At 42.4% G+C, this 70,249-nt stretch overlaps 7 protein-coding genes across 11 annotated transcripts; 4 read left to right on the top strand and 3 right to left on the bottom strand.

Moving 5' to 3' along the window:
* On the top strand, window positions 4,343-6,481 carry LOC8078128 (rhomboid-like protein 14, mitochondrial). The gene is made up of 2 exons (XM_002457636.2): window positions 4,343-4,888; window positions 5,158-6,481. The coding sequence occupies exons 1-2, from the start codon at window positions 4,649-4,651 to the stop codon at window positions 5,950-5,952; spliced, it is 1,035 nt and encodes a 344-aa protein (XP_002457681.1). The 5' UTR covers window positions 4,343-4,648; the 3' UTR covers window positions 5,953-6,481.
* LOC8054687 (rhomboid-like protein 14, mitochondrial) lies at window positions 11,797-13,216 on the top strand. Its single transcript, XM_021455633.1, has one exon. It carries the CDS (start codon window positions 12,261-12,263, stop codon window positions 13,182-13,184), a length of 924 nt encoding a protein of 307 aa, XP_021311308.1. The 5' UTR covers window positions 11,797-12,260; the 3' UTR covers window positions 13,185-13,216.
* Window positions 13,173-14,724, bottom strand: LOC8054686. The gene is made up of 2 exons (XM_002455434.2): window positions 14,091-14,724; window positions 13,173-13,470 (listed from the first exon to the last, which is right to left on the bottom strand). The coding sequence occupies exons 1-2, from the start codon at window positions 14,471-14,473 to the stop codon at window positions 13,449-13,451; spliced, it is 405 nt and encodes a 134-aa protein (XP_002455479.2). The 5' UTR covers window positions 14,474-14,724; the 3' UTR covers window positions 13,173-13,448.
* On the bottom strand, window positions 20,193-21,186 carry LOC8054685 (protein TsetseEP). 2 transcript variants are annotated; one of them, XM_021455676.1, is made up of 2 exons: window positions 20,717-21,186; window positions 20,193-20,677 (listed from the first exon to the last, which is right to left on the bottom strand). In XM_021455676.1, exons 1-2 carry the CDS (start codon window positions 21,038-21,040, stop codon window positions 20,396-20,398), a joined length of 606 nt encoding a protein of 201 aa, XP_021311351.1. In that variant the 5' UTR covers window positions 21,041-21,186; the 3' UTR covers window positions 20,193-20,395. The 2 variants fall into 2 exon arrangements, with proteins under 2 accessions (XP_021311351.1, XP_002455478.1); XM_002455433.2 differs by having other exon boundaries at window positions 20,193-21,186.
* Window positions 27,398-31,757, bottom strand: LOC8078127 (gamma carbonic anhydrase 1, mitochondrial). Its single transcript, XM_002455432.2, has 5 exons — window positions 31,443-31,757; window positions 29,516-29,659; window positions 28,586-28,711; window positions 28,224-28,375; window positions 27,398-27,946 (listed from the first exon to the last, which is right to left on the bottom strand). Exons 1-5 carry the CDS (start codon window positions 31,555-31,557, stop codon window positions 27,692-27,694), a joined length of 792 nt encoding a protein of 263 aa, XP_002455477.1. The 5' UTR covers window positions 31,558-31,757; the 3' UTR covers window positions 27,398-27,691.
* LOC8054684 lies at window positions 38,336-45,973 on the top strand. Of its 3 annotated transcripts, none has more exons than XR_002451580.1 (4): window positions 38,336-39,099; window positions 43,237-43,400; window positions 43,558-45,091; window positions 45,361-45,973. XR_002451580.1 is itself a non-coding variant. In XM_002457633.2 (3 exons), the coding sequence occupies exons 1-3, from the start codon at window positions 38,499-38,501 to the stop codon at window positions 44,635-44,637; spliced, it is 1,845 nt and encodes a 614-aa protein (XP_002457678.1). In that variant the 5' UTR covers window positions 38,336-38,498; the 3' UTR covers window positions 44,638-45,325. The 3 variants fall into 3 exon arrangements, 1 of the variants encoding a protein (XP_002457678.1); XR_002451579.1 differs by having other exon boundaries at window positions 45,358-45,973; XM_002457633.2 differs by lacking the exon at window positions 45,361-45,973 and having other exon boundaries at window positions 43,558-45,325.
* LOC110433857 (tubulin beta-5 chain) lies at window positions 53,970-57,557 on the top strand. 2 transcript variants are annotated; one of them, XM_021456721.1, is made up of 4 exons: window positions 53,970-54,119; window positions 54,710-55,125; window positions 55,808-56,077; window positions 56,630-57,557. In XM_021456721.1, the coding sequence occupies exons 2-4, from the start codon at window positions 54,732-54,734 to the stop codon at window positions 57,304-57,306; spliced, it is 1,341 nt and encodes a 446-aa protein (XP_021312396.1). In that variant the 5' UTR covers window positions 53,970-54,119; window positions 54,710-54,731; the 3' UTR covers window positions 57,307-57,557. The 2 variants fall into 2 exon arrangements, with proteins under 2 accessions (XP_021312396.1, XP_021312397.1); XM_021456722.1 differs by lacking the exon at window positions 53,970-54,119 and adding an exon at window positions 54,434-54,457.

Here is a 70,249-nt window from a genome sequence, read left to right as displayed (position 1 = left end):
TCTTCTCACCCAAGGCCTTCAAATCATTCACAATTACTTGCAATCTATGGAACATCTCCGTAATGCTCTCAGCATCCTTCATCTTGAAGCTTGTCAATTTATCTTTGAGAATATACAATTTTGCACTCTTGACCGCCGGTGTGCCCTCATATGTTTCTTCTAATCTCTTCCACACTTCACTTGCTCTATCACAATCCATGATTTGCTCAAACACTTTTGAATCAATTGCATTACATATAGTGTTGAGAGCCATAGTGTTGCATTGCTTGTTTGCTTTATCTTGGTTGGTGAGATTGGTGGGATTAAGAATCACAAAATCACTCTCGGTCACATCCCACACTTGATCATTGATTGAACCCAAATACATCTTCATTTTTCTCTTCCAATAATCATAGCATGTACCATCAAAGAACGGTGGTTTGCCCCCCACATGGTTGGAAACACTTTGAGCCATCTTTTGACACCGAAGGTTGTTAAGCCTTGATTAAACGGTGACCATGGCTCTGATACCACTTGAAAGGTCCTAATATGGCTAGAGGGGGGTGAATAGCCTATTTAAAAATCTACAAAGCACTAGAGCAAAGGATTAATATAACAAAAGGCGTAAAGCAAATTTGCTCTAGCTCTACAAAAGTTGCAAGCCACCTATTCAATAATTCTAGTTACTATGATCACTAAGCACAAGCAACGGCTATATCACTACTCTCTACAACTAGTTACAACTAGCTAAAACTAGGTACTACTAGTTACAACTAGTTTGCAAGAAAGTAAAGAGATGAGTGATAATTATACCGATGTGTAGAGGATGAACCAATCACAATGTATATCAATATATTCACCGGGAGAATACCAATCACAATATTGACACCAATATTTTTCTCCCGAGGTTCACGTGCTTGTCGGCACGCTAGTCCCCGTTGTGTCGACCAACACTTGGTGGTTCGGCGGCTAATAGGTGTTTCACAAACCTAGCCCAACAAATGGGCGCCACAAGAACCTACCCACAAGTGAGGTAGCTCAATGACACGAGCAATCCACTAAAGTGGCTTTTGGCACTCTGCCGGGGAATAAGCCCAAGAACCCCTCACAAATATCACCTTGATTGGGGGCGGACACAATCACCAAATCCCCTCACCAATCAATAAATCCACAACCGTCTAGGTGACAGCAATCACCAAGAGTAATAAGAAATCCACAATCACAACAATCACCTAGTTCCACAAGAATATGCAGTTTCAAATGCACCTAGGGTTTCTCTCAATCCTCTCTCAGATGAGCACCAAGCTATGAGAAGGAGAGGAGAGGGAGGAGATGCTCACAAGCTCACTGGATCAAACACGCAGGCCTCTCAAAAATCTCTCGTAGGATTAGCACTTGGGAGAGATGGGATAGGAGAGCTCGAGTTCTCTGTTCTCTGGAAAGAAAGAAGTGAAGCCTTCTATTCTGAATGCGCAAGAGACCGAGAGAAAGGAAGTGGAGCGCTCGGCCTAAATTATTTGGCCAACCAGCTCTCCCAACGGGCAAATACAACGTGCAGCAGCACATGCATTGAGTGGCTCTCTGTCTCATCCCCATCAAATAAATGAGTGATCAGCAAAGAGACGCAACTTCCTAGCAGTCCACGCGCATGCACTCCTGCTACTCTCCACTCTGAATGGACAAGCAGCACCTCAAAATAATTAATTACCTCCTTGTACTTGAGTAGACCCCACGCTATAATTAGCATAGGTCAATGGCTACCTCTTTTTCTCAAAGCGTGTTTACATTTGCATGCAGCCATGCAAATCACCTTTCTCATTCTCTCTCACATTTAATGTGGCAAGAGCTCCACAACATGCAACACATGCAAGTATGGTCTCAGCCATTTCCTTCTTACGTACGAGACAGACAGCAGCCAACATTTGTAAATTCTTTCAACTGGTTCCAACTGGCTGCAACTGCTTTCAACTTTCTTTCTCCTGCTTGCTGTTGGGCTGCACACTGGATTTGACTGGTTGCGACTGCCTCCAGTTACTTGCAACCACACTCATTTGCTTGCTGTTGAGCTGTGCACTGATTTTAACTGGTTGCAACTAGTCGCAACTGCTTCCAGCTTCTTACAAAAATATTCACCTGCTTGCTATTTGAACTGTCCACTAGTTTTAACTGATTGCAACTGCTTCCAACTTGTTTCAGCTACTTACAAAAACTGTTCAGTAGCTTGCAGTTCTTTTACGTCTGGACAACAGTTCATCTTCTTTGAATTTTCAGCATCTTTTGAAGTAGCTAATTTCACCAAAAATATTCCAAAATAAATTGGACATTTAAATTAGCTTTTCACAAATATTTTTATAAGCTTTCTCATGCAGCTCACCACGTCACTAAGTGCTAGGTAAATGCAAATGAGAAACATACTTAGTGGCACTAGATAACCATTGCAATTAAAGATTTCCCCTCTTTATAGTACGGTTATCTATCCTAAATCCACTCACACCCACTAGGTGTCTTGAGTGGCAAAACAAAATGGCCCTATTAAAAATACCTTTGCCTTGAGCCCATTTTGTTTTTCTCTTTCTTCTTTTCTAAGTTGGAGCACTTGAATATCATCTTTTGGTCACCTCCATCACCATGACCATCATCTTGCTCCATCACTTGGTGTGTACCAACCTATCTTTATATTTCACTCATGACAAATGTTAGTACACATAGGTTTCATCAATTATCCAAAACCAAACTAGGGCTTTCACCTGGCCCAGGACTGCGGGTGTGAATTCAAGGAACTTGGGGTTTTCTTTAGCAAAAAGACCCACGGAGGGGTATCGGGCGCTCTTAGGCGTTGGATCGGTGTTGGGCGTTAGGGCACTACGGTGCACGGTTCTTGAAGCCGAGCACACCGGGAGAGAGAGGAAAGTGAGGCGAATCCATCCCAAGGGTTTTCGTAGCCAGAGGGGTGGTCAACGTGGCAGTTCGTGGCGGCACCATGCCGGCGGCCTCGGAGCTCGTGGCTAGAGCGCTAGGAGGCACCAAATCGCGCGGAATTGGGTTGAGAAGAACGCGGGGAAGGAGGATAGCTCAGCAATGTGAAGAATTTGGGCGGGGATGGCTCGGTTCTTTGAGTAGAACGCGGCGGTTGTGGTGGTCTCTGGCGGCGTTCTTTCGTTGCGGTTGTTGTGCGCGTTTGAGCGAGAGCGGACACGAAATGGGAGTGGAATGAGGAGAGGGAGGACAGCTCGGGCTCTCCTCAAATGCGGCCGAGGCGCGGGGAAATCGTGGGGGAGTGGTAGCGAGGGCACGACCGGCAGTTGCCGAGCGCTGCAAGTGGGGGGAGCGGTTAGGGGAGAGAGATGACAAGCGGGTCCCGCTCGACAGAGAGAGAAGGGGGAATGGAGGGGGTTGCCGGTTGGGCCACGACCCAGGAAGAGGGAGGGGAAGAGAGCTCGCGGGCCGGGGAAGCTGGGCCAGCAGGCCGAAACCAACCAGGGAGGAGAGGGGGATTCTCTTTTTATTTTTTTCAATAGATTTTTCAAAGCCCTTTTCAAATTCAATTTTGAATTCAAATCCCTTTTGCACAAATCCACCCATGACATAAATAAAATGTTGTAGCATGAATACATCAACATATTTCTAAACTTATGCTAACTTTTAATTTCTCAAAATTTATTATTTTCCCTAGATTTTAATGCTCATAAATTGACTCAATAATCAAATTTAACTTTGAAGAAAAGGCATTTTTAGTGTGTTACACACATGGGTTGGGGCACCGTCACGGTGCAGAACGAGTTGCCTTCATGGATGGGATGGGGGATGGGTCGTCGTCGCCTATTGGGTGGAAGAGACCACTACGCGCTGGATCTCCTTCTTGCTCCATGGATCCACCACGAGAAGATGAGTGCTCCATGAATCCATGACGAGAAGGCCACCATGGCCACGGTCGAGGTGGGGGACGGCGTGCCAAGGAGGAGAAGGCACATCGGTCTCGGGATGCGTAGAGGACGCCACCTCCATGATCCCCTTGTTGCGTGCTTGAGCTTTCACTGAGGAGGGGGATGGGGAAAGGCGTCGCGCCAGATTGGGGTCTCCCAGGTTAAGTGGTGGAAGGGTACGGAGAATTTTTGAGAGGGAGAGCAGATGAGTGGATGAGGGAGCAAGCAACATGAGGCAAAGTGGGCAAGGAGAGCATAACGACCGAACGTCAAAGCATTATCGTAAAATTAAGCTATCGTGGCTTGTAGTTGTGCAACAAGCTAAAACAAACAAGTCAACTATTTGCAACAAGCTAAAGCAAACAGGTCAACTATTTTTTTTTCTTTCGTCGCAATGAACGGACATATTTACTAGTATGTAGATAAATAATAGAAAATAAAAAACAAGATGTTCTTTTTCATAAAAAAACAAATTAGATGTACTGTATAGAGAGCGAATTGGGGGCGAGCGGAGCGGCGCGGCTAGACAGCCAGAGCCGAGAGTCATCCGGAAGGTTCGATCGCCTTGCCGCCATCCATCCCTTCCCTTGCGCCCGAAGAAAGAACACGAAGATTCCCCCAACTGATTCATCCAAAAATAAAAGGACTTGGGTACCCGCAAGGCGATAGGAAGCCAGTTGAATTTCTAGTAGTGTTTGCGTGTGAAGGCAGCTGCAGCTTTAGTTCCTCGATCGGCGGTCTCGGAGATGGGGTCCGGCATGAGCCGTGGCCGGCGGCGCAGCTTCGGTGCCGGGGCGTCGGGAGGGATGCTGCCACTGCTGGCGCTTCAGGTTCTCATCGAGTACGGCCGCGCGGGCGCCTCCCGGCCGCCCGTGACGGCGGCGTTGCTCGCCGCCAACGCGCTCATCTACCTCCGCCCCGGCGCGCTCGACGGGATCCTGCCCTCGCTCACGCGCGTCTCCTTCAACCCGTGGCTCATCATCGAGGTACCCAATCTTACCTACTTGTCCATAGCACAGAGAAAATGAAATTCTTGTACACGTATCCACCTTTTTTTTTCTGTTGATTGGGGTATGTGGTAGACAAGGGGGACGAATAAGTGCGACCAGTAATAATGAAATTTGGTTCTCAACTTCGAGTAACGAGACACACACAAATTTGCTAGCACAGCATCGCCCAATGATTCCCCATATAGCAATCACACACATAAGCATGTGTTCAGTTCTAAGCTAATTATGATCTAACATTTTTGCAGTATGGTGACCTGGTGCGCTTCTTCTTGTCACCATTCTACCACCTGAGTGAAAGCCACCTCTTTTACAACATGACGTCGCTCCTATGGAAGGGCATTCAGCTTGAAACATCCATGGGTAGTGTCGAGTTTGCTTCCATGGTTGCTGCATTGCTTGGCCTGTCACAGGGTATCACGCTGCTCTTGTCCAAAGGCTTGCTCTTGCTTGGTGATTATACTGCGTACTACAATCAGTACGCTGTTGGATTCTCTGGTGTTCTGTTTGCCATGAAGGTTGTACTGAACGCCTGGTCAGAAGACTTTGTCTATCTGCATGGGATGGTTATTCCAGCGAAATATGCAGCCTGGGCTGAGTTGATCCTCATTCAGGTTTTCATTCCTGGGACATCTTTTCTTGGCCATCTTAGTGGAATACTTGCTGGATTGGTTTATCTTTGGCTGAAGCGTGCATTAAATGGGCCAGATCCGGTCACTCTTCTGATGTCAAGCATTGCAAAAGTCGTGACCTGGCCAGTAAGATTTGCTCAGAATCTTCTATGGTCTGCCCATTCACAGGGACGCTTTACAGGTCGGGGCAGGGTTGGGCGACGGCAATCAGCAAGAGATGCTCCTCGACGGTTATGGAGATGCTCAACCTGCACCTATGACAATTCAGCTTCCACAGATATATGTGAGATGTGCAACACTGCACGAGAGGACAATGCTTTTTCACAGAGACAGGATCATCAAGCTGGTGGTAATGGAGAACTCTCAGTCAATGAGATACGCCGAAGGAGGCTGCAAAGATTTGACAGATGATGTAAATCATTGTTATCAGCGCACACATTGCACCATGCTAAACAAAGGTCTATGTATGTATGATACTTGCATTCCTCTAATAGATAGTGCAGGCACATTTGGTTCTTCTCATGATGAGGAATGTTTACATAATTGAATTTGTCCTCATTTTTTGAAGGAGACTGTTACTGATATAATTTTAGGTTGTTCAAAGCCTTGGAAGTAAGCAATTATTGCCTAATAATACAAATTATCCCAGGGCACGTCGAAGAAAAAGTGTCAGCATATGTGTCACCTTTTATAAGAGTATACTAGAAAACTCTGGGCACGGCGTTGCCGCACGTTTCTGAGCTCGCGAGTATATTTTTCCAGGTTTAGGCTAGCGTTGAGGGTCTAACCAAGCTGCCTGTTGTACCTTCCATGTACCAACAACTTTGCTGTGATGAAGGAGAATTGCGGTGGTGATTCACTTGCTCTGGCACTTCATGTATGCTAGATTTGAGTAGACCCATGCAGATAAAAGAGAAGCAGATGCAAGTGTCCTGGTATTGTAGATTTAGATTGAGAGTCGGTAAAAAGATAACATATGCATACATCACGAGATCAAGTGATCGCCTGTGCAAGTTTTGCTGCTCAGAAGATAGAATGGTCGAACTTCCATGATAATTCAGATGTAGTGCAGTATTGCAAGAATATGCAGATGCCAACTAGCACAAGCAATCTGATCTCTTGCCAGTAATGCCAGAATCATTTCATGATGCTTGGAAACCTTGGAGGCATGCAGTAGCAAACTAACTGCTTCACATGAAAAGTTTCAGAAGAAGTTAGTCTCAGAACCGCTGCATAAGGATATCCTTGTTAGCTGTCTGTAAGAGAAGAACACTTGCTGTGGAAATTGCAGTATTCAAATATGAAGGAGCTCAGTAAAGTTAATTTTTGGAGATGCAAACAGTCGAAATATCCGGGAGTGAGAACAATAAGGCACACAAATAAGAGACACAAACTCGGAGCATAAATGAAACTGCAGGGGAAGGCTAGTTATAAAGTAGTGTATAGATTAATCAGTCACTTATGGAAGAGGGTGAAGAAAAGACACAATAATTATACTATTAGGCTATCTATAGTTATCAAAGATAAATGCAGGGGATATAAACTATTTTTTTGTATTGGACTATTGCATAATTTTTAAGTCAATTCTCAAATCAAAAATAAAGGGCAACGAGACTTCTATCCTACAAGTTATAATGTTGACTTGGTTCAATAAGTCAGTCTGAATATTGATAGCAGGTGCCCTACTGAACCTTTATATACATGTTCCTTTATGCAGATACAAGGCTGTCTTTTTTCTGAATTGAAGCTAATTGGGTTCTAAATGATTCTTGATAATTGCTAATTGGGTTCTTGTAGGGGGGATGGTCCTAGGGAATTAGCATTTTGTAGTGGACCTGTCAAGAGATTTCACATACAAGTTTCCCTAGCCATCCTCGGTGGGAGTTTCATGACCTAATTTTTAATGCATCCATATTTTATAAACTGTGTAGAAGAGTTTTATTCACATGAAACCCTCTCTACTCTCACGAAACTCTTATCATCTCATATTCTCTTTCTTTATTAATACGGTATCACATTAGCATATTTAATGTTTATGAAACTCTATTAAAACCTCACTGAAACTAGACTTATTGAAATATCATTGATAGAGAGTAACTATATATAAAGATTCAAATGTGAGTAAAGCAGGAAGACTGAAATATGATGCAGTGGGGTCAGCAGAAGGGAGGCATGTAGAAACAAATCGAGGGATTTGGCAGCGCTCAAAATTAGATAGTGAAATAAAACTTAGATGAAACGTTTACTCTTAATGGAGAGTTTCATTCTATGGTTTTATTGCCATTTAATTTCAGGACTCATAAAGAGTTAGTAATCATATAAAAAAGATGAAATCCATTTTTCTCTTTCTTCTTAAATACAGTGTCATGTCATCCAAAAAACCTATGTGACAACTTACTTAATATAAATAAAGCTCACATGAAATTCTTATTGTGACTAGCCTAACAAAACGTGAGAAACTATCTTAGATGCATATTTCTTTCGTCCTAAAATACCTATGTCGTTTTCGCATGAAACAACTCGTTTGCTAAATAGTCAAACTTTTCAAGTTTGACTAAAAATATATCAAATAGTATCAATATATGATAAATAATAGTATACTTTTGTATATATTTGGTGAAACTTAAAATATTTAACTCTTTAGGAAATAAGATGTGTATTTATTTATGGATGGAGGGAGCAGAGCATCAAGGTTGAGGCCTTGTGGACGGACAACTTTAAGGACACGCCAGCCTCCTCTTGTCACCTTATTTTGCAAAATTTTTCATATTCTCATCCCATCGAATCTTGCGGCACATACATAAAGTATTAAATATAGATAAAAAAGTAACTAATTACACAGTTTATCTATATTTGTGAGATGAATCTTTTGAGTCTAGTTAGTTTATGATTGGACAATATTTATCAAATATAAATGAAAATGTTACTGTTCATATTTTGTAAAAAAAATGGAAGTAAACAAGGCCCAAGTAACCGGTCTTGTCCTGCATGGGATGGCCTCTAGTAGCCTTAGGTCTTGTTTAGTTCCTAAAATTTTTAAGATTTTCTGCCACATCGAATCTTTTGATGTATGCATGAAACATTAAATATAGATAAAAATCTAATTATATGGTTTGACTGTAATTTGCGAGACAAATCTTTAACTCTAGTTTGTCCATGGTTAAATAATAATTATCGGTGAGTGACGGAGCGTGGAAGCAGCATGTGCGGGTTGGACGTGCCTTGGACGGCCTGTGTTGGCGATTTGTCCATGGTGGTTTCAGTTCTTTCTCCTTTGTTTGGTCTGTGATGTTGTGTCTTCCTTTGATGTTAGATTGGATTCCAATTTTTTTCCAATCCAAGCTCGCGTCTTTGTTTGATTTCTGATTCTGAATCGTTGGCGCCACCTCAGCAACAGCCATCGTAGCGGAGCCGGCTTCTCGGAAGAACGCGGAAGCAGGGCCGTGAGGAGGTGGAGGCGGCGGTGGAGGCGCAACTACAGGTGAGACGGGCCAGCGGTGGTGTTGGCCGCCGGAGAGATGCATCGGTGGCATGGCGAAATAAGCGAGCTCGCCGACGCATCGACAACATGGGGAGACGAGCGAATGCGCCGACGCAACGGTTCGACCTTTTGGAAGCCTCTTATCGATACACCCCTGTTCTGTTACCTTGATGTTTACACTCAATCTTTTTGAGTAAATACTTAAGCTCTAAACACAGGAACCCTAACCATCCTTGGGCGATCAACCACCCTTGACTCTAAGTCACCAAGAGCAAAAGGTTCATCAACAACTGTCATCTAAGTTGAAGTAAGGAAAGATCTACGACAGATGTAAGAGTAACCTAATGAATTTAAAAAAAGTTTGCTCACAAAACTTGTAATTGTTTTCTTTGCAGGGACTCCTCCAACCTAAGTCTCGTTCTTTCCCCAGCGCATCATAGTGGTGCGGGCGGTGACAATGCTGGATCTCCTCCAACACCTGTGGCGGCCACACCGACCCCGCCACCGCCTCCACCACGGTCTCCACCTCCTCCACCGAGGTCTCCAACTCCTCCATCGTGTTCTCCAACACCAAAAAGATCGGCCCCACCACCTCCACCGCCTGCACCGCCCTCTCCAAAGAGTACACGGTCGGTCCCCTCGCCTCCAAAGCGAGGTAGTCAGAAGCGGTCCGCACAAGAACGACCGAAGTCATCGGTCCCACCTCCAAAGAAGGCTGCCTCAGCAAAGAAAGCTAAGACACCAGAGAAATTACCTTATGAAAAGAGTGAAGAGGAGGTAATTGCTACATCCAAAGCTAAGGTGAAACAATTTTTTGATAAATTGAAGGAGGAAAGGAAAAAGTGGCTAAACCCAGAAAAGTCATACTTTTATGTAAAGCCAGAGGAACTGAGGAAGAAGGTGTCGGACCAGCAAAAGAAGCAGCGGGAAGCTCAGAAAAAGCCAGCACTTTCGGACTATGAGCGGTCTCTGGTCAAGTCTTTACAGCCTAGAAAGAGAGTAGGAAAGAGGGTCCCACAGCTCGGAGAAGTATCAAAACCGGTGCCCCCTTTGATTGTGCCAAATCAATACGGCTCAAATGAAGACTTGATGCCAAAGAAATCCTTAGCGTTGTCTGAGCTAGATTCGCTTGAGCATTACTTTGGACAGAGCGGTTTAAATATTGAAGACATTGCCGCCATTATTGGATGTCAAACATTTGAAAAAGCTGAGGTAGTTGATCAATGGAAGGCAAGATACGAACCGGGCAGGAGTCTATTCAACCCTCAGCGTTTACATGAGCTCGGCACACAAATGTTTGCAATAAACAAGTGGTGCATGGAGGCGTCTAAAAGGGAGATAATTGGATTTATGTTCGTATTATACAACATCACTACTTCTGTGGAGATGACCTCATATACGTCCAGTTTGAAGAATTACACTAATTATATCACCTCGATGCTCTCGACAAATCTCTTATCAGCTGCTTTTGTCTGTATGTATTTCTTTCTTTTTATTAAACTTCTAACTTCTTTAATTACATGTATATAATCCTTACACACTTAGGATTTGTATGTATATATGTAGACACCAAATGAGAGAACTTAGAATCAGAAATGACAACAGTATTGGGTTCGTTGATCCTTATATTGTTTTCAAGGCTCCGCAGGCAGTGTGGATAGCATCTCATGAGACAGAAGTCTACACCAATCTTATGAGGTTCTTTGTGAACCAAAAAGAAAAACAAAAAATACTCTTCCCCTTCAACTTCGAGTGAGTTATATAGTTATTAAGTGCATGCACATTTTATTTTACTTATTATTACTCGAAACAAGTTTTATATAGTTATATATAGGCCTAACTATATATGTGTGTAAACAGCTTTCACTGGATACTCATAGTCATTGAAATTTCCAAGAACCGGTTGATAATCTTTGACACAATGAGAAAACCACCAGAAAATTATCAACAAATGGTTATTAGTTCACGATCCACAATGGTTGTGTGTAGGGTTTGGGAAAGATTTATTGACCGTGAACATCTCAGTGGATGTAAAGCGCCGCTTAACATAATTCATCTAGAAGTAAGTTTTACTGGCTAGCAAACTTTCGCTAACTTTGAGCCTTCTTATTGTCGTGGCCGTGAATATTTTATATATATATATATATCGTACAGTGGTGTTTAAGACAAGAAGGGGCAACAACCTATGTGCATATTACGTGTGCAAATTCATGATGGCACAAGTCAATCAAACACCCACAGAGACGCTCAGAGTACGTTAGATGTCTCTTTTTATTATCTCCTGAATTATATTGAACTTAGATAACTAATACCTTTTTTATTTATTTCAAATTAAAGACGGAATGGTTGAGGGAAAAGGTCATGCAGAAAGACCGAATCAAAGCTATCCAAGACACGATAACAGGATTTCTCCGCGAGCAAGTGATCAATCCAAACGGCGAGTTTCACTTCAACGGCAACGAAACTCTTATTCCAAACAACGATGATTATTTGTATCGGTTTTAGACATTGGGAGAAAAAACTCTATGTATATATGTGTTACGAATTTTGTACTTATAAAACTATATATAAAGCTTTGTACATATCTATTTAATTTTTAATGTGGCCTATTTATTTTATTATAGGCAAAGCTTAATTATAAAGCTAAGCCTATAATTTTTATTTATATATGTTTAATATGCGTGTAATATAAATATATTATTGTATCAGCATAAAATATGTATTAAAAAACCTATTATTATTATATAAAAACAATAAACAGAACCGAAGAAATAAAAAAAAAAGAAACCAAACCGGTGTTAAAGGGGGCTTTAGCCCCGCTTCCCCGGACCGGAACTAAAGTGGGCCTTTAGTCCCGAAAGGGCAGCACCGGCTCGGAAACCGGGGCACGAGGCTCTTCCCGACCGATGCTAATGCCCAACATGTAGCGGTGCGGCGCGCGCGGGGTCGCGGCTTGGTCGTGGATCCGTCCAAGGGCATGCTGCCCCTGCTGGGGCTGCAAGCGCTGCTCGAGTATGGCCGCGCGGGCTCTGCCTGCCCGCCCGCTACGGCCGCGCTGCTCGCCGCTAACGTGCTCGTCTTCCTGCGCCCCGGCGCCCTCGACGCGATCCTGCCGAAGAAAGCCTACGTCGCCTTGAATCCCAACATGTTCTTCAAGGTACGCTGTTCGCACCCACCACCTCTGCCGAGCGCAACTACATGGCAGTTGCCAGGATTCTGTGTATAAGTTGGAGTACTTATGATGTTTAGCCTTTATACATGTACAGTCTTATATGTCCTGACGACGCATTACGTGAACACTCTTAATTTGCAGTTCAGAGACTGGAAGACGTTTTTCCTGTCACCTTGGTGCCACACGAACGAAGTTCACTTATTCAGCAACATGACGACTCTGCTGTGGACGGGCGTAGAGCTTGAAACGTCCATGGGCACTGCTTGGCCTGTCACAGGGTGTGCCATACTGCTCTTGTCCAAAGGCTGCTTGTCCCTTGTTGGTAACGGTGCTCCGTACTACGACGAGTTTTGTATTGGCTTCTCCGGCGTGCTCTTTGGCATCAAGGCCGTGAGCATGTCTGCGCATGCTGCCGAGTCGGGCGATTTCTTGCATCTGGCTGGGATGGTTGTTATTCCAGCAAAGTATGCTGTTTGGGCTGAACTGCTCCTCGTTCAAGCTTTGATGCCCAATACTTCCTTTGTTGGCCATCTTGGTGGTATACTTGCTGGACATGTCTACCTTTGGCTCAAGGGCCTGTTCAACAGGCCAGATCCGGGCCCGTTCAACAGGCTAGGCCCGGGCCCGGGCCCAGGCCCGCTCTATCGTCTGATCTCGTGTGGTACCAGGGCCATGGCCTTGTCTGTGAGATTTGCTCAGAAACTCGTGAGCTCTTCTGTCCAGCCGCTGCCCAAGGGTCACGTTACAGGTCGGCGAAGAGTTGGGTGCTGTGCATCAGCAGCAAGAGGATGCCCGAAAGGATGCTGGATATGCTCGAGCTGCAACGATTATAACTCGCTTGCCACTGATATATGTGAGAGGTGCAGCACCATGCGTGAGGACTACTGTGCTTTTTCGTGGGGACAGCAACGGCATCATCAACCTTTGTGGAACAGAGAGCTTACAGTTGAGGAGTTACGGCTCAGGAGGGTGCACAGATTTGATATGTGACGAAAATTACAATGCTGAAAAGGCTTCTCTGTGTGAAGATTGATGCCACCCTAGGTTCTTTCAGCATTCTGATTAGACTTGCCCTCACCATTCCTTTTGTTGTCTCAAGAGTCTTGGAAAGTAAGTAGCTTTGTCCAATTCTGTATGAGTTGTTATTTTCAGCCCCACATTGTAATCAAAGTACTCGAGTGTATCACTAAGGTTTCGGGTTAGTGGATACTGGATAGTGCTAAGAATCGATGATTTGCTTGCATCAGTCACTCGTTATCTGTTCATCTCAGTCTCCCTGTAATATAGGCGTTGTTTAGTTCATCCCAAAAACTCTTCGTCACATTGAATCTTGCGACACATGCATTGAGCATTAAATATAAATAAAAATAAAAACTAATTACACAGTTTGTCCGTAAATCACGAGACGAATCTTTTAAGCCTAGTTACTTTGTGATTAGATAATGTTTGTCAAATAAAAACGAAAGTGCTATAGTGTCGTTTTCTAAATTTTTTTGAAACTAAACAAAGGCCATAGCTTGTGACATATGCGTTTAGACGGTCGGATCTGTTTATTTTTCTTCCCATCACTACTACGAGATCTTACAACCTTATTTTGCGGCAGAGTTCTTTGTAGCTGTATTCATGTTTAAGAGTAAACTTGATCTGCCAAAATGATTGTTACTATGAAAATTTCCAACAACAAATACATAACAGGGGACAGGATATAAACAGAAGAACTGGTTTACCTGATACCCCACTTTAACGAGTCATGCACATGAAAAGATTGAAAAATGATGAAGCACTTAAAATTTGAATCTCATATGATCCAATCCAATACATCCATCCGGGCAAAATCTGGAGCAGCAGCAAAGCAAGTAGAGAGGAGGAGAGGAGCAGCATCAAAACGTCTCCTACCTGTGCGGGTTGCAATCGTCGCAGTAGAAATCGTTGCGCTGGAGGAGGGACCTCGTCCCGACCGCTGCAGCGCCCGCGCCCACCTTGCCGCCGCACCCACAGGCGCAGCGGCGGCCACGGTCGCCGAGGCTTGCGCGCGTGTCATGCTCGTCGCCGCCTCTTCTGGTCCGGCCAATCCGACGAATCCTGATGCCTCCCCAGCACGAAGGGCGGGGTCTGGAAGACGAGGACGAGAAGGATACCCTGTCCCTGAGGTTCTTCTTGGCCTTGCTCCTGTCCGTACCTTCCTCCTCCGTGGCAGCTGCCGGAGACGGGGAAGGGGCCGGTTGCGGCAGAGGATGGCCGTCAGCGTCGGCGCTCCTGTTTAGTACCTCCCTCGCCATTTCCTATCCTCCCTCCCGGCGTGCATGCGCGCGCGAGAAGCAGAGACTGCCTCGGATGGTGGATAGATCGGCTCAGATGCACAGGGCACGCAAAGGTATCTGTCAAGCAGGAGACGAGGGCTGGGAAAGCCGGCACCGCCGCACGGGGCCTTGCTGCTGCAGAGAGGAATCGATGGCGTTCCCATCTTCCCATCCACCCCTCTGGTTCCTCCTCCCTCCTCCCCACTCCGTCCAACGCCCGTCCACGTATTCACAGTTGACTGCTGGATATATATCGCGTCTTTTTTTAGGGGAAAAAAAAAAGAAACTGTCGCCGTGGCGTCGTTTCCGCATGTCGGCAGGTGGCAGGCATCCCAGTGCATGTGGCTTCCCTTTCCATCATCAGATCTCTCCGGCCTTGTTTAGTTCTAAATTTTTTTGAAAAATGGCTATGGTAGCATTTTCGTTTGTATGTGATAAATATTGTTTAATTACAGACTAACTGGGTTTAAAAGATTTGTCTCACAAATTACAGACAAATTGTGTAATTAGTTTTTATCTTCTCTGCAGTCGTTATTTGAACAATCCGTTTCAGACCGAACCGTAACTCTACAACTCTAAAAGCTTTCCCATTCTAAACGGGCCAGCAGCTGGCCCGTCAGCCTAAGGACGTCGCATGAGGCATCCACTAAGCCGCCCGCCGCGGCTTTCCTAACGAAAATCAAACTGTCGTCGCAAAACTCGAGCATCGTCGCCACAAAGGATGACCGGAACTGGAAGAAATAAATCTGCGCTCAACGGCGCATGCATATGGCTGTGGCCGCCTGCATGCCCTGATCAGGAGGGTGCTCAGCTATCGGTGCTTGACAGAGCAAGGCCAAGGTCGCTTGCGCACACCAAGTTGGAGGGTTGTGTGGTCGCCAACGCTTAACGGAGCAAGGGCGTAGCTGCCGAGCTTAGTAGGACCGCCGTAGCGAGAGTCTCCGACCATGACGACGAGCTCAGACTTGCACAGAGAGGAGTGGCAGCACCAAAAGAGCGACGATCGACCATGCAGCACCAAACGAGCAAGTCGTAGCACGATATGTTGTACCCACATTCATCATTCGTCCACCTGATCTTACCTGGTCGAGTTTTCTCTTCCTATAACAAAATAAATTGTGCTCCTTATAGTCACGATGCGAAGACCACCTTAACTAAAAAGCTTTGTTAAAATCCTCTTATTAAACCAAATGTTGAAACTCAATCGAACTCCTTGAGCTTTGAACCCAAGCAATCCAAGTAGAACCTCCTTTATCACAAGCCATGGCCATATGAGCTCTTTATCGATCCACCCCTATTCTGTTACCTTGGTGTTTACACTCAATCTTTTTGAGTAAATACTTAAGCTCTAAACGCAGGAACCCTAACCGTCCTTAGGCGATCAACCACCCTTGACTCCAAGTCACCAAGAGCAAAAGGTTCATCAACAACTGTCATCTAAGTTGAAGTAAGGAAAGATCTACAACGGATGTAAGAGTAACCTATTGAAAGGCTCACCAAGGACTAGTGGCATGCCATGAAAGTGTCAACAAGTTGATTTGCCCAAAGAACTCAATCAACAAAAACCTTAAATGTTTCAATGGACCGACTATTCGTTAGTCAGATGAAGTCAAACGTGTTGACTAGTCAAGTTGTTGGAGTCCATGAGGCCTTGATCGACTGTCTATCAGAACATCAGTGGCTTTGCAGCATGCAAGTGTTTTGTTGCCCTCGTTTTCCTCTCCTTGCCCTACAAGTCAGCCCTCTCTCTCACACACACACATCTTTCCACTCTACTCTCCATACCTCTCTCTGTATCCAAGAACAAGAGCAAGGAAGGAAGAATAATGAGCAAGAATGGATGAAGGGGGTGCTCGTGATCAAGAAGAGAATAAGACTCAAGATCTCATCCTGAGCTAACCATCTCAAGTGTAAACTCTCAGGCTTCTTCCTAACCTCCAATCTATATTGTGTCTTCATCCCCAATCTCTAATCATAGTGTTCTTGCATAAGAAGAAGCTCCTCTCTCAAGTGGCCCTATCCACCGTCCCTAAGAGTGTGAAAATGTCCACAAGGACGAGGTAGAACTTGGTCACCCTAGAATATAAGTCCCTAATGGGTTATACTAGCATAGAAATGATTTTCAAAGATGGTCACCCTGTCCACCACTATCCAAAGGTCATTGCTAATCGAAAACAACAGACACGGTGCAAAATTCCCGCATCTAAGAATGGAAAACAAACAAAAAAAGGTTAGCAAGCCTCGCATTGAGCCCGCTACCTCATCTATCATCAAGCTCGCCACCTCCTCAATTGATGATGCCTCGCCTTAGGTTTGGGTCAGCTCCACAGGATCCACCCTTTGTTGTGACAATCTACAAGAGGAAAGATAGTGAGGGAGATCAAGGAGAAGGAGAGAAGAAGAGAAACTCACCTCGGTTTGGAGCCTCCTTATAGATTTGATGTTGCCATACTATGGAGAATCTTTGCCCAGGCGAGCATCGCCATGCATGCTAGGGCACCTCGACACACATTGCTCATGATCTGCTCTAGTCGTTGGCTCTCCCTAGATGCATATCACTCGAGATCCACCCTAGCCACTAGCTCTGAGGAAGAGGGAGAAGCGATGAGGGAGAAAGACGCTGAATGAGAGGCGGGCCCAAGCACCAATGCCAGAGGGAGGCTAGCCACAAGCACCGCTCACTAAAGAAGGGTAGGTCTGAGCGTGGCTCCCGAAGGGATGAGGACCCACGCAAGCGCTCTTGCCAGAGGGTGGAGGCAGTGGCGGAGCTAGAATTTATACATTGGTGGCTAGCTATGAAGATTCAACTTCTAAAATCGAGCACATCTCAATTGATTAGGTTCCTCACCGTGATTGCCTGGGTTAATTTAATGACTTGGTATATATATGGGTGCTCACATTTTCTTATATGTATTCTAAGATTTAAAGCGCTATTTTTTTGGCATGGTAGGTGATATGCCCGTGACAGCAAGGCTCTATAATGATTTTGTAAATCTCAAAATCTAACAGTCGAGTCTCTCATATGTATTTATAGGGATGGTTTTTATCTAGTGCCTTTTGGATGTGCTTAAATGGATAATTTTATTATAGTTGTGGTTTGTATGATTTTATTATCTAGAAGATATTAGTAGGTATATATGACAAGAATTTTTTTTATATTCTCTCTCTTAATATACATAAAACTTATAAGGTTATACTAGTAAAAAGAATTGATATAATAATATGTTAGGAGGCTATGGCCCCTGCCAAACCCCCTTGGCTCTGCCACTAAGTGCGGTAGCGGCAGCCAGGAGGAAGGGGAGGACTACGCACATGTCTCTGTTGAAATTAGTGTACAACGTTCCCTAATTTGGAATCTCTCATCCAAAATTTCTAAGATTTTAGAGGCCTCTAATGTCACCGATGACAACGACGGGGCATGCCGTATCGAAGTGCCAAACAAATCATGACAAAGACCGAAAGAGAGGGAACCAAAATAGTATCAGAAGATGATAGGTTCATATGCACGTACAGTACACAAAATCTATCAACTCGGAGTGCTAAAATTGAAATTATGCCTAGCCTTTTTGTCCTCGAGGAAAGGCTAATCTGCCTTAGATTATATAGTATGCTAGTGGTAGCATTTTATCGAATCGTGAGAGATGTCGATCGCCTTGCTTGCATACTTCAGCATTTAATTTCTAGCCTAGCTAGCTAGGCAGATAGTTCATAGTTGGCGGATGAGGAAGAAGATGCTTGGCAGTGGGCACTGGGCGCTGGGCAAAGGAAGATGAATAGTAATTGTCAGAAGTACAGATCGGATACAGACATTGATATTATATTTGATTGTGTTTTTTTTTTTTGCGCCTAATGCTCACGTAAAGTGCGGCGGCCATTTTGCTCACCATAGCTTAGGCACCGCCGTAGCTTAGATGTGGTTCGGTCACAGCATGAACCAAACTCTTCTGTTCAGCCCTTCACAATCCGCCCTAAAAAGGAGTAACTCCTTGTAGGCCACATTGGCATGCCCAGCTCGGTGAGTGCTCAAGTAGTCAAGTGGACCACGATCTATCGAGTTAGGCCTTGTTTAGATTCAAAAAAATTGTTGATTTTGACATTTTAGTACTTTCGTTTTTATTTGACAAACATTGTCTAATCATAAAGTAACTAAGCTTAAAAGGTTTGTCTTACGATTTATAGGCAAAATATACAATTACTTTTTATTTTCATCTATACTTAATGTTCCATACATATGTCGTAAAATTTGATGTGATGAGAAATTTTGAAAAAAAAAAAAGTTTTTGAGGTGACTAAACAAGGCCGGCCTTAGTTGACGTGCCGCTCGATCATCATTGATCCTTTTCGCTGCATGCCTAATGGCAATTGATTTTTGCCGCACGCGCTGGGTAAGCTAGTTGCACATCCAGGGGGCCGCTCGATCATCGATCCTTTTTTGCTACATGCCTAATGGCAATTGACTTTTGTCGCACGCGCTGGGTGGCACTAGTGGCACAGCTAGGGGGCGGTACTAGGAGGCCATGCCCCCCAAAAACATATGACAACAATTTCTTTATTAGTATATAATCTTATGATTTTTATTTATATTTAGTAAAATAATATAACAAAGATATTGCTATATATACCTATTAATACCTTCTACTCCCTTTCATCTAATAAAAAGTGTCATTCTTATTTTTCAAGAATTTAAATATTTTTAGCTATGACCAAATGTGTATAAGAAAATATTTATATTTATATTTATAGTACATAATTAGTATCGTTAGGTAGATCGTTCAATATACTCTTATAATAAACTTATTTAGATATTTGAATATTACTAATATTTTCAAGAAACCTGGTTGAACTTAAGACCATCATGAATTTTATAGCAACATAGTTTATGGGATGGAGGAAGTATTTAATAAAGTTATACAAGCACACCTACATAATAAAGTTGTTCCAACGAACATCTTCGACTAAACTGGTAGATCTCGAGATTTATAAAGTTACCATAGACCCTTGCTTCGATGAACATGTCATATACCACTAAAAGAATATGTTCTAAAATACATATAAGAAAATACGAACAATCGTAAGTCGATAAATTAACCCAGATGATCACCATAAAAAACCTAATCAATTGAGCCCAGCTCAAATTTTATAATTGTTTGTCAACCCTCCTATATATAACTTCTGGCTCTGCATCTGAGGCCTTGTTTAGTTTCTAAAAAATTTTGCAAAATTTTTTAGATTCTCCGTCACATCGAATCTTTAGACACATGCATGAAGTACTAAATATAGACAAAAATAAAAACTAACTGCACAGTTTGGTCGGAATTGACGAGACAAATCTTTTGAGCCTAGTTAGTCCATAATTGGACAATATTTGTCAAATACAAACGAAAAGGCTACAGTGTCCATTTTGCAAAATATTTTGGAACTAAACAAGGCCTGAATCCATATCAACTTTATTTAACATGTATGTCGTATAACAACATGCAGGAAATTCTCCTATTTTAATAAGAAGCGATGCAAGAATAAGTAAATCTAACTTATATATACAATAATTTTATTTCTAAAAAAATCTCAGAACACGCAAGTATCCTTCTAATTATTATATATAATATAGGCTCGTTTTGACTGAAAAGTCATGACTGAAAATATTGTTTGTTGATTTATTATGAGAAAAAACACTGCTACATGACTAGCAAATTCGATAGATAAGCTCAAGCGGACAAACTCACTACATAGTTATATAATCATATACAATCAAGGTACATCAAAATATGAAAATGATAGTACTAATAACCTATACAGGCACGTTGCATGGCATACACTCTCGCAAAACATAAGAAAAAATGACTTTACTATTACCACTCCATGCGTAAGAAAAAAATAAAAGAAAAAAAGTACAGTGTAGAGTTACAGTATCAGAACGATAAGATCTAAAAATATGTACTTCACGTACTGCAGGTTCAACATTCTTAATCCGCCGTCCGAGAGTGGCTGCGGACCTCCAGAGAGCTGGTCAGCCTGCGGTTGTGGATTTTGGGTCGAAACAGGTTGGGTCCCCGGTGCCGGCTGCGGCTGTGGCAGAGGCTGGTTTGGGTCAGGCTGCGGCAAAGGCTGCGGCGGGATTGGGCCTGGCTGTGGTTGTGGGAGGGGCTGTGGTACGGGCTGTGGGTTTGGGTCGGGCTGCGGCAGAGGCTGCGGCGGGATTGGGCCTGGCTGTGGTTGTGGGAGGGGCTGAGGCAGAGGCTGTGGGTTTGGATCGGGCTGCGGTAGGGGCTGAGGCAGAGGCTGTGGGTTTGGATCGGGCTGTGGAAGGGGCTGCGGCTGTGGGTTTGGATTTGGATTTGGTTGCGGCAGGGGCTGTGGCACTGGGGTTGGCTGCGGCTGTGGCACAGGGGTTGGCAGCTGCTGCAGGCTTCGACCACGACGTGCCTCCGGGGAGCTGTCAAGCGCGGCTGCCACTGCGAGCGATCCGGCTGCAAGTAGAAGCAGCAGCAGCAGCGGCGGCAGCAGGGCCAGGGGAAGGGACGACGACGAGCGGCGGCGCTTCGCCATGGCTTCTTGGAGCTCGAGCACGAGGTGGTGGTGGTGGACTGGTGGTGGTCGTGGTGCTTGACGTCGCTCTGAATTACTGTAACTGTGTGGCTGGATTAGTGGATGGCTCACTACTGCCTTGCGGTGAAAAACCGAGTGGATGGATCAGGTCGGAGGACCTTGATATTTATAGCCACAGTTCGCCAATGGACGACGCCTGGCTTTGTGTTGCTGTCGTTGAGCCGCTGATCTCTATCTCCAGTACAGTGGATTAGTTGAGCACACGATAGCTCGACTCGACTGCATGCTCGAGTAAGATGTACTACACAACCAGCAGTAAATGTACACCTAATTGTTGGTTCTAGGCAATTAAACAGCATAACGAGGAAGGAATAGACTACTCGACACCTTTGACAGCTCTATTCTTCTTACGAAACAGAGAAGGGCGAACTGCTACTGATTAAACTGTATTAATTAAAAGAGAAGTGTGTAGTCTGCAAAAGAAGAAAAACGAGAAGTTTACAAGAGTAAAAAGACAAAATCAATCTACTAATGGCGCGTTCTAGCCATTATGTAATCTGAGGAAAATATCTTTTCTTTACATGATGACTCAATGGATAACATGTGCAAATTCATGCGTAATATCTTTCCTTCAACTGAAATGCTTCTATGGTTAAAGATTTTTTGGAGGGAACGGCAAAGCTTTGCCGAGATTTTATTAGTAGAATAAAAAGAAAACAAAGATAATTGCAAGATCTATGGTTAAAGATGTAACCATTGTTTGTGGGAAATATACACACTCCAGCATATGAGAATCAAAATCTCCATGAAAAAGGCCACAGCTAATCGATTTTTGGAGGAAACCGATCCAGAATCTGAAATTTTGTTGATCTTTTGGCACTTGTGAGTTGTGAACCAAGCATATCTCAAACATTATTGTTTGCTAAGAGGGGAGACAAAAGATGATGCTCATCAAGAGTTCCTTCATGCCCACACATGCACAGGACACAATTATATCTGGGAGAACCATATTCTTCCTTCTCATCAACTAGTATTAGTCTCTAGTGATTGAAGCATGTAGTAACTGGGAGAACCATATTCTTGCTTCTCAACTAATCTGTAGACTAGTGATTTGAAGCATGTAGTAGTAACTTGGAGAACCATGCATATTCTTCCTTCCACTATCCGGCCGGTAAGCCTTTGCTTGCTGATGAACTATGAACAAGTTTGCATTTCCCGAAATTTAAAACCAAATTAAATGCCATGTGACAAATATTTCCTGCTAAATATTTAGAAGAGCTCAAAAGAAAACCTAACCATACAGCTAGCATATCCTCGAAAACAATACGCAACTGCGACACTAAGAACAAGGCTAATAATACAGCTGGCTGTAAGGTTTCTTTACAACCTTCTTGCAGCTCACTCATATAGTGGTTAGCTCATCACTATTAATACATGACATACTTGTCTCTCTCATAAACTTTATTGATTTTTATGTCTGAGTCGGTTGTAAGCTTACAGTCCGTTTTTACTCTCTCCCCTCTTATCTCTCCTCCACCTCAGTATTTAGCCGGCTTACAACCTACAAACTCTAAGTGTTGCAAATGCTTACGTATGCTCTCTTTCCGACTAAGCAACTCGTGTTTCGACGATGGATGGCTGTAATTTTCACACCTTTTTGCTAAACGTGTATACAACTCTGGCCACGCACTCGGCATCTGATGCTGCGGTTAATTAATTAATTTACAACAGGTACTCTTGCCGGACCTCGCTAGCAAATTAACCACGGCTGATTGGAGCAGAAAACAACGTGCAGCGATTTCGATCACCCTGCTTTCAAATCGTGCGCAGGAGTCAAAAAAGTAGTAACCGCACACGGTGACTTGAAGAGCATTTCTTGCCGTACTCTGGCTATATATCCTCAACACGTACGCCGGGAAGCATCACCAAATCACCACGGATTCGGGTAGATATTTCTTGCTGGACGGCGGAAAGCAACGGCACACAGGCGCTTAGCTTTCGTTTCAATTCTAGTCGAGCTACGACATTGTGAGTCACAAAAGTAGACGACATGGACGTGTACTGTTGATATATTAGTTCCTGTGTCGTCATTAGTAATATAGCAGACACGAGTCACACGACAGGATCGGACTCAGGAGCAAGAAAGTATATAGATGCTATCCGTTCCTAAGTACGGACTAGTACGTCATCTCTCCATTGGCACTCATCTCTCTTCATTGACAAATTAAACAAGTTACCTGCACCCTACACCGCGTAAGTTGGAAGCTTTGCTACTCTGAACAAGGTTTCGTTCTCATTAGTGACACTTACTAACATCACCCCTACGCCATATATTTGTCTTTTTTTTAATCCCAGCCCGTGCCATCTGGCTTACGTGCCTCATAACCTCAAATATGCATGATAGCTACCTTCCTGAATATAAATGGAGTCATGCATATCCAAATATATTTGTTCCGCTGCTCTAGCTATCTTCAATTCTTCATCCTTAGAACAGGCAATCAGTAACTCAGTGGACCATGGAGACCAGGCAATTAGTAAGTTAGTGGTCAGTAAAGAGTACCGCCGCCTCATTAGATCTATCAAAGCAATGAACACGGTTCACACCTGTAATTGGTCGGTTTCGCTTTTGCTGGAAACCGGGTTTTGGAACTTTGTCAAATTGCATAATAGACATCAGCGAGTATTTCTCTTGTTGAGATGATCGAAGTACAACATAGAACATCTAGTTTAGAGTCCCGATGACCGGAGAACATCATCATCCCCCTTATTTTGAACAAACTAATGAAGATTCAGAATTGATGGTGAAGACTGTTCTACGCAGCACTACTTCAACATTAATTTTCAGTGAACGAATAGTGTTTTTCTCTCTTACAATAAATCAGCATAAGCATCAGCATAAATCAAATTTCAGCAAAACGTGTTTGCTAAAGTTTCGCTTTTAACATGGAGCCCACATGTATATATGACAACATCAATTTGCACAAATTAGTTGGTTGTCATACCAAATCATCATTAACAAATTTCAATTAGTTTGGTCATAATTTTAAGGTATTAATTTAGGGTTTTTCATTTAGGTCCAACTTTTTACATGAGGCACACCAATATGCACAAAGTAGTTTGTTGTGGTATTGAGTCTTCTCAAACAAGTTTCAAATATTTTTGCTGAAGTTTTAATGTGTTAATGCGAAATTTAAACTCTAAGGCCCAACTTTAAACACAAGGACAACATGTAGCCATACTACTTTTGCTATTTATTGGATCGTCATTGGTGGATTTTGAATTTAAAGCAACTTGATTGGATATTAGACATTTATTAGTATTGGATTTGTATGGATGTTAGATTTTTTTCTTTAGACTTCAATTAGACTTCTCCATTTGGATTTGGATTCTAATCCAGTGCTACCTCTACTCATAATCATCTCTGTCCATTACCTCAGTCTCAGGGGGCACACATAATGCTATCAAGCCAAATGGGCCCTATTTCAAGTCTTGTGGCCCATTGTTCAAACTTCATCTAACGGTTCCTTTTTGCTAATCTATTTTACTATCCTAAAGTATCATCGTAGTTTGAATTTTCTTCTCAAACTCTAAAATCATACATTTTACCCCCTAAACTCTCAAAACAATACAAATTACCTCTCTACGCCGTTCAAAGTGGTTTTGAACAAGGTTCTTTCTTTTTTTTGGTAGAAAATACATTGAATACTTGACAAGGTTTTTAAACCGCAGAAAATGCCCCTAGCCTTCTAAAAGTTTTGAAATATATATATATATATAGATTGGGGTACTAATCCAAGTAAAATATTTAGAGCTCGTAAAAATATTTCTAGAAGCTTGACAAAAAAAATAGATTTAACTCTAGTAGAATGAGAAAAAATATCTAAAAAACTAACAAATTTACAAACCATTCTAATCCGTGTCCAACTTTTTTTTTTTTGAATACAAACATATGAGATGCAACCAGATGTAATAAACATTAATATTGAATGCATTCATGATGTGCATTGTGCTAGTTGTGTATTATGTTTTATTGTGGAAAGTTTCCAAAACACTCGGCGTTTAGACATCACATAGAATGTTTTGGGAGTTTCATAGTTTTTTGTGGATAAATTTTCCATTTTCCTAGTGCTAAATCAAAAGTTTGAAAGCTTCTTAAGATATTTTCATAAATTCTAAATATTTTTATTTGGATTCATCGTATTCTCTAGCATTGTTTTGTTAGGATTATTAGACTTCTATGTTTAATATCCTTATCAAGTATTAGCATATTCTTTTTTAAGTTAAAAAAAAAAGACAATCATCTTCAAAGCCACTTTAAAATAGGGTCAGGAAGTAATAATTTAAACAATTTTGAGAATTAAAGAGATAAAATATTTTGGTTTTTGACTAAGTGCAGGAACGGGAACGCGCCCGCCCGCGCGCAAAGCGTGCCGTTTCCGCAAGCGGAGACTGCGCAGGGCTGCCAGCGACCCGAGGACCTGGAGGTCGTCCCGCCGCACCTGGCTAACCCATACGTGACGAGGGGAATCGCGCGACGAGCTGTTCACCCACGCCGACGCCGGCAGCACGGACAGATCGGAGGTCGGCCCCTTGGACAACAAGAGAAATCTTCGGAGGCACCCAGCGCCGCATGAGAAATCTTGGGCTGGGCAGGGCAGGTTTCCTAGCTAGGGACTGCACCAGAGCTAGCAGGCTCCGGATCCTCCCCTGCGTGCACGTCGTAGGAGAGTTCCCGCACCTCGCGCGCCCATGAGCAGCTCGCCGAGCTTGCGGAGGAGCGGGTCCATGGCCGCCGCCGCCAGCTCCATTATGCCTCGGCTAGTCTCGCTCCCGGTTGTTGTGGCAAAGGGGGGTGAATTGAGCTGTGCGTTGGTTTGTTGCAGAGAAGCTGCGCAGGATTGCGGATGGAAATTGATTGGTGGGAAAACAGAGGCGTCAACTGCAAAGAGCAGGTTGGCCAGCTCCCGAGTCCCGACCCTGTCCAACACTCGCATGTGTTTATTTTTCGAGCAGAATCCACCGCCAGTCCCTGAACTTGGCCGACGTCGGTGCGAGGACAATGCCTCGATCACCGATTCTCCACGATAAATTCTTCGATTAGAAAATAGAATAGAGCCAAATTAGTCGCCACGAGAAATGAAATGGAAGAAGAAAACGGAGACGGGTCTGTCTCATTTCCTGTGAGCCCGTCCTGCGAAACCAGTCCCCATAACAGGTATAGATAATTGGTGGGTGCGGATTTCGATATCTTCTACCCGTGAAAAATGTGCCTATTACCATCTCTACTTAGAATGATCCTTAAGTTCTCTTTACTAAGGACTTGTTTGGTATGATAGCACTAAGGACTCCCAAGTATGTTTTGTGTAGTCATAGGTGCCACTGTCACTGTGCTAGTGGCGATTTAGTAGAAATTATTACATAGGCTAAGATTGTTTTGTATTTCTTTTAGTCCAATTCAACACGAAACAACCCCTCCTCTTGGCCCATTTGGTCCTTACAAAATATGGTGCATCAAGAAATTAGAAGTGCCTTGGGATCTCAAACAGCCAATAGCTGGGCGGGTGAGATGCGAGTCATCACAAGCAATTTGGGTTGAATACGAAAATGGGCTGGCAAATATGATGAGCTGGTACTGAAAGAAGAGTATTGGAGATTTTTTTTTTAAAAAAAACAAAGAGTATTGGAGATTTGATGCAACTAGATATGAGCATGGGCTACCCGACCTGAATCGAGTTGGGGTCATGATTTTCAACCCATGACCCAATCCAACCCCAAAAAAAACTGATTCAAAGTAAGAAAATGCAAGAAAATAGCCTAACTCGACCCAACCCACCAATACGTCTAGCCAAGCTTGGGCCAAACATTTTAACTTGACAACTTATCCAGCAGAATCCGACCCTGCGTTTGATCCGGTCTAGGCGTCTAGCTGCAACATCTCCCCGATAATCTCCATTAGCACCTTATTATGCGAGTTGTATTTGAGGGAGATGCTCACAGCTTGAGTCCACTCCGATCCACATGCAGAATAGGTTTATTCAAACAGCACTAACTGGGTTTCTATCCAAAAATGATAACAGCTGATTGGGAAATGTGATGTTTCATGTTCGCTTAAGCTTATCTACCAAATCTGTCACTCATTCAGTAGTGTTTTTTTCTCACACTGAAACATCCATTCTCGCTACTGTTTAAGGATGTCCACAAGAGTAGCAGCCTAGCAGGAATACACTAGGGAAGACATTCAGTGTCAACCCAGTATCAATCATTTCATGAAGGAATTTGTGCTTCAGAAATTTTATAAAGATGATTCATACATGCCAGAAAGCATACAGAGCTATGACCAGTGAATGGTGCTGAAACTAGCCTTCAAAGGTAATGAAATATTTAATTCAGTGCATGTTACCTGTCAAAACAATGCATTTCTGTCAATTTAGTGGGTCTGTCTTTCCAGGGAGCACATCTTAAGCATACCGAATACAGAATCTGGAAGAAGTGCATGGCCAGCTTTATAACATCGCTCGACCCAAGATTATTGGGGAGGAAAAGTAAACATAAACACCAAAGTCATGGAACAATGCCCCGATCAACGATCCAGCACTGTCCAATAGAAAATGATTAAGGCGCCAAAGAGAAAACAGAAACAAAAACAGAGGTTTATTGGGCTGGATTTGGGGACGTCAGCTCCGGTGGGGCCTCTCGAGTGACGCCGATCGAGGAATCATACTCCTCATCCTGGTGAGCAAACTTCTTGCGCAACACCTTCTCAAACTCAATCTTTTCAAGAGGCTTGGCGTTCTCAATAGCATGCACCTTGGACAGACTGGAATAGTTGGCAGCTGATTCCGCAATAAAAGCTATCTCGTCATCTGTGAGCTTCCTCAGAAATTTGGCAGGGTTCCCTCCCCATACCTAAATCCAACAGAGCATAGTCAATTCTCGTTCCACTTCCACCCGTGGAAATTGTAAATATGTATGCCACATGGAAATGTACTAGACACCAAAGAATACTAATTAAGTTCTCGATGCAGTCTACGTGTTATTTGGGTTCATCATTGCAAGAAAACCCTGCCTTGGTGGAATCAGTCGAGTGAAATAAAAAAAAGAAAAGAAAAGAAAAGGTGAAGGTGCTTGAGACAGCGCAAGTAAGAACCAAAAGTAAAGGACAGTTGAGGAAGTGTTGATCAACCTCTCCACAAGGGATCCTAGTATTCTGCCGTACAAGGGCTCCAGCAGCTACCATCCCGTGCTTTTCAACAACGACACCATCTAATAGGGTTGCCCCCATGCCAACAAAAGCCTCATCCTCAACTGTGCATCCTTGTAACACAGCACTATGACCTGCCAAACAGAGTTGGAAATGTTAATTTTTGTGTATTTTTTTCTGGGTCAACTGTTTTGAAGTGCTCCAGCTCGCCATACAGAGCAAGTTATGCCAAATGGTATTTACTGTCTTCAGTTCTGGTGTAATCAGATCCTGACTGGTCAAAAGAATTGTGCCAATACAAGACTGCAATGGTTAAAGAAAGACATATATCTTGAGGCATTTACCTACTGTGACATTATTGCCAATGATTGTTGGAAAGACTTTCCCACTTAGATTAGATTTAGCCACATGCACAAGAGAATTGTCTTGTATATTGGTCCCAGATCCAATTTGTATGTTGTTTGCATCCCCTGAAATTGAAGTCATAGACTTGTTGATAGCAACATATAACAACTTGGAAGATCAAAATACAGAACAAAAGACTAAGATAAGAAAAAATTGTGAATAGCAAATTAGTCCACTTCTAGATCTCTACTCTGCAAATTAGCTGCTCCCTCTGTTCCAAATTATAGTACACTTTAGCTTATCTACAAGTTCAAATATGTGCATTATTTAATGAAACTAATTTGATGTTGTAGATGGTGGTGCATTTTTCGATAAACTTAGTCAACATTTGATAAGTTTAACTTAGGGCAAAGCTAAAGTGGCCTATAATTTTGAATGGAGGGAGTATTCTGTTGTAAACAGTCCATAAAGGTCTTTTTTCCTCTTATCCACGAATTGGTTGTGTTTTCAAATGTCTTCTTTTTGCACAAAACAGAACAGTGAGTCTGTGTAGTGTGTACCCAAAACTACTGACATATGCCCACCTCTGAACCAGCCCTATAAGATAAAGCACAAGATTAAAGAGCATATGCATATGGACAAACTGTTGAATTAGAAGCAAATCCCACTGAATGCAACAAAAATTACTATCCAACATAAACATTGCATATTCATCAATATTCACAGTTATTGAAAATAACAGATTTTTTGTCCCCAAAAGTTGTCCGGAAATATACGATACAGAGCTTTTTTGCTAGGGTGGAACGTTGTAAATGAGCAGATGAGTACAATATGGAGATACACACAATGTAGAGTGCCCACCAATTAGCTCTTCTTTTCTTTTTGTGTAAAACAATCAAATGATATCCATTGGGACAGGAACCACAAACCTCTTAAGACACACCCATACCAAATGGAAGCTCCTGGCCCAACTTGAACATCACCAATAAGGGATGCACTTGGAGCAACAAATGCGTCTTTATGAACATGAGGGGTTTTGTCAAAGATATTCATGATGGTGCGATGCCTTGAAACTGAAATGGTCCAAAGGGCAGTCATGTTAGCCGTTAGCGTTTGCTTGTAATATTTGTGCATCAGATGACAACAATATAATAATCTTATGATGCTTGTAGAATGAAACAAATAATGATAATCTTACTTATGGAGACAGAATCATGAAATAAAAGCAAAACCAAAAGAGAGCATATATATTCTAATTCTGATGGCAGAAGGAAGGGACCATGGACTTAAAAAAATATCGGAAAACATGAACCAAAAGAAGGCATCATATGGCAGATGACAGGGTTTTCTTCACATCATCCAGTATTCTAGTTGAGCCATGGGAACCAAATTTATCAGAATTATTATTATTGACTTGGTAGATGCAAAAATTTAAAACCAGAAGGATAAATAACACATTATACTGCTTGCAAGCATTCTCCAGATTTTCTACAATGTAAGACACTTGATAGAACAATTATTAAATGCTTACAAGTGGGAGCATCAATATCCATACTGCAGATATATCAAATGCAAAACCCATTAAATCATGGGATTCCCTTTCCACAAAGAGTTCTTGCTGCATGCTTTCATTATAGATAGTGTAACCATGTTATCAACATTCAATATATATTAAAACTATGTATTGCAAAGTTAAGCATAATTGCAATACTATTTTTAGCATATATGATTGGCAGCCCATGAAGCACCTCATGAGAGTAGCTAGATCTAATACAGGTAGAGGACAGAAGTATGCCATGAGAAACGGTTCTTGCACTTTCAGTTTCCTCCACACCTAACATCCTAGATTAAAATCATAGGTTCTACAACAGTCATAGATGAAGGGAGGTTCCAAGGGTCCAGCTAGATGGCTGACTGCTCAAAATCATCTGGTTCAACAATATATTTTCCTGTGCAAAGAAGCTAACATGCACATACAAGATTAGGTAGAAAATAAGGAGAAAACAGAAAACAAGCAGAACCTAAAGAAATTTGATTGCACTTGAATGATTCCCAAAAGTATAAGGTTGAGATGAGTATTCTTGAAAATCTATGATTAAGTCCCAGCAACTCATGAAATAAACATTCTCATGCTGTCACTGAAGTAGATCTACATCTACTATACATAGAAACAGGTCTAAATGGAGACAATCAGGTCATTTCGCATTCTCTGACACAGGAAGACTTTCACAAGACCCAATAAAACCCCATAGTATATAGAGGGAGTAACAGTACACATTGTGGAGAGAGGACTTGCTGTCCAGTTTCAAACTTTTCTGGTAAGAAAAACAAGGGATCGTACTATAGTAATACCATGAAATGATCAATACATCAATTTGACATCTGGGAAACTTCTAGTCCTACAAAATTCGCACCACCTTGTAAAACTAAATGCTACCAGAGAATGATCTAAAATTCATAAAGATATCGTTGACCTACTCAACCTATCAATCTTATCAATTCTTGTACATTTAATACGATAAGCCACCGTGCAACATCGGTGAAAACATGCACAAAAGAGCATGTCCATTTCAACTCAACTCAGAGTGCAATGAGCTAACAACACAAAACTCTGCGGACAATCCTCGAGTGAGCCAACCTATCCTTCCTAGATAGGGGATTTGCGTGACCGACGGCAAAACCCAACATTTCCCTAACTGCTCCTAACCCTATCCAGCAATCCCCATTCGCTCACTCCTTTCGGTCGCTCAGGACAGACGAAATCCCCTCTACACCCGTAGTGCTCCGCTAATCGACGGACACGGGAGGGTGATTTTAGAGGAGGACGGGGTGTGCCGGAGGGGAGGAGCCACTTACTCTGCTCGTGGAAGAAGTACTTGCCCTGCAGGCGGCAGCCGAGGCGGTCGAGGGCCTGGCCGGTCTCCCGGATCCAGAACCCCACCGCGTACATCGCCTTTCCCAGACCCGCCATCTCCCCGGGCGGCGGCGGAGGCGGCCGAAATCGCGAGCGGCGGAGGCGAAGCGATGCGAATGCGCTCGTACCCTTGGAGATCTCAAGGAAGGAGGAGGGGAGCCAAGGCGAAGGGGAAGGAGAGGAACGGAGGCTGGCTGGCTGGGCACTGGGCCTGCTGTGCTGGGGTTTGCTCTGCGGTCGACGAATTTTACCCTTTTGCCCCCTTGGCAGAGAGTGAATTCAGAAATGTGTGATGTCGAAACGAGAAGGCCAGCCGTGGTTTTTTTCAATTAGTTTTTTTTTCTGAAACACTCTATTTCCTTTGTCCCATAAATAATTGTATTTTTTAACTTCTATAGTTCATATTTGACCGTTTGTTTTATTCTAAAATTTTCAATAAATATTATTTATTTTTTCATAACTTATTTTATTGTTAGATATATTTTTATAACGATTTATTTATTTTATTATTTGTACAATAAATTTAAATAAGACGAACGGTCAAACATGAATTGTAGCAATTAAAAAAATATATTTATTTGTGGGACGGATGAAGTAGGTCTTACTTCCTTTGATATGGGCTGAGCTATTTCACGTCTGAATATGAGGCACCCCCACCAGGCCTTGAAGCCCACGACGCCGGTCTGCAGGAGTCCACGCAACGCATCACCTCCTGGAGTCCAGGCGACGCAGCTGCCGCCGTCCTCACGAAGTCGCGGTTCTCCTTCCTCCGTGGCTCCGCGCGATGTCGCGATGATTGCGCGTGTGCGTGCGTGAGACTTCGGCACTGCATCGCCTTCCTTTCTCAGTTCGTCTCTCACTCTTCCCTGCCGCGCCTTGCTCTAGAAGACCAGAAGCTCGAGCCGTTGAGGTCTCGAGGACGAAGTCGTCTGCGGTTTGCCCGTCCCTGTCCGGCTGTCCCATTGGTCGTTCATCTGATTCCCGGCAGCCATCATCTCGAGTTCTCGACTTGACGATCTCGTTTTTGTCATCGTCGAACAGTCGTTGCCCGCTGCCGCTCCCAGTCGACTGAGCAGAGTGAGTGTTTATTCAATTTATATTCTCCTAATTAATTTTTTGTGATTTGCGAACTACAACTTCTTTATACAAATTAATGAATTATAGGTAACCATGGAGAGTTTTTATAAACGAAAAGCTCAAGACATGATTGATGGTAATAGAACTTCATGTCCAGATGAAATCAATTGGGATGAGGAGATTAAATATGATCCTGGTTTGAGGAAAGAAATTGATTCTTAACATCCCAACATCAAAGAAAAGGTAAGAAGAAAATACTTGGAGAATGGACCTTGTCAGCCTCGCACATGTGATTTTCCTATTACACAAATTGGAGAGAAAGAGAAACCTAGAAGATTTATTGCAGAATGGTTTGATGAGTTTGGTCCTTGGCTTGAATATAATGTGGCAAAGCATAGAGCATATTGCTTTTATTGTTTCTTGTTTAGAGAAAAGAAAGATGCAGAATATGATGCATTTGTGGTCAAGGGCTGGAATGGTTATCATAGGAAAGAAAGGCTAAGGTCACATGTTGGTGAAGTTGGTGGTTTACACTATAATGCAATGAAGAAGTGTGATGCTTTGTTACATAGAAATCAACACATAGATGTTGCTTATAATCAGATAAGTGAAGTTGTTAAGAAGGCCTATTTTACTCAGTTGAATGGGTCAATTGATACAGCTAGACTATTGTTGAAGCAAGGATTGCCTTTTCGTGGCCATGATGAGTCAAAAGAATCCTACAATAGAGGGAATTTTAAGGAGTTCTATGATTACTTAGCAGAACATGATCCAATTTTACGCAAAGTTGTGACTACAAATGCCGCAAAGAATAGTTGTTTGCTTGCTCCTGAAATTCAGAGAGACATTGTTGAATGTTTTGCAAATGAGATTGTACAATCTATCCTCAAAGAACTTGGGGATGATGTCTTTTGCTTGCTAGTTGATGAGTCAAGAGATGTTTCTTGCAAAGAACAAATGGCTGTGGTCTTGAGGTATGTTGATAAATTTGGGATGGTGAAAGAGAGCTTCGTTGGCCTTGTCCATGTGACTGAAACAAGTTCTGCCCACCTCAAGTCGGCCATTGATTCTCTTCTTGCAAAGTTTAAACTAAGCTTAAAGCAATGTCGAGGCCAAGGATATGATGGTGCTACCAATATGCGAGGTGAGTTGAATGGCTTGCAATCACCGATCATGAGAGATAGTAAAACAGCTTATTATGTGCATTGCTTTGCTCATCAACTCCAATTAGTCCTTGTAGCAACCGTGAGAAAACATAAGGGTGTTAGCAATTTTTTAAATATGATTTCTATCTTACTAAATGTGGTGGGTGGGTCTGCTAAGAGAAGGGACATGATTAGAGATATCAATCATGAACAAGTGAAACAAGCATTAGGTTGTGGGCAACTTGAGACTGGGACAAGGTTAAATCAAGAGCTATGTCTTCAAAGACCTGGAGACACTAGATGGAGTTCTCATTATAAAACTCTAAAAAGTTTACTCAACATGTTTCCTACAATAGTTGAAGTGCTCAAGGTTGTTGAAAAGGATGACAGAGATTGGAAAAATAGAGATCAAGCACATAATCTTCTGGTATACTTCCAATCTTTTGACTTTGCATTTTATTTGCATCTCATGTTGACTACATTAACTGCCACAAATACGTTGTCATTAGCATTGCAACATAAGGATCAAGACATTGTAAATGCCATTGGTTGTGTAAAATCAACTAGACTCCATTTGGATGATCTTAGAAGAGATGGTTGGGAAAAGTTATTAGATGATGTGAATGGGTTTTGTGACTTGCATGAAATTGATAGGGTGGAAATGGAGAGTACATATATTGATCCTCGACAACCTAGAAAAAGATCAGGAATTACAAACAAGCATCACTATGCAGTGGATTGCTTTAATGATACTATTGATTGGTTAGTTCAAGAGCTTGATAGCCGGTTTAGTGAGACAACTACTCAATTGCTTGTTTGCTCAGCTGCTTTCAGTCCAAGAGACTCATTTCATTCTTTCAATGGGGATACTTTGATGAGCTTAGCCAAGTTATATCCAGATGATTTCACCAATGATGATCTGAGGGACCTTAGCCATGAACTTCGCCTTTACATTGGTGATGTGAGAGCAGATAATAGATTCTCCAACCTAAACACTATTGGTGAGCTATCTCAAAAAATGGTAGAGACAAAGAAATATCTTTTGTATAGATTGGTCTATCGACTTTTGAAGCTTATGCTAGTATTGCCTGTCGCTACAGCTACAGTTGAGAGATGTTTTCTGGCATGAAGATTGTAAAAACAAATTTGTCTAATCGCATGGGTGATCAACACCTGAGTCATAGACTTATTTGCTATATAGAGAAAGAAGAAATGAAGAAAGTTAGCAATGAGGCTGTGGTTCGTCGTTTTATGACCATGGAAGGGAAATGGCGTAAATATGATCTCTAAAAGGTAACACAAATGCAATACACACATATACTTCCAATTGATAATTCTTTTTTTTTCTAAATAATTGACATATTTGTTCTCTTTTCTTTAGGCTCAATCACATATTGTGTTATATGGGACATCTTTTGTTCGTCGTTGGGGACCATAGTGATCTTTGTCTTTTTTATCAACGGTGAGTGTTATCGCTCATTTCTGTACTAGTTTACTAATATTTTGACTGAAAACCACATTGTCATTATTAAAATTGTGAGTTAGGTATACTATTTGCTTGAACATCACAAAAGTTATTACAGTCTTGATAAAGTTGGGCACCCCCTGTCCATATGCTCTAGCTTCGCCACTGAGAGCAAGCAGATAAGCAGCAGCTAGAGGTTGAGCGACACCAAGAGGCTCAACACCTGCATGAGCCCTTCACCACCACGAATGCCAGCAAGTGTGGAACCCCATCGCCAAAGTTAAATCTAGCACCAGTCGGCCACCGCTACGAACAGCAATAGGTGGAACCTCATTGCCGAAGCTAAATCCAGCACTAGTATCGTGTTGTCGTCTGTTGGTAGGGCAGCAGCCAAAAAAATTATTAGGGGTGAGAGGCGGTTGTCGCTGCCTTGTCGTGGGTCGATGGGCCCACATGGCTGGCGATGAGGTGGATCGAACCCTAGATCTTTTGGTTCTTTGGTTTCTCATCCACTTACCCTAAGAAGCTTTACAGGTCAAAAAAGCCCCCCTAATGGGTTATTTTTGTGGTGCGGTTCGACGAAATGCTGGGCATAACCGAACCATCCCCATCTTTATTCCTAAGGAATCTAATGAAGCTTAAAGAAACTTTAAAAAAATAAAGTTGAGATTGTGCAACTGAGGTTCCTATTTGGACGAGCTTCATTCCTTCGTGGGGCCATAGCACGCAAACACACGATAGTTGTAGTTTTTCCCTTTGAGTATTTAATTCAATTTAGTTGAAGACAACTAGAAAGCAATTAGAACATGATTAGAAATATAACTAGCATATAATTAGTGCATCAAAAGTCTTTCACCAAAAAGAATTTTCTTGCTCGCAGATCGAAGAACACAAGTAACAACATAAAAGCATGCAAGTCTGCTATTAGACACTATCGTGCCCTTTGCCTAATACCATTCACGAATATACCTATGTCATATGTTGAAACCAATCAACAGGAGCAGAAAACAAAATGGTCTTACTCTAAATAATCCTTCGTCGCGAATTGTCATACAAAAGAAAGTTAGTTATATGTCATCATGTTCATCATTCTCTAATATCGCCTCTTTAACTCGGGCCATCTAAATATTTATGTCATGGATTGTCCAACTCTAGCAATTCCTAGTACCCCTCCTTTCATTTTCTCATTCACCCAAACCATTGGAGTTTGTGTAAACAAAAGATTAAGCTAATACGCCTATCATCCTAAAATACAAAGGATCGAATGTTCAAAAATTGTCTTAACTTATAAGGTATTTTGAATTATTCAACCCTATCGATCTTTTAAGTCCCTCACACACATGCATCCATACATGTCCTATAAACATCATCTTACCCAAATAACTCATGTAACTCGTACTCAAAATTGTTGACATAACAATTGTGGATACGTCCATGAAAGTTAAAAATAAGATGCAGTGCATTTTTATGTTTTCACAACAACATAAGTAAGAATTTGTTCCTACATAATGTCAGTACTTTCAATATACTTATGAACGACGATGATGATTATATCAACTTGGAGAAGACGCTTTCTATGGCCTCAACAGTAGATGGGACATGTATACAATGGACACAAAACTGATCTTAGAGTACAAGCTCATTAAAGCCCAACATCCGGTTTGTCAGCAACCCGACAGTGGTCCTTGGCAAGGCCATAGCTCATCCAACCAGAGTGCGACTGAGATCAATGTGCAGTTGATGGAAAAGCTTGTTTGATAAGCTTTCAAATAAACCAGTCTCACATCAATATCATGGCGATAAGGTCTTCAAATCATCACAACAAGTTGTTGTTTCTACTGAGTACCACAATGTCATCGTGGGCTTATTATTCATCCTTAGGACCCTGTCACAAATGAGCATGCCCTAAACGACTAAACATATGGATAACAACTCAAGGATTCCCAAAGACGTCCTCTCCTTGGCCACCTCCTTAGAAGGCTAGCAAGGGTGTCCAAGTCAAGTTGGTCTATGTCACATTCGAGTTTATCTCAGACTTTTGGAGTAGTATATAGTAAAATGGACACTGAGGACATATATAGATTCTTGTTTCAATGATGCATCTATAGATGGAAAGATAATTTCGTTAGCTAACTAATGACACTGGTCACTTAGAAAAATGTTAGGAGTCATTGTCAGGATGTTGTGTCATATCTTTTGGGCCATTTGGATCTTGTAATGTGTCGGGACTCCTTAGGGTTATGATTAGAGGTCCTTGATAGCCTCTTAGACTATATATTCAATAGTCTTCACTCAACTTATGATTTGGGTTTTGCTTTAGATCAATCAGTAGTTGAATCGTCACCCTCATCGGTTCGTAAAGCCCCACATTTGTGAGATTAGTCATATATCAACAATTGTCGTTTACTTGAGTTGTCTTTTATATTGTTCTATATTATTTGTGTTCTTCCATTCACAACAAAGATTATCCTTCCCGTCGAGGTCAATGGGTTGTGATACCAAAAGAGATAATAGTGTTAAGTTTGTAGGGCTTGAGTCTTTATGATATGAACCTAGATCAGATATCGCTCTGTAGTAAGCAAGTTAATAAATTAATAATGAAACTAACTAACGAGTCGTTCTCGACGAAACTAACTAATTAGTGGAGGGGTAAATGAAACTTTTCCCATAAACCTTATTTGATTCTAAAATTGGTATTTGCGTATTAGCAATACATACGAGGATAGGGACATATACATGCTAAAGAAAAAAATGGTTCAACATTACCACGTTCTGTTCAATCCCAAATGGCAATGATAAGATCCACGTCTTGTTCTAGTATTTTGACTAGATATGGATTTGTTGTTCTCTCTACTCATATTCGTCATGTCTCTCGTATGATTGTGGATTTGAAATAATTTCGAACTATTTGTAGTGAAAACATAATGTTTTAGATTATTAGGATATGAAAAAAAAAGGGTATTCATAGTGTGTACATGTACAATTCTACCTACATATTCTCTATATCCCAAAATAGTTGATGCTTTAGTATGTCCTAAAATAATGCTGTAGATAATTGTCTACATTCATAGCTAAGCATCTTCTTTCTCCGTTTAGCTATCTTGAGAATCACAGCAGATAACCAATTTGCAATTCCAATCAAATCCTATTGCAGGACTCAAGCCCACTGCCCGCTCAAGAAAGTTTATGGGCCTCAACAGTCATTGCTCTCCTGTCTTCCTCTCCAACTCCGTCGATCCGCCGCCCCCTTCAGTCCCGTCCCGTCGCACTTCCTCGATCTCCTCCACTCCACTTCAGCCCACCCCCCCACAATGGCGTCTCCTCGCCGCCGCTCCCTCCCACTCCGCTTCCTCATCTTCATCCCTGTCCCTCTCTTCCTTGTCCTCCTCCTCTTCCACCGCTCCTCTCATCCTCCCGCCCCGCTCCTCCACACCGCCGGCTCTGGCTCCGGCCCCAGCCCCGATCCCCGCCGCTTCTCCCTCCTCATCAAGCTCCTCGCCTACAACCGGCCGGCCGCGTTTCGCCGCTGCCTCCGCTCCCTCGCCGCCGCTGACTATGACGGGGACCGCGTCGCGCTCCACGTCCTCCTCGACCACAGCACGACCAACTCCTCGGTGCCCCCCCTCGCCGCGTCGCACGAGATCCTTGACTTCGTCGACGCGTTCCCGTGGCCGCACGGCGAGAAGCGCGTGCACTACCGCGCCGCCAACGCCGGGCTCCAGGCGCAGTGGATCGAGGCGTGGTGGCCCGGCTCCGACGACGAATTCGCCTTCGTCGTCGAGGACGACCTCCAGGTCTCGCCGCTCTACTACAGGTTCCTAAAGCGGGTGGTCATGAGGTACTACTACGACCGTGAGAACTACAGCCCCTACGTGTTCGGCGCTTCGCTGCAGCGTCCTCGGTTCGTCGCAGGTGAGAGCTTATTTAATAGGGTATAACACTGCACAGCGTCACGAATGCTTGTTTAGTCTCGTCCCTTGGTTACGAAGGAAGGGTGCGGAATGCAGACTATTGTTCGTAAATGGGACTTGGCGTGGTTAATTATCTGTTTTTTATGTAGTTCGTTGAGATGAAGCTGCTATTAAGCATCATAGCTAGTTTTTTGTTTGCCTTATCACATTTGTGATATGTGTCCTATTCATTGGGATTAGTTAGAAGATTGACTCTGTTTTGTGTTGTCATGCCAGATTGAGGAGTTTGTGTTTGTAGTGGATCTCTTTGCTTATAATTTATTAAGTTAATAATCTTTTTTTTTGCATAAGAGTGTCTGTCACCGGAACTTCAAACACAATTTTAAACGCAAATACACAATTAAGTAGGGTAGGTTAAATTACGATGATACCATGCAATGGTGTTCTAGTCTAATCTCTGGTGTCATTTTGTGTCTCAGTTAAAATGTTGGAGATTCACAACTTAAGAGTTTCTCGCGAGCAGGATTTATGCATAGTCAAAGTTGTTTCAATTGTTTTGACTCTTGATTGCCTGCAGACTCTGTGTCACATATTACTATAGTTGGTTAGTAAAGAGTGATCATGGCTCATGGATGCATTTTTTAGCTTTGCTGGTTATTGTCCTTTTTAGGATAATGGATATCGCGCTCTGTTTCTGAACTTCAGTGTCCAGGAAGCCCTACTGACATGGTCTAAGACAAAAATTGGTCCTCATGGAAAATCAATATTGTCTGCCTGGAATCTAGGAATGGCCATCTGGTTTTTTCAGTTAGATTGGTTCGTTTTATTCCTATGTTTAAGCTTTGGTTTCTGAGAAATGGCAACCGAAATAACCAAGCTCAATAGAAACTGAACCTCATTATATTAACCAATGTTAGTTGGTTCAGCTAATTCAGTTTCTTGGTGCCTCAGCAGAGCGGCACAAACACAGCACTGCAATAGCTACTGACCTCATGAACTTTTCAATTTGATTCAAGGAAACAGTAAAGGTAAGGTAGTAAGGTACCTTCTTAGTGGAAGAAGTGCCAGCTTGAATTTGCAGAAACACTTCCATCAAACCATTTTACATTTCACTAAGCATAAATTATCTTGGCAAGAAGAAGAATCCAAGAGGCAATACTGGTGTTGAGTTGCTGAGCCCACATCTGTCTGGATTTCTTCTGCATCCTTGCCAGTGTGAAAAAATGGCAGTTTGATTTCTTGGCATTGAGCAATTGGCTGGCTGCAGGCTGGTGGGTAGGTGGTGCTGTGAGCAAGGGGTGAATGTGGCGGTATGGACAGCGCGGAGCGGGGCAAACATAAGGTCGGGATCTTCTTCACGACAGGGATGTGTTATTGGGGCCAATGACTGCTGTAAATAGTGATTTCCCATTGCATTACAAGAAATTGTCGGGATCAGCTGACCCTCCTTAGTAGCTCTGGCTCTGCCCCTTGGTATGGAAGAGGAGCGAGGGTAGTGGCAGGTGGTGTGAGGTGGGACTGTGATGGCATGTCAGATATGCAAGATCTGTGGAGTTTCTGCAGTAGTGAGTTTATGGGGGACTCAGGTGTTCTCACTCAGCTCTGCCTTTTGCACCATATGTGTTAATTGGACTGTCGAGGCACTTGGCTGATTGGAATACAATGTGTTCAGAACTAATCAGCTTCTTCAGCCTATTTGGTTTCCAGCTGATGGAAACATAGACCTAACACCCTAAACTGATCAAAGCGCATTTCAAAATCGCACTTAGAGCATCTCCAATAGTTTCCAAAAATTAATTGGTAAATCAATTAGTTTTCCAAGTGGCTAAAAAAGGTTGGGAGCATATTTGTTGGGTTCTTCCAGCAATTTCCAAAATCTAGCTCCTAAAATATAGAAGACAATTTCGCATCAGGAACACCGGTTCTCTCTTGATTGAGAACCCTGTCCTACTCTTTATTGCTTCCCATGTCCTTCCACTTCTAGATTCGCCGATTGATGCACGCATATATTTCCGCACTATTGGGTCGATTTTCCCAGGTGTGGAAAAATTGGGAGTTGAGATAGGGAGTTGTTGGGGAGCAGTTTGGCTTCAATCTTGCCAAAAAATCAAGATTGGGAGTGGGTTTTAGAAACTCTTGGAGATGCTCTTAGCAACAAAAGTTGAAGAAACCAAGAAATTTGGGTACTTCATTTTTTTTGTTTGGTTTTTGGGATCCATTCCAACTAGAAGCTGTGTTTTCGTGTTTGCCACAATGTAAACCTTTGTTTGGATTGAAAGTTGCTGGTCTATGCGATTGCTTGAGAATGGTGTGAGTTGGTGAAATTAATGTTCGTTTTATGTAGTGTCATATACATTTGAAAATGCATTTTTTTTCTTGAACGGCACAGGAGAGCTGCATGTTATTTCATTAATTAAGAAGAAAAAGTATGGCATCTAAAACCATATCACATGAAGCACACACGAGAACCCACACCCAGAGTACTTAACAACAACAACAAAACTTGCCTCACAAATACAAAGACATGAATAAAGGTTCTAAGTGTTCTGTAATTGATATCATCCTTGGTAATAAACGAGTAAAGGTTGTAGCACTGTTGGTACTTGTACAGGTTCATTAACCTCCTAGAGGTATGGTCTCATGTTGGGAAATTGTTTAAGAAAATTGACCGGCGAAGAGAAATGATAGATAGATTTTTGGGGAATCTATAAGAATGTTACAACTTCACTATATATCATATATTCGTGTCAAATCTGTAAATAGTATGTTAGCAACTGAATCTCTTGCTGACAAAATCTAAATTAAATATATAACAAATATTTGTTGTCTAATTCAATCTGATGCTACCACCTCACATAACATCATATTGAAGCATTATAACTTAGGTAGTGATCAAAATACTGTAGCAGCAGCATTTCTGTCCTCCTTTAACATGTAACATTTATGTTACTTGTAGAAATCAATATGTAGAATTTTGGTTGTCTTCAATTGTCACTATGGGTTTTTCCTTTTATTTGTATATACGGGATGAGCCATGCAGGCTGATAATGAAGATGTAATTAGCAAGTAACCTTTGCTCTAAGTAGAAGATAATTTACTGTGTTATATGGGTGGTGGTAATCTTTTATCAATTTAAACTGTTACGTGTTCATTATGTATGATCCGTTTTTTGAATTATTGTGATGTTTGAGTAAATGGTGTTATGTTAGATGTCATGTTTGGTCTACCTCATAACAATTGTTTTCAATCCCCATCAAGTACTTTGGATACCATTTGGATAATGGCAGTTCCGTTTGTACCTGGCATTATAACATAATTCGTTTGTGGTCCAAAACTAAACTAGACACATGAACAACCTCTGGGCAGACCATTGTACAGTTGAATTTAATAATGTACAAGACCAGGATTTGATTAAAACGTAGTCCCACACCTAGAGACTGACAGACAGTGTTCCCAGGTTCAGGATTGACTAGCCCTGGTAAAACGGGGTGGATCACTGGACTGTGTCTAGTCAAACACTCCATTTGATGACATAGGTCCATTTTACGCAAATATGGTATACAACTAAATATACAAAAGGTACTCTAAATTCTGCATATATTACTATATTAGTGTTATTCAAGTATCTTGCTGCTATGATCTATGATCTAATTAGAATGTCACAACCATTAGTTTTGTTTGGTCGTATTTGCTTAGTCTCTATTTTGAATGCTGGACAATTGGAGATTAGGCCTTAGTGCCTTACAATCATGCAATGCCATGTAGTGAGTGCACATAAATTTTTTTAGGTACAACGCAATCACTTGAACTCAGAGGGGAATTCGTGGCAGCTATTCTTTTTTTGGGCAGTAAATTGTATGCTTATCAATTTTATAATCAAATTTTGGTAACTCCAGTATAAATTTTCATCTTGGTATTTTTTTTTTGTTTGTTTATTTATGCATTATTTGGTCTTTGAGACTATTTGTTTTTCTGTTTCCACACCAAAGAAAATATTTGTTGGTGATTCTTACAGTATATACAATTTTTGAATGCAGTTACAGTATATACACACACACTCCTTACTCCTAATATGATTACAGCAAGTGCTCGCAATTTCCCAATGCCTCTGTTAACCAGTTGATCTTGAACTACATAGGTAAACATGGAAACAAGATACAGCTGGATAGTGAGACTCGGCTTTTCTTGTATCAGATGGTAGGCACGTGGGGTCAACTTCTCTTTCCAAAACCATGGAAAGAATTTCGATTATGGTATGATGACCACAAAGCCAAAGGACTCAAACCTATTCTCCAAGGCATGGTAAACTTTCTTTTTCTTACTTAATGTCTGTCTGCTTCTTCAGTTCCTGTACCTCATTTCTTATTTATAGCATTTTCTTCCTATGATGATATATGTTCATATTCTATAAATATTTCTTAGCTTTACTGATACTGTTATTTCACTCCTAACATTGCAGAAAACTACAGGATGGTACAAGAAGATGGGTGAGAGAATATGGACTCCTTGGTTCATTAAATTTGTCCACTCACGTGGATACTTCAATATCTACACAAACTTCCTGAAGGAAAGGGCCCTCAGCGTCTCTCATAGGGATGCAGGTGTGAACTATGGGAAAAGTGTTGGGCCAGATTCTACTTTGTTGGATGGGAAGAATCTTGATTTCAATTTATGGGAATTGCAACCTCTAAAGAAGCTAAAGTGGTATGATTTCTGCTTCAATGAAGTTATTCCAGGAAGAATTGTTACAAAAAGTAGTGAACTTGGTTCTGTGTTCAAATCTGTACAATTAAAAAGTACTGTTGTTCTTGTAACTCTGTACTCAATAGAAGAGAGATTTGCAAGAAACTTGATTTGCCATCTTGACAAGGCAGGCATGAAGAACTATATTTTCCTTGGTGACAATTCAGAGTTTCTGGATGACCTTGCTCATAGAGGATATCCTGTCATTGATGGTATGAAATTTCTTCAGAGCATCAAAGTTAGTAGTTTGCAGCGCTCTGATGATTTTGTTAAGGAAGGATTGGTTAAATCTTATGTGATAAAAGCTTGCTTGGACCTGGGGTACAATCTATGGCTACTAAATGGAAATATGATTTCACTTGGCAATAAGTTGATCGAGCCATCAGATCAGTCTGTTGACTTGTTTATTGCAGATGAAGGGTTGATGTTTATAAGGAGCTCGCTAGACTTGAAAAACAAATGGAATGAACTTACTATGTCGAGAGTGAAAGCGATGTGTACATCTAGTGAATTTTCTGTTTCCATCAAACAGAAGAGTTTTGTCCATATGCTTTCTGAAGTGCTTGCGAGCAGTGCTGGTGTTAGGCTGGGAAAACTGGATGAGGCTATCAGAGTTATTGAATTAGGGCCTAGCACCTCAAACAGATCAATATCAGAAGACCAAAGTAATGTGCTTTTCTGGTCTCGCAGTAAGGCTTCAGATTCAGTTCAAAAGCAACTTGAAAATATGGACTTATGGTTGGTTGACTCAGATTCGTCTTGTAGTGCTGTTGTTTGTCACCAAAAGCAGAAGTAGCCAGGTTGTTTTGGCACATTACTTTTGCTTCCCTGAGAAAAACATTTGTGCCATGATAGGAATCCAGGGTAACCGACTAAGTGGCACTTATATACTTTCCAAAATCATATGATGACATATCTTTGGATGCATGAGGGGGATCAGCCATTGTTTGATCTTTGTAGATTATGCGATGAGGCTGTTCGATCAAATGTCTGTTTGTGAATACAGTTGGCTATGCCACCGCAGATAACCATTTTGGAGTTCTGCTTCTGCATGAATTTTATGCTGAACACAGATATAGTTCTGAGGTTCTGAATACTTGGATCCTTTTTTGGATTGGTGAGGGCTAACAAAGTCTTCAGTTAGCTAACCTGTTAATTCAACTCACAGGAGCAGTTTTGAACATTCTATCCTGCTGCATACCATGTTGATAGCAATGTCCCAACAACAATCCCTGCAGACATTCAAACTGGTATGGTTCCTTTTTGTTCAATGTACAAAGTACTCATTGGTCTGTACTCTAGTTCTGTAGCAATGCAAATGTTGTTGTCTGTATTAAAAGCTGTTTAATCATGGACATCTGGCACGAGAGAATCTGCCACATATTCATAGCTAACTAGCATGTGTGGTGTTTGTTTTCGTCTGTGACTTGAGAGTTTTCCTACATTACTTTTTTTTCTTCCCCAAAATGTGAGTTTTAACATCATGCTCTTTGTTTTGGTTGCAACCGGATCGCAGCAGCACCCATGGGACAGATGTAGAAAGTGTGCATCTGAAGAAAATCCGGCAGATGCGGTTGGTGCGGTGCACATTTTCACTGGCAGAAGCAACGTCTGCTGGATAAAGAGAGAAAGGGAAACCGAGCTGGAAAGTGGTTCGACAATTTTGACAGATCGATCATAGAACCCATAGACAATTCTGCAGCAGCGACTAGCAAGTGTGGTGTTGGTGTGTGCCGAAGAGATCTCCCAACCAGAGTTGACGCTCATGTTTCCTTAGCAGCACGATTTCCTCCCACCTGACCTGAACAAGGTGTGTGGCATCATCTGTTCGCTGTGTATCCAACTTGGAACACAAGCAAGGATGTACTAGCTGCGCTGCGACAGAACGGTCCGCCGGGAAAATGACATGCGGGTTGTACCGGATGCGCCGTTGGCATCGCATATGACGACGTGACAATAATATGCATCGTTTCAGGTTGGGATGCGAGTGTTGTGAGCGTGATATCTGCTCTGCAGGGCTGCAAGTTGCTGAGATAGGTTTCCTCATGGCTGGGGCCTGGAGTTGCAGACTTGCAGTTTAATCATGTTGTTAAGTGGCCAATCCTTGAATAAGATCATGTTAGGTATAGCAACTAGCAAGTCTCAAAGTCTCGCCAGACGCGATTAGCAAGTAGGCTCTACTGCGCTGGGGGGACATGTGCTTCGTCCACCCAACGCATTCGGATTCCAGGTCTCCATTGGAGCGTTGCTGCTGAGATAGGTTTCCCGTTTTCTCAGGGACTGTTTAACAGAATGCCAGGACCATTAATTAAAACCAACCGACGATAGTACTTTCTGATGCTTGATCTTATACATACATTAATGAAACGCTAAAGTGCCCGCCCTTATGCAACGCCGGCATGCATCGCGATCTTGGGATCTCCACTAATCGGTGCCGTACATCGCACTCCCTTACTTTCTCCGTCTCCACTGCATTTGGCCGAAGCAGAACCATTTGGGAACAGCTTGTGACACATTTTCTTTTCTCCACTCCAACGAGGAAAAGGGACAGAGAGAGAGAAGAAAAAAAAAGAGGTTTCGGCGTCACCCCGTGAAAGAGGACAAGGCAACTAATTAGGTTCACCAAACGATGTGATCAGCAGGCGAGAACGTCTTCCATCTGCGAGCTATTAATCACCCCACCACCTTATTATTTACTAGACTAGATTAGATTAGATCAGGATGGAGATGCGATGCGCCTGCGCTGTCGTCCACGCAGAGGAAAGGAGAGGAGACGGCGAGGACGGGAACGGCGGTGGGCAGGGAGAGAGGGGGGATAGAGTAGGGACTTATTTAGTTCCTAAAATATTTTACAAAATTTTTCAGATTTATTGTCATATCAAATCTTACAGCACATGCTCTAAATATAAATAATATATAAAACTAATTGCACAGTTTAATTGTAATCTGCGAGAATCTTTTGAGCTTAGTTAGTTTATGATTGGATAATATTTGTCAAATACAAATGAAAGCACTATAGTATCCATTTTGTAAAAAAATTTAGAACTAAACAAGCCCGACCAATCGGCTGTGGCTGGTCCTTGGACTGTTGTCGCACACCACACAGCAACGGGTACAGGTGTACAACCGAGCACCATGTGCCGCGTGATGTGCGGTCGAACGCCTGCCTATCATTCATCCGATTCCGATCCCATCTGTAGCGCCAGATGTGTACGAGCTCAGCCTGGAATCTGGATCAACACCACCGTCGTCGAAAACCGTCGCAGAATCGCACTCGTGGTCGTGCACCGATTGCATTCGTCGCTTGGCCGTGTTTACTTTCAAAAAATTTTACAAAATAGAAATATTAACACTTTCGTTTGTATTTGATAAATATTGTCCAATTATGGACTAACTAGACTCAAAAGATCCGTCTCGTCAATTCCGACCAAATTGTACAATTAGTTTTTATTTTCATTTATATTTAATACTTCATGCATACGTTTAAAGATTCGATGTGATGGGAAAAATTTTTTAGGAACTAAACAAGACCCGGGTTGAAACGCACAGGCCATAAGCATAAGAGTATAGTATCAAGTGGGGCCGGACAATCAAGGAGTCGGTGACGAAATATCAAGCTAGGGCCGTGTTTAGTTTAAAAAAAATTAGATTTCAATACTGTAGTATTTTTATTTTTATTTGACAAACAAATGTTATCCAATTATGTAGCTCAAAAGATTCATCTCGTGATTTACATATAAATTATGCAATTAGTTTTTGTTTTTGTACATATTTAATACTCCATGCATGTGCCACAAGATTCGATGTGACAATGAATCTTGAAAAGTTTTTGGTTTTCGGGGTGAACTAAACAAGGCCTATGTCTTGTTTACTTCCATCAATACCCAATTTTTTTTAAAAAAAATTCGTCATATAGAATCTTTAGACGCATGTATGGAGTATTAAATATAGACGAAAATTAAAACTAATTGCACAGTTTGGTCGGAATTTACGAGATGAATCTTTTGAGCCTAGTTAGTCCATGGTTGGACAATAATTATCACAAACAAACGAAAGTGCTACAGTATCACGAAATTTTTTTTCTCACATTGCCCTACTAGTTTTGTCGGCAGGCAGAGGCAGCGCTGTTTAGTTCCTAAAAAAATTTGCAAAATTTTTCAGATTCCCCGTCACATCGAATCTTTAGACACATGCATGAAGTACTAAATATAGACAAAAATAAAAACTAATTTCACAGTTTGGTCGGAATTGACGAGTCAAATCTTTTGAGCCTAGTTAGCCCATGATTGGACAATATTTGTCAAATACAAACGAAAAAGCTACAGTGTCCATTTTGCAAAATATTTTGGAACTAAACAAGGCCCAATCCGGTCAGAAGAGAGGTGGCAACGCCAACGCGATGCAGGTTGGTGAATCGACCCTGTCAATCAAGCCGAAGCATATGCCCGCATTGCCGATGCGTTTGGTGCTTTGGTTTTTCGGCTGACCTTTCGCGCCCTCCTGACTTTCAGGGGCGGGGAGAAAGGCGCCGTGTGCCGTGTGCCGGCTGGCTGGCTGGCTGCCACCGTTCCTCGTCACCATCCGGCGGTTTGCGTTGCGTGACCGGACGACCGGAGCGCCTGGACGTACGTGAGACGGTGATAGCATTTGCCGTTTTGCCCATTCCATCCCATCGTCGTATCACATGCGTCGATGCGTGGCAGGAGTGCACGACGTTCCGCTCCTGCTTCTGCTGCCAAGGACCTATGCACCTAGCACTGCACTACATTGCCATACCCGCTACCGCCTACCGTGCGGCGACAAGCAGAAGCCATGATGGGATGGTCACAGCGGAACATGGGAGTGGTACGATATATATACAGTATATACCAACAGAAACGCATCAACGCTTACGGTACACCACAGTAGCGCCAACCGGACACTGTGGCTGCGTCCGCGCATGTGACCCGCTCGTGGACTGGACTGGCGCTGCTCATCATCATCGGCTGGCTGCTATCGTCACTCACAGTCTCGCTGGAAAATGGAGATGCGCCATGGACTCAACAGCACGCAAAGGCGCCACACGCCTCCACGGGCGGAGGCGAGGGCGGTTGGGGGCCAGCGACACCTCGACAGTGCCAGCGGGGATGCCCTGTGCTGTGAGCTCAGGACTCTGGCTGTGGCTGGTGATCTAGCTAGCTAGCTGACCAGTGAGTGACCACCACCAGCAGGCAGCAGCTCGCTCATCGGAGTACCGACCGAGAACATACATACATTAGTGCTGTTATTACGCATGGATCGGGGACTGACGAGAATAACCTCACATTCCTGATCTGGATCTGCAGGCCGGGTGCCATCCTGGTCTCACGGAGTCACGCGGCTCACCTCACCCTCGTGCACACCACACCACAGCTCTGCATTGCGTGGATGTCCACTCCACTGTGGACCTACAATGATTGAGCCTGCTTCTTGCGCGAATCACCTTACGCCTTGTTTAGATTAAAAACTTTTTTTTGGATTCTGACACTTTTCGTTCTTATTTGACAAATATTGTCCAATCATAGAGTAACTAGACTTAAAAGATTTGTATCGTAATTTACAAATAAATTGTGTAATTAGTTATCTTTTTCATCTATATTTAATGTTCCATGCATGTACCGCAAGTTTCGATGGGATGAAAAATCGTGTAAAATTTTAGGTTTCATCTAAACAACCCTTAACCTGCCGTCCTGCCGGTGCCGCCGTGCCGGGTTATTACATATATACAACTCCGTCACGGTCACTATGACAGCCGCTACATGCTGTGCCCCGCGTTACTGGGTGCTGAGTAATTAGCTCCTTTAATTCAAACGGACCCAGCTAATACTTTAGCTAGTAATTGTTAGCTCAACCAACAACTAGTTGAATCAAAACCAGCTTTGACTTTTTGGTATTCATTTTTGCTATGCATGTAGAGAGTAGCTAAGTAATAGTATTAGCTATGAGTTATTAGCTAGCTAATGAGCTTAAACAAGACCTTAATCAACCTCATTTCCCCTATTCGTTCAGTCCCATGTCACTGCCCTGTTCATCAATCTGTTGTCAAAGAATTTAGCACACAGGAAAAAAAACGAAGCAATCGAAATTAATAATGTCTTTTACCCTGTCAAGCAACAGGAGTCAGGAGGTAACGAAAAAAAAAAGATGATGCATCGTGCAGCTGGGACGATGGGATCGATCCGGATCCTGTTGCATGGCCTTTTCATGCACATGTTCGTTGGTAATGTACGTGGAGCACTGGTAGACAGAGTGTGCCCGTGGCCATGTGCACGGTGGTGTGTGCGCTGCGGACGAGTCGGTCGGTCAGTCACCGTGTCAGGCAGTGCGTCGCCGGCGGATAAATAAAAATCCCATGGAGGAGAGGAGGAGCCTCATGAGCTCATCTGTTGCTCGGGTCGAAAGGTCAAATCCGCTGCTTGACTACAATGATTATCGCGTAAGTTTAGGCCCTGTTTAGTTCCCCATCCAAAATTTTTTCGTCCATCCCATTGAATCTTTAGACACATGCATGAAACATTAAATGTACATAAAAAAATAAACTAATTACACAGTTTGGTTGAAAATCGCGAGACAAATTTTTTAAGCCTAGTTACTCCATAATTAGCCTTAAGTACTACAGTAACCCACATGTACTAATGATAGATTAATTATGCTTAATAAATTTGTCTTGCAGTTTCCTAATGAGCTATGTAATTTGTTTTTTTATTAGTTTCTAAAAACATCTCCCGACATCCTTCCGATATATCCGGTGACACCTAAAAAATTTTCATCTCCAATCTAAACAGGGCCTTAAGCCAAATGGACGCTCCTCCTCGCCTGCTGCTCCGTATCCATCGCCAATTTGTCACTTCGCAGCGAGATGACCAATGTGACCCTCTGGGCTATTTTTGTTAGACAATACTCCCTCCGACAAAAAAAAGAAAAGAAAAACAATTTCTAGAAATAAATCTTGTCCAATGCCTGTCCAAGTTTATATCTAGGCTTACATTAAAAAAAGGACGCGGAGGTCACCCATAAAGAAATACAGTTTTAGTAGTGCAAGAAGTCTAAGTATCTTGAGTTCGATAAAATTTTCAGGCCTTGTTCAGTTGGCAAAATTTTGGTATTTCGGGTACTGTAGCACTTTCTTTTGTATTTGACAAATATTATCCAATCATGGACTAACTAGGCTTAAAAGAATTGTCTCACAAATTACAGGTAAACTGTGTAATTAGTTTTTGTTTTTGTTTATATTTAATACTTCATGCATGTGCCATAAGATTCGATGTGACGAGGAATCTAAAATTTTTTAAGGCCTGAACTAAACGAGACCTTAAAAATATCATATTTATAATACCATATAGGTTTCATGGAATGTTCATTGAAAATAGTTTCATTTATACAATTATTTAATGTCTTAATATGAATTGTTCTAAAAGTTTGATGAAACTTTGGACAGTTCAACTAGAACTAGAATCGTCTTCTTTTTATGACAGAGTTAGTACGTTGTTTATTCCAACTACAACCATAGCTGATTAGGGCCTTGTTTACTTTAAATTTTTTTGCAAAATAAGAATAGTAGCACTTTCGTTTGTATTTGACAAATATTATCCAATCATGGACTAACTATGCTCAAAAAATTAGTCTCGCAAATTACAAGTAAACTGTGTAATTAATTATTTTTTTTATATTTAGTGCTTCATATATATGCCACAAGATTCGACGTGATGGGGAATGTAAAAAAAATTTGCAAAATATTTTGTGAACTAAACAAGGCCTAGGTACAACATCGGCCACACCACACCATATGTTTTGTTACTCCCTCGGACTCCAAAAGAGTGTAAGTCTTGCTTCCTGATGACTCAAATGATTCGAAATCTAAATATGTACATAGAAAATAATATCAATACTTATATCTTTAAATAGCTTTGTTATGAAAATATATTTTATGATTAATACAATGATACTTGTTTGAGTTCCTGGTAAGTGTTTGGATAGGTGGCTTAACACTTATCCAAGCTTAGCTAATGTGACATCTTCATGTTCGGATGCTTGTATAAGAGCAACTCCAACAGCTTTGCTATTCTTATTATGAAGGCTTTTAAGAACTTGTATAACAGAAAAATAGGCTCCAACGGATGTGCTATTTGGTTTTGTAAAATAGAAAGTTTGCTATTCCTAGATTTTCGTTGGCTATATATAGCCAACCTCTGACACTAGCTATCTGATAGCAAGGCTGTTGTGGACCTCTTTTTTTTTAAGAAGTTATCTATTTTACAAAATAGCTAAACATTAGAATTTGACTATTAATTTTAGCCAAGCTCTTGGAGATGCTCTAAGGTGTTAAGCCTGGCTTGATTAGGAAGCCAAGGGGGTTTGGACCCTGGTTTATGGGAAACGGCTAGGGCGAGCATTTTCTTGGATCTAGGTTAGGGCTATGCGACCACCATCTCTGCTCATCACTGCTTGTGCTATCACCTACTCCCTTCGTCCCAAAAAAAGTGACGCTTTTGACTTTCAAACATCGTGTTTGACCGTTTATCTTATTCAAAAAATTTATGTAAATTATAAAATAAATAAATCATTAGTAAGTATCTATAATGATAAAATAATTCTTAACAAAATATATAATATTTATGTAAAAAATTTGAATAAGACGAATAGTTAAATAAAATGTCTAAAATTCTAAAACCACATTCTTTTTAGGATGAAGGGAGTATTATGCCGTTGTCAAGCTGCCAAGCACTTGCGTCACTTGTGTTGCCACCCTTCGTCCCGTTTGCACACACCGACTAAAGTCTCATCTGCAATGGCTTCGACTTCGCGGTGGGTGCAGACTGCCACTACGCTTCGAGGAAGCCGTCGCCGGTGATTGCATTTGCATTTGAAGGGATTTTTTTTTCATAAACCTAACTTTGTGATTTTTTCATGTCAGAGGCATTATGATTTTTTATTGTCCACTTAATACCGTTAAATGCTAGAAACGAACGGAAAGCCATAGAAGGAACGAAAGTTGGTTTAAAGAAAGAGAGTTCAAAAAAAAGAACTATACAAAAAAGAGGTATTTTTTGAGGGCCAAGTAAGGGCATGTTTAGATTGGAGATGAAAAATTTTTGGATGTCACATCGGATATGTCGGAAGGATGTCGAGAGGGGTTTTTAAAAACTAATAAAAAAACAAATTACATATCTCGACTGGAAACTGAAAGACAAATCTATTAAGTATAATTAATCTGTCATTAGCACATGTGGGTTAATGTAGCACTTAAGGCTAATCATAGACTAACTAGGCTTAAAAGATTCGTCTCGCGATTTTCAACCAAACTGTGTAATTAGTTTATTTTTTATCTACATTTAATATTCCATGCATGTGTTCAAATATTTGATAGGATGGGTGAAAAAATTTTAGGCTGTAAACTAAACAGGGCCTAAATCCTTAGCATAACACTCTTGGCACGATGTACAGAGACCAAAATCCAGTCGAATTTCAAATTTGGATAAACAAATACTCCTGACCTGATGTACGCAAACCAATAAGGCCTTGTTTAGTTCCGAAAACTGAAAAGTTTTTGGAACTGTAGCACTTTCGGTTATTTGTGTCAAATATTGTCCAATTATAGACTAAATAGGATCAAAAGATTCGTCTCGCGATTTACAGATAAACTGTGCAATTAATTTTTATTTTCGTCTATATTTAGTGCTCTATGCATATGCCACAAGATTTGATGTGACAGAGAATGTTGAAAAGTTTTTGGTTTTCGGAGTGAACTAAACAAGGCCTAAAATAAAATAAAAAGATTTGCCATGTACGCAAAACGAGACAGTCAGACAGCCCATCCTGGGCCGACGCCGGCAAACCAGAAGCAAACAAACGGCGAGACGCGCCCGGGGCAGTAGCGTCACACCGCAACAACCGTTCCGTTCCGCGCGGGGGGGGGGGGGGGGGGTGGGGTGGGGTGGGGTGGCGCCGGGGCAACACCGTCATTTCCGCTGACACGGAAGCGGACACCCGAAAAATTTCAAAATCCAAGCGCCCAACGGGCCGTTTTCGAACCCGACGCAGCCGCCCGTCCGATGGGAACGATCGGACGGCCTCCGGCGGTCGACGGCGGCGTTGGAGGGAACGCGACTGGGCCGCCTGATCCGGTGCCCTAGCCCCCCGCGCCCACTATAAAATCCGCCCCCTTTCTGGCCACTCGCTCATTTCATTTACCACACCCTCCCCCTTCCCCTCCCCGCTCCCCCCTCATCTGGACGGCCGACTCGCTTCTTCTTCTGTGAGGTAATGCGGCGGAATCCTTGTGCCATATTACGATTTTGGGTTTTGTTTTCGTGTTCCCTCCGGGATTTATGTCTGGTAGTAGCAGATTTGGGGACTTTTTTTTGGTTTCGTTTTGTGAGGTTTGAATTTTGGGGCTAGATTTGGGTGGATGTTGCGGTGTCCTTCGCTGCTGGTGCGGCTATGTTTTTTTATTAGATCTGCACCGCTCCAAATTTTGTTTAGGCGTTTGATTGTCAGATCATCAGTCATCTTTCGCTGCTTCTGGATTCTACATGTTCTCGGTTCTTATATTGGGATTTGAGATTTGGCTTTGTTCATAGGTGACGCGCTTCCGTGAGGTATTCTCATAGAATTTCAGGTAGATCTCAAGGGGCTCCTCACTTCCCTTGTGGTGCTACAGCCAGTATTTTAAGTTTTCTGCAGTCCTCTCTCTTTTTTTAACTGCACTTTTTCCTTTATTCCCGGATCTGATTGATTTCGTGCCGGAGCTTGTTATTCCTCCATAGATCTGGTTCTCCACTCCCTTTCGGAGTAATGTCTCCATCATTTTCACGCTACTAACCGCCCTTCTGCTCCCCTCCCACCTGCAGCTACCAACCTTGAGATCAAGCCATGAGGGAGATCCTCCACATCCAGGGCGGCCAGTGCGGGAACCAGATCGGTTCCAAGTTCTGGGAGGTTGTCTGCGACGAGCATGGTATCGACCCCACCGGACGCTACGTCGGCACCTCCGACCTCCAGCTCGAGCGCGTCAACGTCTACTACAACGAGGCCTCATGCGGCCGCTTCGTGCCGCGCGCCGTGCTCATGGACCTCGAGCCCGGCACCATGGACAGCGTCCGCACCGGCCCGTACGGACAGATCTTCCGCCCCGACAACTTCGTCTTCGGCCAGTCTGGCGCGGGGAACAACTGGGCCAAGGGCCACTACACCGAGGGCGCTGAGCTCATCGACTCCGTGCTTGACGTCGTGAGGAAAGAGGCTGAGAACTGCGACTGCCTGCAAGGTCCCTTTCATTTTTAGCATCCTTAAATGCTTACTGTTAATTATCTTTTGACCTGAAAGCATACTGTTAATTATGCTTGTGTGTTAGATCTGATGAGAGCACTTTCAGATCCGATTTTGTCTATTACTCTTGGATGGCACTATCATGTGATTATTTAGCTTTATTTTAAGTGTGCTTTGGTGCAGTTACTTGATTGTTAGCTAGTGTGCGTTTGCTGGTGGACTTTAGTATATTGTTGTTGCTACTTATTTATCTACCGGTCCTTTGTTTTATTGACTACTATACTTTAGGATTGACCCTAAGTATTGCCAGATTGTGTATTTTTTTGCTGTTAGGTGCAGTCACATGAGCCTGTTCACCAATATTTATTTTCAATGGTTTTGACTGCAAAAGAAGTTCGATCCATATATGCTGTTTGATTTCTTTCATACCTGAAAGGCTGTTTAGAAGTGTTGTATGGAATATGCTATTGGCATCTGTAATAGATATTTTGTTCTGTGTGATATTAGACTACTCATTGCCTTTCACTTTTTGGAGAGAAAAAAAAAGAGTTTCTCTATCTTGTCTGTACACAGGGTTACTATGACAAGATTGAGAAGTCCTTGGTCTCATTGTGTAATTTTACCTGTTTCTACATTGTGTTGGCTGCAACTTACATTTTTTTTTAACTTGCTGTGATCAGGCTTCCAAGTTTGCCACTCCCTTGGAGGAGGCACTGGATCTGGAATGGGCACCCTTCTCATCTCAAAGATCAGGGAGGAGTACCCTGATCGGATGATGCTCACCTTTTCTGTGTTCCCCTCACCCAAGGTGTCGGACACTGTTGTGGAGCCATACAATGCCACACTGTCTGTTCATCAGTTGGTTGAGAATGCTGATGAATGCATGGTTCTGGACAACGAGGCGCTTTATGACATTTGCTTCCGAACTCTGAAGCTTACAACACCTAGCTGTGAGTTGATTTAAACTCTAAGATCAATTACCCTGTGTTGAAAATGTTTTATTTGTGATATGCTTTATCAGGTAGATTTATGTTCCAAATCTCCAATGATGGCCTTGCCACAATAATATTTTTTTGCTCAGTAATTTAAATTCAGTTTTTAATATTTGTATTGCCAGATCTGTTGTCGTTCTTTGGCTTGGCCGTAATTAGCTGATTAGTTGCACATGGCTGCCCTGTTAAAAAGAGCTGGCACCTGATGCGTACTAGAATAATTGATGTGTTTTGCACTTGTCCTATTCATCAATTAAGCCAACTCATTGGCTGTTCTTTTCAATGTCCTGTTCTGTAATAGAAAAAATAGATTAGTTATATAATCAATAACCCTGGCTGATCTGGTGAAATGACTTCACACCTGTCTAGACATTGGCTATTCCATCTTTAAGCTTTTGAAATTATAGTGTTCACTTTCTGAGTAATTCTGATTATTTACAGAAATCATGTAGTAGTTTATATTATGTTGAATTCTTGAATACTGTTGTGACATAGTTTGTTTCTGAACAGTTGGAGACTTGAATCACTTGATCAGTGCAACAATGAGCGGAGTCACTTGCTGCCTGCGCTTCCCAGGACAGCTGAACTCTGACCTGCGCAAGCTTGCAGTCAACCTGATCCCATTCCCTCGCCTGCACTTCTTCATGGTTGGCTTTGCGCCACTCACCTCGCGTGGCTCGCAGCAGTACCGTGCTCTCACCGTCCCTGAGCTAACCCAGCAGATGTGGGATGCCAAGAACATGATGTGCGCCGCTGACCCGCGCCATGGCCGCTATCTCACAGCCTCTGCCATGTTCCGTGGCAAGATGAGCACCAAGGAGGTGGACGAGCAGATGATCAATGTGCAGAACAAGAACTCGTCCTACTTCGTCGAGTGGATCCCCAACAACGTCAAGTCCAGTGTCTGCGACATCCCGCCGCGTGGCCTTTCCATGGCCTCCACCTTCATTGGCAACTCCACCTCCATCCAGGAGATGTTCCGCCGTGTGAGCGAGCAGTTCACTGCTATGTTCAGGAGGAAGGCTTTCTTGCATTGGTACACTGGTGAGGGCATGGATGAGATGGAGTTCACCGAGGCTGAGAGCAACATGAATGATCTGGTGTCCGAGTACCAGCAGTACCAGGATGCCACTGCCGATGAGGAGGCAGAGTACGAGGACGAGGAGGATGGCATCCAAGACGAGTAAGGTGTTCTGGACTCTGGACAGCCACATATTTGTACCCCTCTCTGGACCTGGTTTTTTCTTTCAAGCTTGTGCTTTGCCTATGGTTTGCTTATTATTGTATTCGCGCATGTTAATGCTGGGTATGTAGTAGCACTTCTGTGGGGTAGCATGCTGTATGCTACCACTTGCCCTCTTTCGCCACCACAAAGACTTGTTCACCTGCACTGCTTGATATGCCATGGCTTATATGTGAGGAGTATTTGATTATTGTATCTGGGTGCTTGATGCTGTGATGGTTCTTAACATTAAGAATGCGAATTTTGTCCCGTGCACTTGTTTGCTCTCTTGGATCAGCACGGCTCGGACATATCCAAGTGCTGCCTCGCTGGTCCATGGGGCACCGGATACGGCCGGCCGGATCTCAACCCCATCGATAGCTCCAGAGCCGATTTCTGCTGCGCCATATGGACTCAAGATCCGCGTTTTAGTTTCAAAAAAAAAAAGTCGCGTTTTGCAGATTGCCTCCCACCGTAGTTTTTCTCCAGGAGCTTGTTGGGAGTGTCGCATGGGCTCATCTTTAAGATATAAAATTGACTCCCAATGATTTACCAATACCTGAATACCTGAATTTTGTAATTTGTGTTGTCGCGTTAAGTCTACCTGAAATAAAAATTGGCCAGGTTTGCGAAGGGAAAAAGTACGGAGTCTCGACATCAGACGGAGACTTGGCCTTTTCCTTGAAAAAGCTAGACAATCTCTGTTTTGGCTTTTAAATACATACGGTTGTAATGACAAAATACTGTTGGCTGATTTGTTGTGAGAGAAAAACACTGTTGAATGACCAACAGATTCGGCTGATAAACTCAAGTGAACATAATACTTCGAATCAGATTTTTCCGTCTTCAGACTAGGATTCTAAATTAGAGACTAGAAACAGTGTTCCAAAGACTTTAGAAGTCTTCACCTTTTAAATCGATGATTGCGGCCCTTGTTATTGACGAAACTTTAAATCGATGATTACCTCAGCTTGTACATGCAAACACGGTTTAGGAAATTTACATTATTATTAAAAGATGTAGGAGTCTCATGGTTTTCTTAGGGCCCGGTTCTGGCTCCATGCTATAACCGGAGCCACAAGAGCAAAAAACAGTGGTTTCTTTTGACTTGTAATTTATTTAGAGAAGAGAGAAAAAATAGCTTCGATGAGTTCGAGAAGTCCGAGTTGGAGGAGAAAACAGAGTGGCTCCTCTTAACTCATAGTTTATTTAGAGAAGAGAAAAACATGTTTTTATGAAACGTAGCCATGAGGAGCCACAGTGACTCATCTTGACTCTTGTTTCATTTGGAGAAGACAGAATAAAAAGGTTTCGATGAATCATATTATGAACAGTGTATATGAATAATGTATGAGTTAGAGGAGCCGAGCCCAAGTCCTCCCAAACAGCTCCTTATTGCTTTGAAAACCAATAAGCTAAATGAACAATATCAAATATGTCCATTTTAAGATTTTAGATTCTAATAAACATATCTAAGTACTCCCTCCATCTTAAATTATTAGTCATTCCAATTTTTTTGAAAAGCCAAAAACATATCACCAAATTTATATAATAAAATAATAACATTTATGATATCAATAAGCATAATTATTTTTTTAATTAATTATATTTTCATAATATACCTATTTGATGTTATAAACTTTTGTAATTTTCTTTATAATTTTAGTCAAATTTGAGATATTTTGATGCTCTAAGAAAGTTGGAACGACTAATAATTTGAAATGAGGGGAGTATATAACCAATATTCATCATATCACCCTTTATGATTTATTGGCACATCGATCTTTTTGATATGCAACAGATGCTTAGCACATTCGCTGCAAAAACTTCGTTAGGAGGAGCCAGCGCTGACAATAGCCACACCACAACGGCCCATGATCAAGCTGAAGCTGACGAGTAGAACCGCAACAGAGCATTCAGGAGAGTGTAGAGACTAGTCAGAAGAATTTGCATCGTGAACGACTCCTGATTTCTTTTAATCGAGGAGAAACACAACAATCATCATGTATGTAGGGATTTTTGTTTATTTATTTATTTAGTGTGTGAAAAGAACAACCCTTTTTGCTAGAGTTGCAAACCATGCCACTAGAATTTGGAGACCACTATCTGAACAGGTTGATCATTTGTGTTTGCTTTGAGAATCACTTCATTCTAGATAGGAAGGTTCGTCGTTAATTCATCTACTCCCTCCGAAGGGTCGAGATGGCGGACTAGAGGGGGGTGAATAGTCCTTTCTAAAAAATATTACGCCGGCTAACCGAAACAAATGCGGAATTAAAACTATCGGTCTAGCCAAGACTACACCCCTCTATCTAAGTTCTCTAGCACCTTGTAAAAGATCCTAAACAAGCAAACAAGGTGCTACCTTAGCAAGAGCTCACCTAAACAATTCTAGGAGCAAGGTCACACAAACCTATGCAACTAGTAGTTTGCAAACCGGGGGGAGCTCCTACACAAACTAGTGAGGCAAAGCGCACAAAGCCTAAGCTCACTAGCAAGCTCAATAACAAGACAACTAATGCCAAATTAGAGAGCGCAACTTACTTAGCTACACAAGCTAAGCAAAGTGACTAACAAGGTTACACAAACCAAATTAGTCACGCAAGGGAACTACTTCTAGCTACACAAGCAAGAAGGTAACTAGCAAGCTACACAAGCTAACTAATTACAAGAACAACTACACAAGAACAAGTATATTGAAAGTAAATACAAGCTCGTGTATAGCGAATGCAAACCACCGAGAAGAGTAGATAATGTTGACACGGTGATTTTTACCGAGGTTCACTTGGTTGCCACCAAGCTACGTCCTCGTTGTGGCGATACACCCACTTGTTGGATCACGAGCTAATTGGCATTCCAGAGCCAAACCCTCAGCGGGTGCCGCACATCCACTCTCAAGATGGGGATCCTCCAAGCCACAAGCAATCCACTAGAGTTGCTCTTCGCGATCCCCGCGGGGTGAGCACCGTACCCCTCACAATCTCTTCTCCGGAGCACCGCACAATCTCCTTGCCTGCTTCGACGGAGTCAAAAGCCACCAAGCCGTCTAGGAGGTGGCAACCTTCAAGAGTAACAAGCACCACCGGCTTGCAACACGAACACCTAGTGCCACTCGATGCAATCTCTCAATGCAACGCACTAGAATCGCTCACTCACACAAACGGATTATCACTATCAAGCAAATGTGAGTTAGAGGCTTCACTAGCACTCCCCAAGCATGGACACTAAATCCCAAGGGTGCTCAGCCCCAGCCAAGGCCGGCCACCACTTCTATTTATAGCCCCAAGGGCTAAACTAGCCGTTGCCCCTTCACTGGGCAAAACACGTGGGCACCAGACGCTCAACCTCCAGCGTCCGGTGCTCAGGCGTCAGCCACGTGTCACTAGCCGTTTGAACTCGACCGTGCCAACGGCTACCACGTGCTCGCGCCTGACACAGCACCACCGGACGCTCAACTAGTCCACACCGGACACGTCCGGTGCACACCGGACCCGTGCGCAGAGAGCTCCGCAAACTCGCACGGTCACCGGACGCAAGCCACCGGACGCACCCTGAGCGTCCGGTGCTCACCGGTCAGAAACTCCTCGCGCGCACTCGCTGACGTCACGCCCCACCGGACGCTCGAACAGTAACCGCCCAGCGTCCGGTGCCAGCGTCCGGTGCGCTCTGCACACCTGAGCGACAGACTGACACCACACCGGACGCTCTGGACCAGCGTTCGGTGCCTCCGCACTCAGTGTCCGGTGAGTGTTTCTCAGTGAGAAAACACTCCCGCGACTCCACCAAACTTCCCACCGGCGCAATAGAAAATATACACTTATTTATCTCAAAAGCGCCGAATCCCGCCGAGCAAGCTCGGCGGGAGGGAGAGAGGAACCCACATCCCTCTCAACCCTAGGGACTCCACCTCCTTTGCAAATGTGCCAACTCCACCAAGTGTACACCACCATGTGCAAGTGTGTTAGCATTTTCACAAACATTTTCCCAAAGGAGTTAGCCTCTCAACTTGCCACGCCACTCGATCCTAACACATATGCAAAGTTAGATCGCTCAAGTGGCACTAGATGACCGATATGCAAACAAGTTTGCCCCTCTTGATAGTACGGCCATCTATCCTAAATCCGGTCATAAACTTCTCTACACACCTATGACCGGTGAAATGGAAATGCCCTAGGTTATACATTTGCCTTGCGCTTTCCATTCCATCTCCTCCAATGTTGATGCAACACATGCACCAACCAATCACCAAATGATATGATCCACTTCATATCATCACGTGACCATATTGGTTCATCGATCTTGACCTCACTTGCTCTTCACCGTTGCCTGGGTCCATCGGCGCCAAGTCTTGCTCAAGCTTCACCGTCACACGCGGTCCCTCGCTTCAAAGCCTCCGACTTGCCCTTCACTCTTGTAACTAGTCCATCGAGCCAAGCCTCATCTTAATCTTCTCCACCTTGGTCACATGACTCCATGTCATGTCTCATATGCAATGAACTCCTCCATCATCATATAATCACCTGTGGACTAATCTCCTGTGTATCTCACATAAACACTATTAGTCCACCTAAGTTGTCACTCAATTACCAAAACCAAACAAGGACCTTTCACCGTCCACGAAAGAGTCAATTTCTAGAGTTGTCCTAAGTCAAATTTTTTAAACTTTGACCAAATTTCTAGAAAAAAATGCTAAGATTTATAGTATCAAATTAGTATTATTAGATTCATCATAGAATATATTTTCATATAATGTGTATTTTATTATAGATGTTGTTGCTCTTTTCTATAAAGTTAGTCAAACTTTAAAAAGTTTGACTGGCACAGATCCTAGGAATTGATTCTTTCGTGGACGGAGGGAGTAGTTTACTAGTTAAGGATAAGGTGGAGATAGATCAACCAATTCTAATACTCAAACTGAGAGTGACTAAGAAGTGGAACTCCTGTTCTTCAAACCAAACACCAGTAACTTCTAGGATCAGCTGGTTGAGATGCTCATGTTGTTGGAGCTGTATTTATCAGTTGACAGCAGATAGATTATCAGGTATTCAATACCACTATAAGCCCATGACATTTTTCCTAAAATGCGTAGGATTTGTGTTGTCTCCGATACGTGATTGACTCATCACTTCTCAAATACAAGGTCGCAGTAAGCTACACGACTGAAATATATTATATACAAAATCTACTCTATTGCTTTGATTAATCTGTCGCTTGAAGCGATTAGAACAACTCAATTACATGAATCGTGAAGTAGACAAAGACAAGTCTACAAATACAGAAACACCACACAAGTATGAACTATTTATAACTCATGAATAAACCTGGTCTCACCTAGAACTAGAAAGTAACTAGTGTCAGTGTGGCACACAGCCCGACTAGAGGACGGCGAGGCAGAAGAACGCGACGCCCGGATCAACCACTGGGTCGTCCTCCGCTTCTGCTCCGACTCCGACTCCGAGCGCACAAGACGCGCCGCCAGCCTCTTCGCGACGGCCGCGTCGCTCTTTCGTGGCTGTGGCGGCGGCGGCGCCGACCAAGCCAGCGCGGGGGCGGCAGAAGGACGCTGAGCCTCCTCCTCCTCGACGGCGCAGGGCGAGGCCGCGGTCCACGACCGCGGACGACCACCCGCGCGCCACGTCGGCCTCCTCCTCCCGCCGCCGTTCGAGGCCCCCGTCGCTGCCCTTCTTCGCCGCGACGCTGTCTCGCCGGCTTGCGAGCTCCTCCTCTACGATGTCGTTCGCCACCACGGTGGTGATGGCGCCGTCGTCTACCGTGGCGGCGTAGGCGCTCCTCCCGCGCAGAAGCTGTGTCCCGTCAGCGGCCATCGTGGATCCTCCTCCTCGGCGGCTGGGGGCGGCGGATTGAGATCGGAGAGATCGCGATCGTAGTGAGCGCGGGTGAGGGACGCGACGCGAGTGCCGGAGAGCGTCTGCCGTCTGGGGTTTCCAACTTGTTGGCGGGATCCCATTATTATTGCTGGAGTGGTGACTCCGGTTCGACGACTGGAATCCTACTCGAACTCCACTCGGGACGTGACAGGTGGGAGCGCGCACGTGCTGCGGTTTCGTTAACGGCTCGTTCCTTCAGGGGTGTTTGGTCTCAAATTTTTGTTTTTGCAATCCTCACGTCCAATCTTGTGACATAAAACATTGAATATAAATAAATAAATAATTATCAAATACAAATAAAAATGTATTGAATATATAATTTATTTGTAATTTGTTTGACGAATTCTTTAAACCATTAGTTTATAATTGAACAATAATTATCAAATACAAATAAAAATGCTATAGTACCTAAAACAAAAAAAAATTCACCATCTAAACAGCCCATAGAAACACAATGCCCTGGCGTTCAGTCAAACAACGGGCTTCTAGGGATCCATTACGTTTGGATGCGCAATCCAGATTCTCTAACTTTGTGAACAAAAGTCACAAGTGACTTTCTTGCTGCTGGATTCCATTCATTTCGAATCCAACGGTGGCTGCCCAACTTAGTTCTCCCACTGCAGGCCTGTCCAGCCCAAACTTGAAACCAGCCCAAATAAAGCCCACTTCATGGATAGGGCAGACATACAGAGTTTCAGTATACTGTCATTTTAGTGCAGAACTAAAATAGGATTCACTTGAATATTGAACAGTTCCATGGTAATAAATAACTTCCATCAATAGTCATCACTACAATATAAAAATGTGTACAGTTAGCTAGAAAACTATCAAGGCTAAAAGAACCAAAATAATCTCCATTCAAGCAATCCATTAGCACAAAGGTGCTGAACAATGATCCCAAAAGACAGAAATGTTTCTTTTTTATCAAAAGTTCTGGGATTTAGTGAAAAAAGATGTAGTGAATCTCTTTGATGATTTTCATAAAGGCAAACTAGATCTTTAAAGAATTAATTGTGCTTTAGTTACCTTAATCCCAAAGGTTGGGGAAGCTTCTAATATGAAACAGTTTAGACCTATCAGTCTCCTCAATTGTAGTTTATTTTTTTTCCAAAATCCTGACCCCTAGACTTAGCTCTATAGTTCAAAAAATTGTAGCTCCTACTCAATCTGCTTTTATTAAAGGTAGATATATCCTAGAAAGTGTTGTAGTTGCTCATGAGCTAGTTCATAGTCTTAACAAGTCAGGGGAACAAGGTTTGGTCCTCAAACTTGATTTTGAAAAAGCTTATGATAGAGTTAGTTGGACCTTTCTCTTTGATTTACTTCATTCTAGGAATTTTCATCCTTTGCTGATTAGTTGGATTAAGCAGATAGTAGTTGGAGGATCTATAAGTATAATGCTTAATGGTGAGGATAGTTCGTCTTTTAAAACAGGAAAGGGCCTCAGACAAGGAGATCCTTTATCTCCTTGTTTGTTTAATTTAGTAGGGGATGACCTGGCTAAGATGTTGGTTAAAGCAACTAATAAAGGTATCATTAGAGGTTTGCTTGAAGATTTTAGACCAGGAGGCATAATGTCTTTACAATATGCTGATGATACTATTCTTTTTGTTAAGGCAGAGGAATCTGTCCTAACAAATCTTAAATGTGTTTTAATGTGGTATGAACAAATTTTTGGTATGAGAATTAATTTTCACAAAAGTGAGATAGTTCCTTTGAATTTAGAACAGTCTGAGGCACATAGGCTAGCTCACATTTTGTCTTGCCCCTTAGGTTCTTTCTCTATTAAGTACTTAGGGGTTCCTCTTCATTATAATAAGTTGTCCAGAGAAGACATACAACCTTTGGTTGATAAAATTTTGAAGAAAATTGGTGGTTGGAGAGGGAGGCTCCTCTCTTTAGCAGCTAGAGCAATGATAATTAAGACCTATCTAGCAAGTATCCCAGTTTATCTTTTATCTTTTATCAAGTTCCCCAAATGGGCCATCTGTAGAAAATCATAAGTTTCACCTAGCTAACTGGGAGTTAGTTTCTATGAAAAAGGAGTATGGGGGATTAGGTCTCCCATGTCTTAGGGATCTGAATATTAGCTTGATGGCCTCTTGGTTAAAAAGATATAAGATAGATAAAGATAAGCTTTGGAAAGATCTTATAGATTATAAGTATAACACTACAAATCCTAACATATTTGTGACCAACACCGTAGGAGCTTCTAGTTTTTTTAAAGGTTTTATATGGGCAGCTCAAGCTGCTAAGATGGGTTACAGGTGGAAAATAGGAAATGGGCAGAAAGCTAGGCTTTGGGAGGATAACTGGTTGGGCTCCTCTAGTCTGGCCATTCAGTTCTGGCCTATCTATAGGATTTTGAATGAGAAAGGGAAATCTGTAGCAGATTTATGGGATGGGGTAAAGTTGAAGTGCACCTTTAGGAGAAACTTTTCTAGTGAGATGTACCAAAATTGGCTTGACATAGTTGAGTTGGTTTCTACTATTCGGTTTACTGATGAGGAAGATGATATGATTTGGCACTTTAGTTCAAATGGGGTCTATTCTTCCCAATCCCTTTATAAAGTTATTAACTTTAGAGGTATTAAAAACGTTCATGTTTCAGCAGTCTTGGGAGCTGAAGATCCCGCCCCGTGTGCATTTCTTTCTTTGGTTAGTGATTAATAATAGAGTTTTGACTAGAGACAATCTAGCTAAAAAAAGAAAGGTTGAAGATGGGAGCTGTTTATTTTGTGCTGAAAAGGAAACTATTCAACATGTCTTTTTTGAATGTGTGGTAGCTAAACAGTGTTGGAGGATTTTATCAAATATTCTTGAATATCAAGTAGGAGGTAATATGATAGACACAGGAAAGTATTGGCTAAGTAATAAAAAATTCTGTATTTTGAATATGGTTACCTCGGCTACCATTTGGTCTATTTGGAAACTTAAAAATGATCTCTGTTTTCAGAGGCTTGGCTGGAGAAGCATGGAAATGCTCTTTTTCAGAATTACTGGGTTACTGAGGAATTGGATGTTGCTTTGTTCGGTAGACAAGAAGGTTTTATTGGACTCCTACATCAACAAGATCAAGGCTGCGTCAAAGGAGGTGGGAAAGCTATTATGTGTGAACTAGGACATCAACTGAAGTCTCGCAGATGTGATGGAGAAGGTATGGTTTGCGAAGGCTTAAAGAATCAAGCATCAGGGATGAATTGGGTTGGCAAGATATCCTGGTGGAGTGAGCTCGACACTTTGATGGGCTGATGTGGGTAGTAGTTTGTCTCCCCTTTAGTTTGGGCAATAGTTTTCTATCTCATGTTCAGGTTTCTCTCAGTTGTTTTTCTGGCTTGAGTCCCGGTGGACGAACCTGAGTTTTTGAACTTCATGGATGTAGTAACGTTGGTCTTTTGATATTAATTGAAAGGCCGGGGCATAATGCCCTTGAACTCTAAAAAAAAAAAATCTAAAAAAAGATCTTGAACAGCGGGGTCAGAGAATTCAGTACGACCCTGCAAAGACAAATGAACAGTTAGAAAAGAGAAGACAAATATTGACACTAGCTCTTCAAAATTTAAGACGAGCAATATTAAAAGCGCTATTATCAAATCTGTGAAGCCAAATTCTGGTCCTGATGAGTACTATCCGATAACACTTGAGTTTGTATATCACCATCATTCGCTTCATGCTGCATGAAACATATAATCTTGTGTTTAAGTAAAAGTTAAAGGCTCAAAGAACACTGCAGAAACAATGAACAAGTACGAATGAATTTTCAGACTTGTAAACAAATAATAGTGAGATAGGGTTTTTTTACCTATGGAGAAGCAGTATCACAGCAAGGAACAGGAAGATGAGACCTTGATCATGACCTAGTTTACAACTCGCCTGGGCTTTGTCCACTATAAGGCTCATACTATTTATCACTTCCACCAATTTTCCCATTGCCCAGAAACCCTCCGGTGAGCACTACTTGAATCACCCGCATTCGGTCCCTCACCTGTCTAAGGCTGCTCGTAATACTGCAGAAATACAAAAAATTTAAAAAAATGTCAGCAGGCTAAGCAATCAATTCCCCTTATTAAACATTTTTCCTATCGTAGCACAAAAAAAACGTAACAATAACTTATTATCCGCAGCTCCGCGCCTCCACTATTTGAAACCCGCACTTATTCATATTAAAAGATGATAAACTCGAAATTCTAGAAAACCACGTATCGTTGCTTCCATACTGGTTTTAACTAAGGCTTTGTTTAGTTCTATTTTTTTTTTGCAAAATAGACACTATAGCACATTCGTTTGTATTTGACAAATATTGTCCAATCATAGACTAACTAAGCTCTAAAGATTCGTCTCGCGGCGGGTTTCGCGGGTTTGGGCCTCAAAACCCGGGCGAAGGTTCCAAGGAACGGACGACACGTGGCGGCATCAGGAAGTTTGCGTTGAGTCGAAGCTACCGATGAGGAGGCGCGGTGGCCGTCGGATTTAGGTCATGTCGAGTTGGACTAGAATGCCCCTGTGGCTAGCTAGTTCGCTCAAAAATATCTAGGGGCATTTGAGAACTGTGTAATATGCTCAATAAATAAGGAGAGGGAGCCCCTCATCTCCCTTACCTCCTTCACTTTCATTTTCCTGTTATCTCTCTAGGTTTTCTCCCCTCCCCTTAGTCTTCCATGTGAGAGAGGTCCACAAATTCAAGGATTTGTGTAAGAACTTGTTGTTGGCTGTGGGAATGGAGGCCTTTTTTGAGGGTAAACAGGAGGGGTTAAAGACCCTGTGCTTTTACTGATTTTCTGAATTTAAAAGAGTACAAGTCTCCTAAACAAAATCAGGAAACGAAAAAGCTTACAAAGAAAATTAACAGAACTACACAAAAGCTTCGAGCCATAAATCAATAGCTGGATGATAGGCCAATTTTGCTCTAAGAATAACTAGAGCAAACTTTGTTCGAAAAGCAGTCTTGCAGCGCGGCACTGAAGCTGGAATCCCTTTGAAGATAACATCATTTCGGACAGTCCAAATAGACCAGCACATAATGACTATGATTTCCATGTAGAAGGGCTGAGCTTTAAAACTTTCCAAGATCTGAAGAGGAGTTGAAAAACTGGGAACCAACAGGTTCAGGGTATTCCAGCAAGCCATCGCAAAAGAGCAGTCGAACATTAGGTGGAATAAAGATTCCTCAACACCATGTGTGCAAAGGACACAACTATAATCTTGTAAAGTCATGGATTTCCTTTTTAGTAATTCTCTCGTGCTTAACCTGTCCTTGATCAAAAGCTAGAAGAAGAACTTCCTTTTGTTTTGGCATGTTGATTTCCGGAGCCACTTGTGAATTGGGTGCACCAAAGAATTGCCCATAAGAAATTTGTAGGCCTTTTTTTGTTGAGAAGACATTAGAACCCCAGACATAGTGCCATTGATCTGGATCTGTGTAAAGTTGTAAGTTTTGAAGCAAATTATGAAGACTCTGAAATTGTTCAAAGGCTTTAGTAGACAGGGGTAAGTGAAACAAATCAAAGAGAGATGTCATTGATTTGATCATATAGACTGAGGCAGTAGTATCCTTGCAGAAGGAAAATAACTCTGGAAAAGTTTGGTGAAGGGCTTGTCCATTCCAGAGATCCAACCAAAAGTAGCATGTGGTACCACTCCGAACTGCCTTAACCTCCTCGTGTCCTTCGGGATTCGATTGTTGAGATGTTTTTGTGATTCATACCCGTGGTCTTCGCGTTCTTGTTTTTCCCCCTCTTATTCTTGCCTCGATTCGTTGTTTTGAGACCGTTTTGACTCGTTCCTTTTGCATTGGATTGATCTATGGTGTGAGTTGAGCCTTTCCACTGAAGGAAATCAACCAATTCCTCACGAGCTCATAGATCGGGACGAATCAAGCTTTCGGGGAGAAAAACCGGTGTTTCTCGCATTCTTTCGATTTCCCGTTGTTTGGCTTCAAATTGGGCAATGATCTCTTAGAGATAGCTCCCCAACTGCCTTGTGATCATGTTCACAAAATTTGGTGGCAGTTGGTGTTGATTTGGCCACAAAATCGAAGGATAGAAGGTGGAGGCGATTGGAAATCGCCTATTTTCTCCTCTCTGCGCGATTCACGGACAGTCCGTGCCTGATCCGCGGACAGTCCGCCAATCGGGGTTCGTCAGGAGCAGAAATAAACTGCTCTTTCTGAGTGTTTTTCTGGTTTTTGAACTGCGGATAGTCCGGGAATTTTGCGGACAGTCCGCCGTTCAATTTTTGCCAAAACTCAGAGTCGGTCCAGGAAGTTTGTGTTTCTGATTTTTGCACTGCGGACAGTCCGAGGTACTGTAGCGGACAGTCCACGGTATTGTAGCAGACTGCACAGTACTGTAGCGGACTGTCCAAGGTACTGTAGCGGACAGTCCGCGGTGTGCAGTTTGTTCGTTCGAATTTCAAATTGAGTTCTGTCTGTTGCGTTGGGTTTCTACCTTGCAAAGGACTCCTTTTGTGCTCTTGTCACGAGTTGGCTTGGGTATCTTTGCTTTGGGAATTTCATTTGCACTTGAGGTGATTTTGGGACAGCGGTCGAATATTTCGAAAGAAATTTGAGGCTCCCATTCACCCCCCCTTTGGTCGCCGTTTCCGGTCCTTCACCAGGACAATCAGAGAGATGAGTACATCAAATTTATAAAGGCTAGATATATTGGTGTTTAAGTGTTGGTCTAATGGAGCAAAGAAATAATATGTTTGCGCCACTCTCTTAAAGAAAAGCGGTGCTTGCCACACTTGAAAGCGAAAAGGAAAAATGATGTGTGGGTGTGCGCGTGCGTGCATGCATCTCTCTCTGTGTGTGAAAGTTAAAGCATGGCTCACAAGATAGAGTGCTGTTGAGTAGCAAGTCCAATCACTATCCATTCTTAGCAGAAATCCAATCATCAACGACAACATTTCAGTCCCTGTAGCATAAACAAAACGAAGGGATATGAAAGTTCAATAGACGGTACTAGATATCACATGCAATATATATTAGGTAAGATCGCCATCTAAACAGTCGATGTAAGA

Source organism: Sorghum bicolor, chromosome 3, assembly GCF_000003195.3.
Source record: "Sorghum bicolor cultivar BTx623 chromosome 3, Sorghum_bicolor_NCBIv3, whole genome shotgun sequence".
NCBI lineage: Eukaryota > Viridiplantae > Streptophyta > Magnoliopsida > Poales > Poaceae > Sorghum > Sorghum bicolor.
The sequence above is the reverse complement of the archived record's forward strand: the minus strand, read 5'-3'. Positions and strand labels throughout refer to the sequence as shown.

Bases quoted from the DNA above. Each gene is read 5' to 3' on its own strand.
- LOC8078128 (XM_002457636.2), top strand. From the start codon at position 4,649: ATGGGGTCCGGCATGAGCCGTGGCCGGCGGCGCAGCTTCGGTGCCGGG. The intron at 4,889-5,157 runs GTACCCAATCTT...ACATTTTTGCAG, and splicing joins ACCCGTGGCTCATCATCGAG to TATGGTGACCTGGTGCGCTT.
- LOC8054687 (XM_021455633.1), top strand. From the start codon at position 12,261: ATGATGTTTAGCCTTTATACATGTACAGTCTTATATGTCCTGACGACG.
- LOC8054686 (XM_002455434.2), bottom strand. From the start codon at position 14,473: ATGGCGAGGGAGGTACTAAACAGGAGCGCCGACGCTGACGGCCATCCT. The intron at 13,471-14,090 runs GTAGGAGACGTT...CCTATATTACAG, and splicing joins GACGATTGCAACCCGCACAG to GGAGACTGAGATGAACAGAT.
- LOC8054685 (XM_002455433.2), bottom strand. From the start codon at position 21,040: ATGGCGAAGCGCCGCCGCTCGTCGTCGTCCCTTCCCCTGGCCCTGCTG.
- LOC8078127 (XM_002455432.2), bottom strand. From the start codon at position 31,557: ATGGCGGGTCTGGGAAAGGCGATGTACGCGGTGGGGTTCTGGATCCGG. The intron at 29,660-31,442 runs GTAAGTGGCTCC...GGACCATTTCAG, and splicing joins GTACTTCTTCCACGAGCAGA to TTTCAAGGCATCGCACCATC. The intron at 27,947-28,223 runs GTTGATCAACAC...TGTTGGATTTAG, and splicing joins CTAGGATCCCTTGTGGAGAG to GTATGGGGAGGGAACCCTGC.
- LOC8054684 (XM_002457633.2), top strand. From the start codon at position 38,499: ATGGCGTCTCCTCGCCGCCGCTCCCTCCCACTCCGCTTCCTCATCTTC. The intron at 39,100-43,236 runs GTGAGAGCTTAT...TGAACTACATAG, and splicing joins GCGTCCTCGGTTCGTCGCAG to GTAAACATGGAAACAAGATA. The intron at 43,401-43,557 runs GTAAACTTTCTT...CTAACATTGCAG, and splicing joins AACCTATTCTCCAAGGCATG to AAAACTACAGGATGGTACAA.
- LOC110433857 (XM_021456721.1), top strand. From the start codon at position 54,732: ATGAGGGAGATCCTCCACATCCAGGGCGGCCAGTGCGGGAACCAGATC. The intron at 55,126-55,807 runs GTCCCTTTCATT...TGCTGTGATCAG, and splicing joins GAACTGCGACTGCCTGCAAG to GCTTCCAAGTTTGCCACTCC. The intron at 56,078-56,629 runs GTGAGTTGATTT...GTTTCTGAACAG, and splicing joins GAAGCTTACAACACCTAGCT to TTGGAGACTTGAATCACTTG.